This window comes from Amaranthus tricolor, chromosome 1 (assembly GCF_026212465.1).
Source record: "Amaranthus tricolor cultivar Red isolate AtriRed21 chromosome 1, ASM2621246v1, whole genome shotgun sequence".
Classification (NCBI taxonomy): Eukaryota; Viridiplantae; Streptophyta; class Magnoliopsida; order Caryophyllales; family Amaranthaceae; genus Amaranthus; species Amaranthus tricolor.
In genome coordinates, this window is record NC_080047.1 from 36,243,416 (window position 1) to 36,304,673 (window position 61,258).

At 32.2% G+C, this 61,258-nt stretch overlaps 1 pseudogene; it reads right to left on the reverse strand.

The window, feature by feature from the left end:
* Nucleotides 1–16,049: 16,049 nt before the first annotated feature.
* On the reverse strand, nucleotides 16,050–37,661 carry LOC130820303 (beta-D-xylosidase 1-like; annotated as a pseudogene).
* Between the last annotated feature and the right edge of the window lie 23,597 nt (nucleotides 37,662–61,258).

The window sequence follows — 61,258 nt, forward strand, 5'->3', positions numbered from 1 at the left end:
CCCTGTTCTCCTTAACGGAAGCACTAAACAGTTGTACATTGAATTACCATCAGCAGAGCCATAATACGCAATTGTTATGTTCAGAAACGTTGCGGCGGAATATAATGTTGTCATTTCCATCCAGTGACTGTACAAGCAGGTCCTTTGTTGTGGGCACCAATTCTGTATATAGCTTCCTCCACCAAATCATCTGATAGATACACGCGTGCATATTGCTATCTATGCGTTTCCATTTCCAAACTCATTCCACGTCGTAAAATAGGCCATGCTTCCTCTCCCCCTAACTATGTGGCATTAATGGCTCTAAATCCACAATTACCATAACCTATCACATCAATCCAGTCAAACAGATATGGCGGAAGAATAAACAGAATGTTATTTGGCCACGGAAAAAGTGAAAAATCACGTCCTGCTGAACCATCTGAAATAATAACAGTATATTAATAACATTCATTTCATCTAAAACATATAAGATTATACGAAAACAAATAAGGGTACCAGATAAGTTGAAACTGAAGTTAATTCCAACTGACGATTGGTGCGATCGGCTGCTAGATCTACCACTAGATCTCCCGCGTGATGAAGACCTGGATCCGGCGGCCCCTGGAGGACGATCTGCTGTACTCAAATGCACTTTTTTTTCTCCTCAGGGTTCTGCTTGTCATTGGTCTTCTCTTCCTCAGTGGACGTGCTTGTGGCTCAGGTATATCTGCTCCATCAGGGTGTAGTTCATGTTTAAGTACTTGAGACACGCGCCGTACAACAAAGGGGTCGATTTTTAAAACTTCATCCACCAACGATTGAAAGTACTCTTTATCATCGACGTTTGCGTGCCTTACTTCTTCGTTGGCGTCTTCTTCTGGCTCTAAGTACTTTAACGTTTTCCAAAATGGATGTATATCGTCCAAGTACAAAGACCATGAGACCTGATTGACAAGTAACAGTAACACGCGCATGGTAATCCATGGGTTTTTGAATGACACAACCGCATCTTTCAAAACGACAACTACCCAAGTTTAACATACGGTTGTGCTCCATCATCAATTGTTCCAAGGCAAAATGGAAACATGACGATACAATGGTCTGAGAAAATTAAGTCGCGACGTCCTTGAAATGAAATTCTTAGATTCCTCCAAAGCTTTTCTTATCCTTGACTGCTGATTCGTTATTTGTGCGTGTGCCATTTTAAATAGCGTATCAAATGAGCTATTACCGCTACCCAAGTAGTACTTGAAGGAAGAGTGTTGGCTTTCAACTCTACTGGTAGTCTGGTTACCCAAGTGCAAACAATCATTCATCCACGCACGCACAAATTTCTCTTTGTGAGTAATCCATGTTCCAGCCAAGTATCGCACGAGCCTCCTGTTTCTAATTGACCAAGAAGACACAATCCCTTCCCATCTGTTTTCAAATTCAGGGATCGTCACACTGTTAACTAAGGGGTTCCATTTTGTTTGCCTGAATATCTGCCCCTGTTGATTTTTCTTCCCGCCGCACAATTTATTGATCATGTTCTCCACGTCATTGCCTATATGTCATACGCATAATAAATGTCGTACATCTACATTAAACATAAATTTAAAATTAATTGAGACATATATACATAGGTCGACAATAATTAATAATAAAAACCTGTTCACCTGGAAAGACAACACTAATAGCTGCAGACAAACCCTCATCCCGATCTGTTATGATTAGGTCGGGCGTCTGGACTCTGCCATAAATATCCCTCAACCTCTCCAACACCCAAGAATATGCACAGCCGCCTCATCTCGCATCAAACAAAACGCAACCAAGAATTTATGATTCGTTGGCGTCATTCCAATGATTTCGCATAGGGGCCACATTTGCTTATTCGTTTTGTACGTTTTATCTATCAACACAACATGGGGCCACGAACGTATCATCTGGCTAGATGTTGGATTCGCCATCAATAATCTACTCAACTGCCCCTCACTATCCAAGTCTGTCCAGACTACATAATTATGCTTCGTGGCCATATATAGACAGTGTTGAAGAGGAGTCCTACCATCCATCTCTTCTCTCCTTATTGATTGTCTTACATTGTAAATTTGATTCATACTAGCTAAAAAACCAGGAAAATTCCTTCTAATTGAAGTCATTATAAACGCTGGTTGCATGCCAGTTGCACTCAGATCTCGTGTGTGCTGTCTAATATCGACACTCATCCTATTTACTCTTATTTGACCATCTCTGTACTTGAAGAACGGGTGGTTATGTCTTCCTTTTTCACCAGGAAACACTCTAACCGTCTAAAGTCTTTCCCCTGGTTTACGACTACTTCCTATAATCATAAATTTACAACCACAAGCCTTACTTTTGGAACCAAGTCGGGCAGCATTGTCTAAGTTATGCAAATCATCTCTTATATTATCGTAGCGGTGACATCTTGAGTACAAACTCACTCTAGATCGTCCTTCCTTTTGTTTATATGAAGCACATGTAAATTGAAAACCAATTGTTAGTGCTTTCTCATCAGCCCAAGCATGTAAACCATCTACAGAATCAAATTCTCTATCGGTAACAAATCTATCAGAATAATCTACATTACCACCTAAGTTTTCAAAGTCCTACAAATAATAAGGGTGTTATTATAATAACTTTATCGTAATATAATAATATATTAAAGTATATGAGTAAATAAAATCATTTACTTTAATATTTAATAAATAATAATTTCTAAAATACTTATAACAAATAAGAAGAAATAATTTTTCAAAAAAATAGTTAAAAATTTAAATAAATTAATCCCTCCAATTTAAATTTAATTTTGATGATAACATTATCATATAATTTAATACATTAAAATAAAACAATATATTACAACATTTATGAAATAACAATAACTTAAAAAATAATTTAACTAAACAAAATAATAATTCGAAGTTCAAAAAAAAAATAAAAATAATAATACCAGTCGCAAAAAAAGTGCGACTGGTATTATTATTATTATTATTATTATTATTATTATTATTATTATTATTATTATTTTATTTTCGAATTTTTAATATTCAACACTATTACACTTATTATTATAATAACATTATCATAATATAATAAATTAAAAATTATTCAACACTAGTTCGAAATTCAAAAAAATAAAAAATAAATAAATAAAAAATAAATTATTTAAACCAGTCGCACAGAAAGTGCTACTGGTTCAAATGACTTTTTTTTTTTTTTAATTTCGAATCGATTAATTACTTACCGAATCGTTATCATGCTCGTTTTGGTATGCCATTGTCGTTCGATGTAGAGTTCTAACTTATTTAACTTAACGTAGTGTTTTTAGATAGTTTTAGAGAGATAGTACCGTGTTTGAATTCGTATATACTACAAGAACGTCTCTGAAAAATCAATATATATAGAGTTCCGATAATATTGTTATTAGGTGATAATAGTGTTATTAATTGCGATTTACAATTGTTAAACATGTTTTAAGTACAGTGGTATTTTTGTAATTTTTAAAAGTGTAGGGGGCAAACTCATAATTTCATTATGAGGAGTGTCGATAAAATAAAAAGAGTGGCGAAGAATAATAAAAACACTCTATGAGGGACGAGAAGTGAGAATGACATTACGTACTAATATATTACCACTGTTCTTCCACACTTGGGTTTGCAAATTTGTAAGGTACAATATTTATGCTCTTTATTTAGAAATTAGAACATTAGATCCAAATTACATAAATAATTTATTATTCAGATTTCAATATTAAGATTTAGAGAAGGTTTTACTTTTACTCCATTTAAATTCCGCATCACATTAAAGCATTAGTAAAAAAATATTTTTGCAAGAATGAGTTTAAAAATTACAAATCCAATAGGGGCTTGAAATGGGTTAATGATTAAATTTTTAGAGATAAATTTTGAATATATGTAGTTAAATTAATGTGTTGGAATAAAATATTCAATAGATAGAAATATTTATGCAAAATAATAAAAATAAATTTCCATTAGGCTTATGCTCGTTCAATCCTAATGAATTTATAACACAGAATAGTAGCACATATATTAAAAATTGTTTGGACTATTAAATTGTAAGGATACAATCAAAAGTAAAGGAAAATTTGTGGATAAAAATTAAAGTAATGGTAGAATTAAACCCAAAATAAAAATATTGCCAAATATTAGTGATGGATCCAGAAACAAAAAACAAGTGATGTTAAAGTTTTAAATTTAAAAATTTACTTTTAACAAGCTTTTGATAAATGTAATTGTATATACCGAGTCTTCATATTTTAAAAACGACACATAATATCAACTGTTGACAAATTTAAATTAGTAAAAACACAATCATTTATGATGGGAGTTAAAAGAGAGACATTAGTTTACAATAGGGAAAGCAAGCACTCTCTTGAAAGATCGTCTTTAGGAAAGACGACTTTTAAGAGTCCAGCCCAATGTATTTTATGTTTATTTTGAATAATAAAACTGATGCTTTACATTTTACAAGCGCGTGTGAAAGGGAATGTGAAAAGTTTTATTCTTAATTGTCTTTCTTCCTCTTTCCCATGCAATATACATCCTCAAATGAATCTTAGATGCAAGACAACAATGATGTCATGAAAGGTATGTGATGTTGAAAAAGACAACAATGGTGGAAAATAGTAATGTTAAAGAAGACATTAGTGTCTATTGTTTTTGAAGAAGACAACAATGGTGGAAAACAGTGATGTTGATAAAGACAACAAACATCTGATTTTTTTTTAAATTAAACTTCATCAATGGTGGAAAACAGTGAAGTTGAAGAAGACAACAATATCTACTATTTGGGAAAAGGTAAAAAAAGTAATTGTGGTTATAAATGCATATATTTAGGAATATAACCAAAGATAATTGATATATAACTATGAACATTTGACAAAGGTTGACTGAACAAAGCTTTTTCTAAATTTATGAATATAATTCTGTTTTTTTACCGTACTATGTGTTATATTTGTAATAATAATACAAAAGATTGTTTATAAGTGATTATAAAGAAAATTGCTATTCTTGGTACTATAGCATACTCATGGTAGCATACTCTTCTACTCTTCTAGTTTAGCCACGCGCAATAACGTTTCACTCAATAAAAAAGGTTATTTAAACATGAAAAGTTACTTTAGCCTCACATATAAGCGTGGAAATTGACATTTTTAAGTGTGAAAAGATGCAATCTTTTTTATAGTGTATATGATTTTTATATTTATAAAAAGCGTTGAACCGATTGTCCGATCTATCCAAAGTTGAACTGTTAGGAACAACTTCATCTATCGTCAAGGAACCATTTGGAATAGCCTAGAATCATGATAAACCTCATTTTTACCTTCTAATTGGGCATGATATTTATTCACTATTCCTTGGTTTCCGTGCATTTCTATTGCGTTTGGTTGGTGTTACGCTCTTTTGTACGGTGGCATGTTTGTTGCTCGTCTTTGCAGAATGATCATCTATTTTGGAGTTTTAAAGCATGCTAGTTTGGAGGTGACAGGGATCAAAGCTGAGGAAAAAATGAGGCTAAGAGGTAGAGAAAAATCCAAACCGAGCAACGCAAGATGCATCATTTATGTAAAGTCAACATAAGTGCCGATAGAGGTCAACTCACTTAGATTTTGGAAGATAACAGTTGAGTTTAGCTTCGAATCGACTGGTCACACGTCGAATTTGGAGTTATAACATAGGAGATAGAGCTTTTTCAAAATGACATGCCAAAAGAGAAGGAAATCGTCCGATCGATCCATATAGACCGACCAATTGATCTTATGAGGGTGGTGTTCCGAAATGTTCGTGAAATTTACATTGGAGATCGATCGATCGATCGACCCAAGCGGATACACCTTGCATTTGTGATACACCTTCTCGCGAATTTTATATAACATGTACCTTCCTGGCCAAATTTCAATAAATTAAAATGTTCAAGCATTAGGTGGCGATAAGAAGGTAGTAGCAGTTTTCTTATTTAGCTTCTTCTTTCCATTCTCTTCCTTTTTACACTTATAAACCCTAGCTTTTTTTCTTAATTTTTCTTGCATTAAATTGAATTTTTCAATAAAACTTTATTTTATAGATTAATTTAGTTAATTACATTTATTTATTAGCAATTGTTGGTAATTATAGCAAACTTTCAAGCCATGATCATGGAGGTTGAGAGTTGATTTTTTGTGAGTTTTTATATTTTTGTTCTCCAATCATTTGCATCATATGCAGGTATTTTCTAATACTTCTCCTTAGTTATTATTGATAGTTCGTTCTTATTTTTATGCTTGTTTGTGGTTTTCACCATTATTGCTCAATATCTGTATTATTTTTGTTCTTGTGTTTGTTGATTATTCAATATCTTATTTCATTATCCATTATGATGTTTTTAAGTAAAGAATGAGTTGTGAGTAGTTTTATAGGGTTGGGGTTAACATCACACTTGTTATGAATTGATGATGATGAAACTTTAGTTGATTTTGGGTTGATTAAAGGCTTATATGGGGGGTTGTTCTACCCATTGGCTAATGATTGTTATGATTGTTTCAAGGAACAATGAGGGTTGGATTTTTAGTAAATTGATCTTTTATTAATGGATGGAATTGGGTGTAAGGGATCAATGAAGATTGAATCTAGCATCCACCCTTCTATCTAAGTGCTTTATCCCCCAACTACGAGATTAGGGAAGGATGAGAAAATAGCGGACAATTTATAGCCCAAGCCCTTCATCTTCACTCACGAGAGTGAGGATGGTGAAGAGCTTAAAGGTAATCCCAAGCTCGATCAAGGATCGGATTGCTCCCCTTAGTACGATTCCCTATCGTTTATGACCCTTAAGAACTAGTGTATAGCCATCGAATAGTCATCATGAATGAGTAAACCCTACTCCATCTTTATCATTGATTGTTAAGCCTTCTTTTTATATACTCTTTGTTATTGTTTGCAATAAAAAGCCCTTTTATATCTTGACTAATTGGTTATAAGTTGTAGGCTTCTAGGTAATTGTAGTTTCTCTCTCTTTGAAGACCCTTCTCGAGCCAAGGGACTCTTTGACCGCACTCTCCTCTATGGGTATGAGTTGTTGTCTTTCTTCTCTCTTCAGACCCTAACCATAGTTTTCTATAAGTGAGATACACCTAGTATGATGATGATGACGACAACATAAGTACTAATTAACTAATTAACCAACAAGTATATAAAGATATTAGCAAATAAAATTAATTTTTAATAATCCAAATAAACTTTATGAAATTAAATAAATAAAAACTAATTTTTAATAATTAGGAACATACCCTTGCCATCAAATGGCAATCATACAAAAGAAATTCAGCCCGGTCTACATACATGTAACTAACAATTGGAAATTGAATACAAATACAATTTAATCAAGCATTATAATATACTTAATTATAATAATTAAGTGAATAAATTAAGATTTGGCATGTCTTCATTCTGATAATAATTAAGCATTAGGCAACCAACAATTATTGCGGTCATTTTGGAGACAACATTGACAAAATTCAACATTGTTTTTTAGAATCTGGTCGCAAAATTGATCTTCGCAACAATCTTCAATAAGGTATTATGAATTATTAATTGCTTTGAATGGAATTCTACATACATTTCCTTTGGTTAAACACTTCCCTTCTGCCGCACGCTTCAGCTCTTTGGAATCTACCATTAATGTTCTTTCGGGAACTTCATTCGTAATATTCATATGATCACCATTTATTATAACTTCCGTTACATTTTGCACATTATTTATTATTTCTTCTGGCATCGGCTCTGCAAGTTTTAGGGCACTACAACAAATCAACACAAATCCCATTAACTAATCAGATGTTTAACTCATACTTTACTTGTCTTTTCTTTGGAGAGGTTCATTTGTACCATGACATTATGTCACATGCGGATGCAAGTCCTAACAATTTTGTTGGAAATACTTTACATATAAGAATATTCTACACCACTAAAATAGCGCGTTATGAACTTTCCATACAATACTTGGTGGTTAATTCTCCAACTACTATATGGTTTAGGGAAAGGATAACATAAACAAGTGTGTATACAAGTCCACCGATCACACGGATGCCCTATAGGTATGTCCACACATGTGGGCACGTGAGGTGATTAGGTGCTGAATTGTCACGGCTTCACAATTGTCTATTGAAAGCATTTATTTTTTATATTAAATCATATACCCATACTAACATGTGTTGGTTGAGTTGATTGAAATTTGACATCTTTTGATTTTATACTCCTTCTGTTTTAGTATTTTTGTCCTATTTAATTTTTGATACTATGCGCAATTCACTCTTAATTTTTATTTTATTCTTAACCTATAAGTTAAAATATAATTAAATAGGTTTTATGCATATGTTTTTTTTAAATTACTCCGATCAATGCGTCCTTTTTGCTTTCATTAAATTAAAATTTAATTATATTGAGAGTTGATTGAGTTAAATGGAGAAAATAATAAAAATAATAATAATAATAAAATATTAAGACTTTAATGTTACGTAGGATTGAGAGTTCTTTCGTGATCACAAAGTAGATGACTTGATTTATCAGCTAATCACATTCTTGTTTCGTATTACCAACCATTTTTAATTATATCAAAAGTTTACCTGCTGCTGGGAATGTTGGTTGTGGAAGACATTGTTGTCCAATGCAATTGAATTCATCAATTGGTTCTGTATAAACATCTTTCCGTAATTCTGGAATTATATAAACATCTTTTAGAAGTACTTAATTATCATTAACAATATTTTCCTTATAATATACTCTTTCCGTCTCTATACATATTCTCATAAGCAATATTCATAAAAATTAAGAAAAATTAAATATTTTAGATGGTAAATATATTTTTTTATTTAATAATAAAGTTAATTAGAAAAAATAGAAATTATTAGCATTAAAAAAATATTATGAAATATAAATTTAGTAGAAAAATATGAATACCACAATTATTAAAAAAAATATTTAAATAAAAACAGTTTAATTGTGTGGAGTCATAACCATTAATAAAGAAAGTATAAAATATTACAGTTGATATCAAACTAAAAAAAGTTGCCAAATGCCAATTATTACTACTTTCTTTTTTTGTCATTGTAATTATTTTACGTTTTTGATTCAAACAAGTTGAAATTTAACCGTTAATATCTTATAAATTTATTATTAATTATGTGATAAAAATATTATAGATTAATTTGTATTGATATACATTTAAAAAAAAAACAATTTTTAGAAACGCATAATTTTATTTATTTAGAGCTAGTAAAGAAATACAAAGCATGAAGATACAGTAAAAATTAAAAATTTAAATAAAAACCAAATTTACCTGACAAGATTTTGTTATATATAGGTCGGCATGCTGTGTTTGAGTCGCTTATGCATTTTCTCTTTTTATCGAATAGAGCTTGTGGATTTAGGTCTTCATTGTCTTCATTATTGCCATTGGGAAATTAATATTGTCATTTGGAAATTTAGCATTATTAGTCAATTTCAAGTTATAGTTTTAAACCGCCAATTGTTAAAATTGTTATGTTAGACTTAACTTATCATGAATGCAATCATATGATAAGGAAAATATGAGATGCAGATACTTTATCGTCAGGGAAATACTATTCCAAATTCATACGACAATGGGAGGAAGGGTCTAATAAGTAATAAAGTGTGCATATCATCTTAAATTCATCGATGTAGGATAAACCAATTTAACAACAATCAAAAAAAAAAAGATCAACGCCAATGAGAACGTTGTGTTTGCATAACAAATATATTTAACTTTAAAAGATAAAAACAACAAATACAACAACCCAAAATAAATAAATTTACCTTTTGGCATGCATGATGATTGTTTTTCGTCTAGGCAAATGAACATCTATTGATTAGCAGTGCAATAAATTATATTGTGGACTTTGTACTTTTATATTTTTGTTTTATTAGGAGATAATATTGTTTAGTAAGAAAAATATGTTTCTTATTCTAGATTTATAATTAGTCTTAGAATAATTCTTTTATGATCTAAAATTTATGGAAATCCAGTCTAGTATTTAATATATAATTTTTCCATTTTTTAAAGTTATTTCCGTTTGTCATTTTATGTCGTTTCACTTTTTGTTCATGTGATAATGTAGTGTGTAACGGAGTAATTACACTAGTGATTACCAAATTTCAAATCAAAATAATTCTCATAATGAGATTATTTTTATTAGATTGACCTGATGTACACTTTTAATCTTAAATTGATAACTTATAATTTAATGTAATCACTTATAATCTACCAATTATAACCTTAAGTGCAAGTTTTATATAATTTTAATTAAAGTTACTCAATATAAATTTCAATTTTTTTAAAATTTGCCAATATATGCAAAAATTAAAGTAGACAAACAATAAAGAACATAGGGAGTAATAGATACTAACATTATCTAAATAAAAATTATTGGAAAATCCATGTGGTAATCCTAAGATTTTGGATTTTCCACATAGTAACCAAAACTTTTAAAAAATTCATGTGGTATCCCTAGGGTTTACAAAATTGTTTTATTTTTGAATTTAGGACAATAAACATAATTTGGATGAAAGATGCTAAAGTTAAGGTTTATATTTTAGGGGAAAAGGTTGAAACTGATAGCATTTGAAGTGTTGAGTCACATAAATAGGCATACATCGGTATTAAATCTTTAAAATTAACATTTGCTAAAGTTTTATGTGTAAAAAGGTCAAAATGGAACACGTTGGTAAACCTAAGAATTACTGCATGAATTTTTTTAAAAGTTTTGATTACCACGTGAAATTTCTATGAGAAGTGAAAATCTCTTAAGTTTGACTCGTGGCAATCCAGCGAAGTTGGAGTTGCATGTTTAAAACTTTGAAACTAAGAGTTCACAAAATATTTGAATATCTAAAATAAAACTAACTCAAATATTTAGTGATAGCAACGTGGACGTTTGCAAGGGTTATTATAAAAATTTGTCAAAAATCTTTTTCGCCTATTTAAACCTACAAAAATCTCAAATTATTAGTATATTTTGTGAAGATAATTTGAATGGTTGATTAAGAAAATACTCTCTTTGTTTTTTTTTTTTTACTTTGACTTAGTCAAATTAATGCAACTTTAGATCATTAATCATCTTAGAAATAATTAATAGTTATGTAATAAAGTGTATGTGTTAGGATCAGAAACCCTAAATCATGGCTAAAAATAATTGTTAATAAATCTTTTAGAACTAACAAAGTGTAACCTGATTTAGAAAAGAAACTATATTTTAATAGAAAGGGAATCAAAGAGAGAAAAAAGGATGGTGCATTACATCTATAGTACATAGGTCACTCAAATGCTAATACCAAAGGGTTACTTTTTCGATAGTGGGACACGTTTCACACACTAAGGAGGGTAATTATAATTAGGGCAGTAAATGCACCACTAAGAGACCAATAATAACGCGACGCGCCGGTAATTGTTTTAATCGAAACAAAGTGGTATTTTTGAAATTGCTAAAGACATCTGCTGAGGGTATTTGAGACATTCCATGAAAGCCCAATAATGGACCATAAATACTTCATTTTATGCCTAAATAAGGAAACAAATTCTCTACAAAAAAGTACAACTTAACTCAAAGCATAAGAATTGCAATTTATTACTTGTGCATGAATAAGAACTGATCCATTAAATTCCATTGATCTTCAAAAGATAATTTGAAGAAGATAAAAAACATTTATTTAATAAGACAAGGTTTTATTCATTAAATTCATAAAAAAGGCCCACGGTAAAAAAAGGCGATAAGCAATAATTCACATTATTGGGATTGTACACTTGGAAGGACTTGTTAGACACCTTACATCATTAACGCACTGATTGTGTATGCTTCCAGAAAATCATTTTAAAGAGTGGTCTTACTGCAAGATTTAGCTTGATTGCAAGAACACACCTCTAATTCAACTTAAACTTTTGCTTAAGGATAATCATTGGACTATCTTAACTTAGTTCTTAATTATTTGTGTCTCATAAAATACAAGAACAAAAAGTATCATTAACAATATAAATTAATACATAGAAGTATTTTCATTAATATAACTTTTATGAACATATAAATTCATATATTTAGAGCTAGTAATGATCAAATTAAACATTTTTTATTTAAAAACTAAAGTAATAACAAAAAATAATGGAGAGAGTAGGTTAGATTCCAATCCATAGCATGTAAATGTGATGTATTCTCTATGCATATATAGCATTTGGACTGATAAATCAAAACGATCTAGATTGTGAGCGCATATCATTTGCAGAGGCGGAGCAAAGTAATTCGTGGTCCAATTTATTTTTCATAAATTTTTAAACATATGACCTTCTATAATAAAAATAAGGATTTTTAAAACCAAAATAAAAATTAAAAGTAATGGATTGATGAAAAATTATATAAAAAGCGTACAAGTTTATAAAATTTAAAATTAAGAAGTAAATATTGATCATTTATATATTAAGTTTGTAATTATTGTTGTTTAACGAATGAGTGAAAATTAAATAATACTCCCTCTGTTTTCAAATGTTCTTCCTATTTACTTTTTTTGCAAATCTCAATATAAACTTTAAAATCAAATAATTTTAATTGTGAGTTTCTAAAAATTATAATTCATATGTAGAAAAGTATATATTGAGACGAATCTAACAAGATCCCACGTGAATATGTTTTTCTTATAGATCGATGAGAAATCGTAGTCAAAGTGGGACACTAAAATTTGTAAATTCTATTTGGAAAAAACATATATGAAAACCGAGAGAATATAAGTGAAGGTATTCGGGAGTTAAAAAGGATTGCTTTAGAAATAAATAAAAGAAAAGAGAGAAATAAAAAGTATTGAATAAGATTTGATCCCATTGTCTCTTAATATGTTGAATAAAACTCCAACCAGCTATTCTATCTCATTAGTACATAATATGAATTTATTTATATAAGGCTCTTCAGGTTAGGGGCTCAATGGCGAAACATAGTTGGGGGCAGGTGGGACCTTGGGCCCCTTACCTCTCGAAATTTTCGCCAAATTTTTTCAGTGTACAACCAGGGTTTTATATTTTAATAATTTCAGTCAAGCAAATAAAAGCAACACAATAAAAAGAAGAAAATAATTGAAAAAAATAATTTTACAAGTAATACCGTAGTATCAAATTAGGAACAAAATTATTATATAACACTTGAAAAAAAAAAGAAAAAGAAAGAAAGCAATTGGGAGAAATCGACAAAATTAAAAATTAAGCTTACCATCCAATTAAATGATAAAGGTTTATTTTTATATTTTGATTAAATTTTCTTATCTTTATTTAATAATTAGTTTGAATAAGTGAACTTGAATCAATGAGAACTCATACAATAAAATAATCAATTATGAAGATAGTGAAGATAAGATTTTGTAACAATATGGGCAACGATTATCTTGCTGATAGTTTTGTAATATACATTGAGAGACAAAAAGCAAAGACATATAATGTCAATAAGATTGTGGATGATTTTAAAGCGTTGAGTTTTACTTTGATTAAAAATTTACATTATGACCTTTGGTTGTATTGATTGGCCATATTTCAGTCAAATTCAATCTTGTTTGTTAACTCCCTTTAATCTTTCCCTATAAGAAAACTCTATGCAATTGAGCACCCCCGCATGTCACTAAGCGGCCGCTGATCATTTGTCTCAATGATCTATTAATCCCATTTTCTCTATGGACTCAACACTTTACTTACTTTTATGCACTCTTTAATGATTAGTTAGGTGTATATAGAGGTGTTTAGTCGGGTAATCTGGTCGGTTTTGGACGGGTGTCATTCGGTTTGATTGAATTTCAGATTGGTTATTAATCAGATGCGTGTTACGGCAGGTCACATTCGGGTCGGGTCGGTTAATCACAGTTCGGTTGAAGATTAATTATTCGAGCTATCGGGTTTGCATCAGTTCGGTGTCGGTTGAAGTTCGAGTCGAGTGTCAATCGGTCTCGGGTTGTTATTGGTTAACAATTGGTTCGGTTTTATCTGCTACAGATCGGATTCGGGTATTTTTTTCAAGTAGAATTCGGCTACGAGTTACTAATTACTATCGATCGAGTTAATGTCATATTAAGTTGCTAGTCATTTTTTAATTCATGACAATATTCTCTTTACTTAAGAGAAATAGTTAAAATCCAAATCAATAAGTAATTATTACTTTATTACTTTTACTTATTTGACTGTAAATTAAAATTAAAGTTCTATCATTTTTCATCCAATTTGATTAAAATTAGTTTATTAGACATTAATCATTGATTATTTACTCTAAATATATAAAACCATGTATTTTTAAAATTTAATTTATGAAATACCTATCGCTTTATGAAATTAACTAATTAGATGATTGAATATGAGTTGTTCATACTTCTATGTTATAAATTGGTTCGGGTTTACAACAGTTCGATTAAAATTGGTTCGGGTTAAGTTGGTTATAGCCGGGTTGAGTTCGGTTTCGAGCATCATACGGGTCGGATAAGACTCGGTTCGGTCACTATTAGGTTCGAGTAATTTTGGTTAACGGTTACATGTCGATTATAAAAATCGGTCGCAGTTCGAATTCAGTTTCCCATTTTCGGTTGTCAATTGGTTCGGGTAGTGTAGGTTCAATAAATCTAAAAAAAATACGCATTTTCGGGTAGGATAACTTTCGGTTTCGGGTTGAATTTTCGGGTCGGGTCACATTTGAACAGCTTTAGGTGTATATAAAGTTTCACTAATTCTTAATCAAGATGGTGTTATGCTGAGACAATTTGTATTGGGCTGGTCCAATACATATTTTTTGTCTTAAAGTGATTACTTATAACATTAAAGCGATCACTTATACTTTTATAATAATCACTATTTATAGTCTTAGAGGGATTACTCATACCCTTAAAACGATCACTTATAATCTTTAAGTAATCAATTAAAAAATAAGCTAATTATATGGGACTGTCTCTTGAGACAAGCTGATAAAGTTTTTGTGTTGAGGAATTAAACAGGAGTAAATTCTAAGGATGCTTCAAAATACTTTGCCAATAATAATATTTCTTTTGTTCTAAAGACACGTTAAATTGCATATTATCTCTTATAATAAACCAATAATATTATAATTATATGATTTCTGAAATTATTATGGGCTATATTATTTGGCGCTACCTTTTTCATTTTGTTGTTATTTTTCATAAATTAAATTTGTAATATTGTCATAACTTATTTCATACTTCTCTCTAGTTTCTCTCTAAAAAACGCTCTTAACTAAAATTCAACATGAAAGCAATATGAATGATAAAATTGATCACCAAACCGATTCGGTAAATATTGATTTCAACTCGTACTTGAATTTTCGTGATAAATTGAATGAAAAAAAAGACAATTGGAAGTCGCACAAAACGTTCAACTGGGCCTAGGTCAATTAAACCCAGTTTAAGTCACATATTTTGTGCGATTACTATCTGTATTTTTTATTATTTTTTATATTCCTTGGATTATTAATTTTTTTATTTAAATTCTTCCTTATTAATATATGTAAAATAGGTTTAAAAACTTATGTGACGATATAGATTATTCAACCATATTTATTACAGATAGACAATTAGAATCAGTAGATGAATTACATGTTTGGGGATGAAGTTGCAATTGAAATCAGTTTACAATTTACTCATGCGTGACATAAGCAAAAAAAAGATTGTTCTATTATTAGTTTATATCTACGCTGTCATAATTTAAAGCATCATTCCAATTAGTTATTTTGTTACAATGTGATAAGTTTAGAGATCAACTGCATGATTTAGCTAACACCTCTCTGTATAAATTACAGACTTGTAATTCTGTAAGCTACTCCTTGAATAATTTAAAGCATCATTCTAATTAGTTATTTTCAAATTGTTATCAAACAAAGCAAACCAAACTAAAAATCACATTTTCTGTACACTTCTGAATAATGATTCTATGTGTACTTCACCTTAATTAGTTTATCAACACTTAGCTTGTGGCAAACTTTATGGTATATAATTTCCTACTAGCCTTAAAATTACCATATAAGATCTTAATCAATTTCCTAAATCAACTTGAACAGAAATCTGATGTTTGAGATCATACCCAATGTGAAGTATATGTTCACCCATTGAGATTCTTCTAATCCCAAATTCATCTACCCTACTAAGATACTTGCAAACGTGTAAATTCATCGTAACTCGTTGTTGCGAACCGGCTGACATGTGGACTTTCTTGAACCCAATGAGGTGCTTCTCGGTCGACTGGGCCCCATTGGGTGGGGACGAGTACACGAGGACGGCTTGGGACCCGTCCATCTTACCCATATTCGTTACATCAATGTGGAGGCTTAGGGAAGGTGTAGAGTCACAATTTGTGTGTAACACCCTTATGGCATTGTTTGTGTGCAATGTAGAAAAATTTGTATTAGGAATTTGGTTTTTAAGGGCTAACATCATTTTTGTTGGTGCTTGTGCCAAAGAGTGCGTAAAACTAGTGTAACTTAACCCAAATTCAAATGGGAATACATAGTCTTGTGGATACCATGTCATTGGAAGCTTTCCTCCTATAAATAAAATTAAACATATAGAATTCAACATAATTATTGAAAATTTAAAAAATGGAAAAACTGGTAATTTAACTATCACAAATTCTCTATTAAGGCTATCTTACTATGAGACAACTTTAATAGGTCAGCCAAATTATTTAAAAAAAAATCATTTTTTCTACAAATGGAAATTTAGTTTTTATTTTCTTAGTTTTTTTTTATTATTAATGAGCCTTTTGCATGAACCAGACTTACAGTGAGACGGTCTCATACAAAAAGGATTATTTTACTATAGTATCTTTTTAAACCTAACTACTATAATAAGATTGTACAAATATTTATTTATTTACAAAACTTTTGTGTAAAATTTAAAATTATTGATAATTACTAATCAATATTTATTAGTTTCTGTTAAAGTTAAACTATAGATTATATTTAGAGATCAATTTCTATTTTTAAATATTATATTATCTTTAACTTTTTTTAATTTATTAAAAATTTTATAGCTCCGATTTCATAATATAATAATCAATAGCTGAGATTACATTGCTATAGTCATTGGCAGACAGAGTAATAGGTGTGAGAGCGTTCAGCCCCAGCATAAATTATAAATTATACTTATTGTCAAAAGAAAATTTTTTAAAATGTTTTCATCTTGACTACCATGACCCCTACATTTTCTTGATTTTGTCTTATTATTATAAATAATAATTCTAGAGACCTCGTAATAATAATATTCAATTAACTACTGATTGTATTAATTTTTTGGTCTATTTGGTTAGTGGTACCAAATAGTGGTAATGAAAATAATTTATAGTGTAAAATTTCATCAAAAGTTCTATATCATTCCCATGATAATGAAACTTCGATCAAAAAGTATTTTCGTTTACAAAAAATTTTCATTACCACCTAATATCACTTCTCCCAGTGGTAATGCATTAGAATGAATTTTATGAAGAAAATAAATTGATTGGAGTTGGACAAGCATGGCCATCAAGGTAGCCAAGAGATTTTTCAACTAAAATTACACTAATTTTTCATTTTCATAACCACCGTTAGGGGTGTTCAAAAAAACCCGGTTTGCAAAACCCGGCCCAGATTATCCGGTATCCGGTTTAAAAAAACCGGATAATTAACCCTATTTGTCAAAATCAGGTATTTCGGACCAGGTACCCGGTTTATAAACCGGGTATTCGGGTCGGATCCGGATATCGATTTTAGTGAAACCGGGTACCTAGTATCCGGTTTTGTGATTTGTTTTTTTTTAAAAAAAAATTTTAAATGCTTTTCTTAATATATCTGATATAATTAATACTCCCTCCTATTCAGGAGAAGTCTCCCATTTGACTTTTCACGGATTTTAAGAAAAGTCAAAATGGGACCCTATGGGAGGAGAGAGAGTAGTATTATGGGTTTTTAATTGTAAAGATTAAGGAATTAATGATTCCCACCAATTTAGCCCAATTTAAAAGCAGATTTTTTTTGGCACCAAAAGTTTGAAAATATTTTGCGCCAAAATTAAATTGATAATTTAATTAAGTCCTAAATTACATAATTAAGTCCAACGTTAACAATAATTTTTGGAAATTACATAAATTTCTCAAGAGTACTAAAAATTAAATACATCAATTATGGTATCTCCGAGAGCCTTCTCAATTCTTCAACAGCTTCGGTGTAGTTGCAGTCGTTACTGATCATGTGAGTGCGAATTTTTTGGCGATCATTGACTTCAGATTTTCCAAATTACCCAAAAAATGCATTAATAATTTCTTAAATAGCCTCCAATTTATAAACAACCAATTTTTCAAAATTAAAAAAATCATCACAGTACCCAAATTAATTTGAAACCCCAAATTAAAATGTCCAAAAAGAAGGAATTCATTACATAATCAGAAACTGCCGCCAAGAATTCAAGAAAATTTTCAAAGCACACAGCATAAATTGAGAAAACAGAAAGTATGGCGCCAAAAATGAAATGTGCAACAAGAACAAAAAATCAATCATTACATTACAGAACAGAATGCATAAATAGACAATGGCAATGGTCATTTATTACACATTCATCTAAAACAATGGCTCCTACAAAAAACTTAAGTACACAACAAAGAGAACGCATAATGCAGAAGCTGCTGTCTGCATTAAATAAGAAGGGCAAACCAGCGCAAGGCACAATCAACGCACTTGCGATTGAGTTTGAGGTTTGTAGGAAAACAATTACACAATTGTGGAATGATGTCAAGAAGCAGATGACAAACAACACCACAGTCATTAACCTCAACAGCAAGAGAGGGGGGAAAGAAGCAGCAAACAAAATAAAATTCGATGAAGAAAAATTTAAGGCCATCAAATATGAACTCAAGGGTACTCAGCATTCAGTAGCAAAGCAGATGGAAGTGTCACAATCAACGGTGTGTAGGTGGAAGAGGTAATAAGAAGGCACACAAACGCAATCAAACCGACTTTGAATGAAAACAACAAGTTACACAGGTTAAGCTTTGCATTATCTAAATGTCAATATGATGAACAAAATGATGCATTCAAGTTTAAGCCATATACTAACGTTGTTCACATAGATGAAAAACACTTCTATCTAACCCGAGAGACACAAAGTTATTATCTAGCTCCGGGTGAAGTAGAACCACATAGAGAATGTCAATCAAAAAGGTTCATACCAAAAATCATGTTTATGTGTGCTGTAACAAAGCCTATATTTACAACTGAAGGTGATGTTTTTTTTGATGGTAAGATAGGCATTTGGCCATTTATTACACAGGAGCCAGCAAAAAGAAGCTCAAAGAACAGGAAAAGGGGGGAGATGGAAACTAAGCCAATACAATCAATCACAAAAGAGCACATTAGAGAAATGCTTATCACTAATGTGCTGCCAACCATTAGAGCAAAATGGCCTGCAGAATTGTCCAAGCATATTTACATTCAATAAGACAATGTCAAACCTCATATAGCACACAATGACAGAGGGTTTTTAGAAGAGGCAATGAAAGATGGATTTAATATACAATTAGTGCAACAACCTCCAAATTCCCCTGACATGAACGTGCTAGATTTAGGTTTTTTTAGATCAATTCAAGCTTTGCAATATCAAAAATCTGCTTACAATGTTAAAGAGTTACTTAAGGCTGTGAATAATGCATTTCAAAATCTGAGTCCACAATGTTTAAGGTTTGTATTCATCACTTTACAAGCTTGTATGATAGAGGTCATGAAAAAACAGGGGGGGTTTGACTATCACATTCCTCACATGAACAAAACAAAGGCAGCAAGGGAAGGGACTTTACCAGATTACCTGACTATTGACAAACAATTGGTTGTTGATTCACTTCAATATTTATTCACAAAGCTAAGTACAGAAAAAATGAATCAGCTTGTGGAACTCATTGGGTATGCAGGGGGATATGATGAAGGGGATTTGAATGTAGAAATCTCAGAAGTAACCAACAACCAAACTCAACAAATTTCAGCAGTTGCAACAGAAAGCATCGTATGAGCAAAAGAACAGCAACCAACAACATTTTTTGGGACACAGAGGAAAGCAACAACAGCACAGAAGATCAGCCAACACAACCATAACCAGCACACCTACATGTTTGAAATCTAAATTCCTTTTGAATTTGGACATATTTTTGGGATCTTAACATGGGATGTTTCAGATGCAAACAACAAACATTTTATGTTGTTTTCAACGAAACATTTTGATTCAAATATACATTACTGAAAAAATTGGTTGTTTTAGAACTCTCAGGTAATTTTTTTTTTTTTAAATCATTGAGTACAAAATCGAACATCTTTGTGCATTAAACGTTGGAAAACAATCCAAACCCCCTTTGTTCGATTTTTTGGTGGCTAAAACTGCTCTCACTTTCAGATCACAGAGGAATGAAATTAAATGCATGAAAAAACGTTTAACTTAAAAATCATCATCAGTCAAAATGAACATGCACCAACACAAACAGAAACTCACTTGAGAAAGGACCAAGCTTATCAAGCCAATCTTCTTCTTCACAATCAGTATTCGAAAAAACAGCATCAATGAAAGAATATTCACGATCAGGATACATATCAGGCTCAGGTGTGTAAATGGGTTCACCTTCAGAGTCAAATTTTCTTCCCCACTTAGGATCAGTCTCAACAGAAGTTGAGTCATCATTGTAATCATAAGACTCTTCCTCAAACGATTTCAGTCCAGATCTAGGGTTTCCATCATCGAACCCCTTAAAGTCTATCTTAGAAGGCGATTTGTAAGGAGATTTGGGGATTCTCAGAAGTAAAGAAGTACGCGAGTTAGGGTTTTTCATGGGTGAGTCGATTGTCGAGTTAGGATTCTTCAGGTGGGATTTAAAAGGCGAAGTGGAGTTTGCCATGACAACAACACGAAAGAAATTAAGGAAGATGGTGAAGCTTCAACCCAGATTTAGGGTTTTCAGAGAAGAACAAGAAAGAAGATAAGGAAGAAGGTGAAGCTTTCAACCCAGGATTAAGAGAAAACGGCACGATGAATGGGGAATGGGTAGGGTTTTAGGTTTATAAAGGGAGGGAATGTGTAAATGGGTGGGTATTAATTAGGATTTAAGTATGTAGATTAATTATAAGAGAGGGAAAATTAGTAAGGGTAATAGGGGGTATAATTGAAAATAGGATAAAGTACTAAGGGTATAATAGTCAAAAATCCATGCCAAAAATAGAAATGAGACATTTAAGGTGACTTGACCATAAAAGGAAATGGGACACCTAAGCTGAATAGGAGGGAGTATATTATAACTATTTAACCCTAAAAAAAAAAGTAAGTGTGTTAAAATTCAAAGTAATGTGTTAAATTATATTCTATTATTGTCCTTAAATAATATTTCAAACGGCGAATTTCAACATACATAAATATTTTGCCTATCCAATTTTAAAAAAACACAATTTTTTCTTAAAAAAATCATGTTTTCGACCCAGTTTATAAAAAAAATAAGGAAAAAAATGTTAAAAGAAATAAGGAAAAAAACACAATTTTTAGGAAACAATCGAAACCGAGTATCCGATTTCCGACTCGGTTTAAACCGGGTATTCGAAATTTGGATACTCGGTTTAACCGGGTCGGATCCGGATCACAATTTTAGGTACCCAAAAAAGCGGGTTCCCGAATTTCCAGATCCGGGTTGACCCGGTACCCGGTTTTGAACACCCCTAACCACCTTTAATTACTACCTACGAAACAGGTTGTTTGTGAATGGTTTTAAAAATCAATCATTATGAAATTACGCCCCAGAGAAATGGAATTAGTAAAGTAACCTGGATTAGTGGTACCAAAGAGGACATCAGCAATAGCAGTACCACCAGCTTGACCAGGATAACCTACCCACAAAATGGCACTAATCTTTGGGTCATTTTTAGCAAAGGATACATCAACAGGCCCACCACACATCAAAACAAAAATACTTGCGCCTCTAGAAGCCATGGTCACCCTTGAAATCAATTCTTGTTGGTGGCCCGGTAAAAGAACAGACTTTCTGTCTAGGGCTTCGGCCTCGATGGATTGGTACAGGCCCATTACTAATACTGTTGCATCCGCATGGGTTGCTGCTGATATTGCAGCCCCAAATAGTTGGTTGCTATTGCAAGCTACACCTATGCATCCTGCTTCATGTATTGTTTTTGCGTATCTTGATATGCCTTGCAATGGAGATGTGTATCCACATGCCACACCTAAAATTACATCAACCACAATGAATTTATTTCACAATTTTAGTAAATTTTTTGTAGTTATGTTTCTTTGAGTTTGTCACGCTTTTCTTTTTAGTAAATTTCCAGCTAGTTTAAAAGCCAACAAAATTATCTTTTGGATCGTCGATTGGAAATACTAGTTTAAGATCTAAAAATTCACCAACTCCCCTAGACGAAGCTAAATCGCCTCAACAACATACCCCTTCTACTCAAAAAAGTAGAATTGATGTAAGTGTTCTTCCCTCCGATCCTGCTGATAGATGGCCAATTTCAAATTATGATCTGAATGATCGTGATGAGGTAAGAAGAGCTTATATTCAAAGAGGTCCCTATCAACCCCCACATGATACTTATCCCCAAACTATATTGTCTGGATATGCACGCCGATTTAACAAGTCTTGGTATGATAAGTATTCTAATTGGTTAGAATATAGTCTTAAGAATGATGCTTGCTATTGCTTGTGTTGTTATTTGTTTACAACTAAAAGTGAAATTGCAAGTCACTATTGAGGAGACATATTCATTAGTAAAGGTTTGAGACTTGGAATAATATCAAAATATTTAATAAACATATTGGGAAACCGAATAGTATTCATAATTAATGTGTGAAAAGATGTGAGAATCTTATGATGCAAAAGCAATCCATACAACTTGCTTTTCACAAACAATCTGATCAAGCTAAAGTTGAATATAGAAGTCCTTTGAATGTATCTGTGGATAGTGCTAGATTAATTTTGTATTCAAGATTACCTTGTCGAGGTCATGATAAAAGTGAAACATCCAATAGAAAAGGTAATTTTTCTTACTTTCTTAGAGTTTTTTGCCAAAAAGAATGAAAGTGTTGGTAATGTAGTTTTTAAAAATGCTCCTGGTAATAATTAAATGACATCTCCTTTGATCTAAAAAGATATTGCCAATGCTTGTTATAAAGAGACCATTAACACTATTCTTGAGGAACTCGGGGATGATTATTTTGCTATCTTAGTCGATGAATCCTGTGATGTCTCTTGTAAGTAACAAGTGACTCTTGTTTTGAGATATGTTGATAAAAGGGGTTTTGTGATGGAGTGTTTAGTTGGTCATACCCATGATACTAGCACTACTGCTGAGTCACTCAAAGAAACAATATATTCTATGCTTGCTCACTGGTCTTTGAGTCCATCTCATATAAGGGGGCAAGGTTATGATGGAGCAAGCAACATGCGAGGTCATATTAATGGGCTAAGGACTTTAATTCAGAATGATTGTTCATCTGCACATTATGTACACTGTTTTGCTCACCAACTTCAATTGACTCTTGTTAAGTTTGCACACAAACATGTTGATGTTGAGCGTCTTATTGATTTGATCAATCTTGCATTGAATACTATTAGTGTTTCTTATAAACGTAGAGATAAGTTTCGACAAAAACAAGCTGGGATGGTTGAAAAAGCCTTATCTGAAGGTGAGCTATTAACTAGAAAAGGTTTAAATCAAGAAGTTGGTCTTCAAAGACCTGGGGATACTCGTTAGGGTTCTCATTTTAAAACTTTCTCCAATTTCATTCAAATGTTTTCTCCTATAGTTAATCTGCTTGATGCTCTTGTAGTTGTCGGAGATGATGATATAGCTAGAACTCAAGCTATTTTGGATAGCATACAAAATTTTAATTTTGCTTTCATGATTTATTTAATGAAATTAGTATTAGGGATCTCTAATGGACTAAGTCTATCCTTCCAAAGAAGAGATCATGATGTTGTAAATGCTATGTCCTTGCTTGGTACTACTAAAAGGCGATTTCAAAAGACTAGGGATGAAGGATGGGAATATTTGATGAATGAAGTGAAATCTTTTTGTGTACAACATGACATTGATATTCCTAGAATGGATGAGTTAGCCCCTTTACGTGCTCGAGGAAAGTCGAAACGCAGACTCTCAAATGTGATAAATGAGCACTATTATCGTGTTAATGTTTTCTACACGATTATTGATATGCAAATGCAAGAACTTGATTGTCGTTTTCCTGAGATTAGTACAGATTTAATTATTGGAGTTGGTATTTTGAATCCTGCTAATTCATTTTCCTATTACAACAAAGAGAAGGTATATAAAATGGCAAAGTTGTATCCCCATAATTTTGATTATTTTGTCTTAGATTGTCTTAGTTTTGAGTTGGATACTTTTATTGATAATTTCTCTACTGATGAGCGGTTTTCAAGCTTAAGTACTCATGGTGAATTCTCCAAAACATTAGTTCAATCTGGTTTGTATAAGTCTTGCCCACATTTTTATGAGCTTTTGAAGTTGACATAGATTTTTCCAGTATCTACGGCAACAGTTGAAAGAGTGTTCTCAGCAATGAAGATTATCAAAACTGAGTTGCGCAACAAGATATCTGATGAGTTTTTAAATGATACTGTTGTAACTTCTTTTGAATGTGATTTGTTTCAAAATTTGTCAAATGATGATATTATGCGCCGTTTTCAGAATATGAAAACTCGGCGTGGACAATTACCTTAATCAATTCTTGTTTAATGTAATTTTTAACGCAATTGATTTAATTTTTTTTTCAATTATCGACATCCCTCGTCTATTTTTCTGGTTCCGCCCCTGACGGCATGTGCAACATACTCGACTTTACAAACCCAAAAATTAGGAAGCCTCATGCACAATAGGATACATAGTAAATTTTTTGTATTTTAAAATAAAATAAAGCAACTTGTAGAAGGATTTAACATAAAAAGAATACGAGGGGTCAAATATTAAAAATGCACTAGGGCTTATAAATATCATAAATTCTTGTGAGAGATGGTCTCTTTGAGAGACTATCTCTAATTGGGCCGACCTATTATATATTTTTTTAAATATTATAAGTAGCCATTAAGAATGATGTAAGTAAGAATTTAAGATATTGAAAGTAGGAATTAAGGATACGGTAAGTAAGCATTAAAGATAATACAAGTAGGCATTAGGAATACGGTAAATAGACATTAATCTTTAATGGGTTGGACTTGAAATACGTCTCTCAAGAGACTAGCTGAATAAAAAATTTGGTTGCATTTAAAATGGTGATAGTGATATATGGTGAGGCAAACCGTTACTTATTGGGCAAAATTTATGATGCTAATAGTACTAATTGAAATACTTCTTTTCATGTTAATTTGTGTAAATAATAAGAGATAATAATTATGTTAGTTGGGCTATTTAGCCCATGTATAAAAATTATCTCACGATAAAACCGTCTCACACAAGAATTTAGGTAAAAACTTACCGGCGTAGTTTTCGATCATGGTAACGGTAGCATCAGCATTAGGCCCAATAACAACAATAGTAGGATGTTGGGCTGCGGACAACGGCAGTCATCCAGGCCTGTTTTGGAGAAGAACTATTCCTTGATGAGCTGCCTGAAGGGCCAGATCTTGATGGGCTGGAGTGCAAACATCTTTTGGGCCCAAGTTTCCAAATGGTTGAGCTGATGGTTCACCATCAAACATTCCTAGTCTCATTTGGACAGTTATGGTGTTTGTCAAGGCCTGGTTTACATCAGCTTCTATCAATAGTCCTTTCGTTATTGCCCCTTCGGTGTGCACTGCTAAAAAGGGCCCGCAATCCAAGTCTAAACCTGAATTCAAAGAAAAAGTTATGTATTCACAAACAAATGTATTGGGTTATTAGAGAAAAATCAATATACTTTTAAATGTCCAATTACAACAGACTTTCCCTCAATATTGCAATTCGGAACATATTTCCTGCTTTGGGAAACTTAATTTCCATGGTTCCTTCCACGTAAGACCGAGTTTTTTGTTAAAGTTTGCGAGATAACATCGCTACCTGAGATAGTGTTTTGGTATTTAATCTAAACCGCTATCTCAGATAGCAGTTTTGTTTGGCTGATTTTTCTTTTTTATAATTTTTATTAATAACCAAATCGCTAGTATAATGAATATCTGTAAAAGAGCAAACTTTCATCTGAGATGGCGTTTTGTTTTTCTTATATTTTTTTTAAAAAAATATTGTCTATAGCAAATCACCATCTAAGAAAGTCATTTGATTTGAAATACAACCAAACCGCTTTCTTAGATAGCAGTTTGGTAAAAAAATTCTTCCAGCCCGTTCTACGTGGATGGTAATATAGGAATTCAGTTTTTCATGGAAGTAGAATGGAAAATAAAATTCCAATTACTAACATTTTCGTGAGCAAAAATTCCAATAACAATCAGCTAAAAAGAAAATAATGTATTAAATCGAATATAAAACTAACCCGCTTTGATAGTATCCGCAGCTGCTTACTCCGGTGTGCGGGTGTAATGTTCAGAATCGTACATTACACCAACTGAGTCACAATCCGATACAATATACCTAACCCAAATTTCAAAAATCAATATTTAAGATAGGAGTACATAATTGGTTAAAAGAAGATAATAAATAATGATTGAAACTTATAAATGAAAGATAAAGGAAAATAGTGTATAGTGTTAAGTAGTAGATCAACATCAGCACAAGTAGGCTTGCCATTAACTTGGTTGTAGGAACACATGACACTAGCAACTTGTCCTTCTTCTACACATGCTTTAAAGGGCACATTGTATGTGTCCTCCAAGTCTTGCTTACTCACCTATCCACCCGCCCCATTTAGATTGTTATTTTTATTGTTTAAATAATAAATAAAAAAATATTGATTTCCAATAAGTAATTTGAAGTAATTTAGTATATCACATTTATAAAGATACACTAGGTATGATTATGATGATGAATAATTTATAAATATACTATTTCGTTTTGGCCGTTTTGCCCAGTTGCTTTTTGGCTAACACAGAGATTAAGAATTTAGGTAAAATAAGTTAAATTAATTGAATATTTAGAAATAAAAAGGAAAATATAGAGAGTAAAATAATTGGGTTATATTCCAAAATAAAATTAAAGAAAATTTATTTAGACAAAATAATATATAAAAAAATGTGGGAAATTGAGTGAGAGATAGGAGTATATTATTATAGGCATCATATATCAAAATCAAATAAGTAAATATTAAATTAATATTGTCAATGAAGATTTATCAAGATGATTAGATTGTTATTAGAAACATTGCCCTCGTTGACCAATCATAAAGAAAAAGTTGTATACGAAAGTTGATAATAATATAGTCGTAGTTCCTTATACTTATGTCTAATCAATTGGTTTAACAGGTTCAATCATGTATCTGCTACGATAAATGATTATCATGATTTTAAATTTTCAAAGTTAATATACTCATTGTTACATTCATTTTGCAACTAACAATTTAGTAATCAGTAATAATTAATGGTAATGAGAATAATTAGTAGTTTACGAACATTTCTGTAATATGTATCATGATTACATATTTTCATTATAAATTATAATGAAAGTTTGATTATAAAAAGTTTTAGGAAATTCCATATAGTGACCTTGAGTTTTTAGTTTTTCCACATGCAGGTAGACAATAAATCTACATGGTGACACTGAGCTTCTAACTCTTTCATTTGCTAAACAAAATGTTAAATTTTTAGTTAAATTAAGTATTCAATTTCGACTGGATTTCGAAATATGTGGCCAATGAATTAGGTGATTACGACGTCTATTTTTTGAAAAAAAAAAGGTCATTATGTTTGGGAAAATAGCGTAAAGTTACCAAAAACACTTTTCTTTTGTCTACCATGTAGAAACGTTGGAACCTTAAGGTCATCATGTGGATTGAAAAAAATATTTGCCTACCACATGGAAAAGCCGACAACTCAAGGTTAACACGTGAAATTACCTAAAAGTTTTTTTTGTTCAAGTTTTTTATTACAACCTAGTATCACATTTTCAAACGGTAATGCATTGGAAGAATTTTGTAAAGAAAATGAGTATACGTTATACAAAAATAAGCATGACTATTAAATTTATTAAGAAATATTTATATTAAAATTACACTAACTATTTATTATTATTTACACCATTTAATATCGATTATCAGATAAATCGATTCAGCTTTTTCAAGTTATATAAAATGAGTGAGACTAGGAGTTGAAGGTATGAATATTGTTGCGTGGAAGAATTGTAGATAAGATTAGCAAAATTATGAAGATTATTATCCATGTTGCGACTTGCATATCCTCATGCTTTTAAGTCCCATCATTTATTTTGAGGTATTACACTTAACTTTAATTCTTTATGTTTTCGTTCTCACTTCCACATCATCAACGTAGCAATTTTCTAATCCATTTCTTGGGAAGTTGAAGTATGTTTCAAGTCATAGTATGTAGTACTTCCTACGTCTAAATTACTTGTAATATTCATTTATTATTTTTAATTTGTTATTAACTTTTAATTTATAAGTTAAAATATAGTCAAGTGAGATTGTATTTGATTCGTCTCAATGTAAAGATTATTAATATTAAATTTTTATAATTTTTTATTATACATTATTAAAGATATTAAGAATTAAATTGTACATTAACTGCATAAAAAAGCAAATGTTATCACTAATTTGAAACTAAGAAAGCATCTTACGCAACTTTATCAAATTTTATAAGTCGTCTACCAATGATGAATGGGGCTCAATGGTTGTTCTATTTTGACTATGTCATTGACTACGAGTAGTGTTGCTTAATTCCCGTAAATATTTGTTGTAGGAACTTTATTATAGAACGGAGGGCCTATATATTAAAAAACAATCAAAAATAGAAAAGAAAAAGAAAAAGAAAAATCAAAGTAATAAAATAAAAAAAGAAGAGTATTAAGTGGATACATAAAAAGGACTTACTCGAGCATTAAAGTGGTAACGATCAATGCCATTCCAATTATCAAGATCATAAGCAGTATAATGCTTGCAACAAGCAGCAACCTTTAACCTGTTCTTATTGTAATGACCTTGAAGACCTTGAACATAACTAGAAGCATATTTGGCAGCTAAAAAAGGGTCCTCACCAGGAGTTTCTTGGCCTCTTCCCCATCTTGGGTCTCTAAATATATTCACATTTGGACTCCAATATGTTAATCCTGCTGTTCCTCCATTATACATTGCTCTTGCTTCATCTGATACCACCTGTTTCATTTTAAATACAATTCAATTCTAACCTCAAATCATTATTTGTACTCTTCTTATATTCTTCTTGTTATGGGGTCAAATAAATAAACCCGTAATTTATTTAGTCAAACCCTAACCACCCCGCTCGGTTAAATAACTTCTTAAAATAACTACCCACTACTCATCATAACCTACCACTCACCCATCATACCCATGATTCCCACATTAATTCACCATCCAACCTCCATTCTACCATTATAAATACATGTCGCGTACATCATTTGCACCGGACTAAGTTTTTATATTGCTATCGTTACACCACAATAAATATTCACCCTCCTACGTACAATCTATACTGAACCAAATATTCCTTCAATTGATCTGAACTCATCCTACAATCCGTTAATCTTGTATTCATTTATTATCATATATTCATTACTTTCTGTCTCTCGATCTGACTTGAGCGTCGGAAGGGTTTTCCGGGAAATAACCCCCCGGACAAGGCTAACGTTGTATTGCAGGATTTGAGGTCTCATCAGCGGAAGGATCATATACATTTTCAGCATATTGATGGCTGTACCTGATTACACCTATCTCCAGGTATTTTAAGTGACTTTTGCACTTCCTCGTTTCATGACCGAAACAGTTTGGCGCCGTCTGTGGGGAGTGAAAGAAAAGTCATGGCTTCCAAAAGAAATCCAACACAAACCGCTACCGTGCGTAGCACAGATACAGACACTTCAGCGGGTCACGCTAACAATCAAGCCGTGACTCGCCGTGATCTGGACATGCTAGCACGAAACCTCACTGCCGCCTTTTCCGAACAACTCCGCAGATACCCAATTTTATGGCGTATTACTATCTCATCATTTTTTTTTCGGTGGGTATAAGTCAGGAACTGTAATGGAGTAATGTTTGGGAGTATTTGCTATATCTTTTGCTGGTTGGATTTATAAAAAAAAAAAAAAAAAAAAAAAAAAAAAACGTCCAAGTTAATATTTGGATCGTCCTTTGAAATCTTCTTGCATCACAAGCTAACGAAGTAAAATAACCGTCTTGGGGTATTATTGCATTTTTAATATACATTAAAACTTTATTAAAGTTCAGCTATTATTCTTTATATTCATAATAACATTATTAGGGCTGAAAGTTATTAGATTTTTCATTGCAAGATCAGGATTCATATTCAACTCAATCAATTGAGTTAAAAATCCAATAGAGAAGAAGCTTAATCCAACTTCTTTTATACTGAGAATTGGATGCAATTATTAATTCCTATCAGTAATTAATTCCCATTAACATGTACTTTCCAATCATGATTATATTTTGTATATCACCAAATTCATTCGGCTATCACCACTCAACAAACCAAATCATCAGATTTCCTTTCAGCTTACGGACCCGGTCAGGTCTTGCCTAAACCTGGTCGGGTCTTGCGATTTCTACTTTCTGGAAACTCTCAACATACGGACCCGGTCCGGTCCTGCTTTAATAACCGTTTTTCCGCACGGTTTTTATTTTATGATGAGGAATGTAACAAGCAAAAAAAGAAAACATTTTTTTTTTCTCTATCTCCAGATACTATTAACTCTTCACTTTTGGGAGAAAAACTTGATCGAGAATATTTGGGCCAAATCATTTCAAGTGTTTGTCATTATTCAAGGATATAAAGTTGGATCTTATTGCTCTTATTCATCAATGTATACCGTTTCAATGTTGAGTTCAGTTTGATGCACCTTCTAAAGGGTTATTAGATCCGTAGAACGTTTCCAAACCAACTTCAATCGACTAAAAATTTCAGTCCTAATGTTGAAGTTCGGTTTGATGCACATTCTAAAGGATTAGATGACCCATAGAACGTTTCCAAACTAGCTTAAACTAAGTGGTTTCGGTCTAAAGGACCATCATCTTATCTTTACTGTGCCGTATGTGAATATTTCCTGAATTTTTCTCGGCACCCATTATTTTTGGGGATTCGGAAATTATTTGTTAATGATGAAGATTTGATTTGAAGATCATTTTGCTATGAGGAAAAGAAGGTTCCCACTCGTGTGTGACCGTCTAATTATGTGATATATTATATCCAGCTCTTTAATTTCACCATTTTTTGTCAACTCCAGCTATGTGACCGTCTAATTAATAAGCTATATATCATAAGCGATTTGGATGCGATGAGTCATTCTGTACCATCGAATAGCCGGATTCTCTTGTCTAAGGTTATTATACAAGTTTTGTCTTTTGCCGTATCATCAATTTGTCAGAAATATTAAAAACTCGGACCCCCCCCTCAAGGGCCTCCAATAATTTCGCAAAATTGTCTAAGTATTGAAAGGAGCCGAGTTATGCTACATCCGAATCATCGAAGACCCGGTTGAGTAATTGTCATGACGTATTATCATAAAGTCGGACCCAAATTTGGTTTGATGCACCTTCTAAAGGGTTATTAGATCCATAGAACGTTTCCAAACCAACTTCAACTGACCAAAAAATTTAGTCTCATTGTTGAAGTTCGGTTTGATGCACTATCTAAAGGATAAGATGACCCGTAGAACGTTTCCGAACTAGCTTCAGCTACGTGATTTCAATCTGAAAAAATTACTCCAAATATTGCCCAATTCAATGTATTGGCTGAATCCGAATATGATCCGACGGTGGTTCAATCTGAGGTGACTCGATGCATGGAGAAAAATCATCATCCTCGCCTTCTAATGAAATGCTACATAAAGGATGCAAATCTTTGATTAGTATTGCCAAGTGAAGAATATATTATATCAATCTGATGATGATCATATGGTTATTCTTACTTTTATTCATCAACGTATATCGGGTGTTCCATATTTGTTGTATTCATGGGTCGATATGGAAAGTGATCAAGTATGATATTGACACCTATTAAAAGAATTATTTATTATTTATGCGTGGAAATTCAATAATTCACCATTTTTATTCTTAATATATTGGGGTTTACTTATATGTGGTTTTCAATGATGAGTGTATAAAGTCATCTGAGCTTTCACCTAGTTTGAAAGTCATATTATTATTAATGTCCCAACATGTGGGCATTATTCGTCATATTATGGAATCATCTAAGCTTTCATCTAGTTTGAAAGTCATATTATTATTGAAGTCCCAAAATGATTGATTTTGGGCGATATTTTCAAAGTATTTATCTTGATTATCAAACTTTCACCTAGTTTGAAAGTGAAATCCTTGCGAGTGTCACCTAGCTTGGTAACTCGGACTCTTATTAAGCCCCAAAATGAGTGATTTTGGGCGTTATTTGTCAATGTATTCATAGCGAGTATCACCTAGCTTGATAACTCAATCACTTATTAAGCGGACCTATGTCCGATCAATATATTCATCAATGTTTTCGAAGGATTCACCTAGTATGATTCCTTATCTAAGTTCCGGATGATTGACACCCGATCAAAATATTCATCAATGTTTTCAAAGGATTCACCTAGTTTGATTCCTTATCTAAGTCCCGAATGATTGACGGCTGGGCAATGCGGACTTATGTCCGATCCAAATATTCCTTAAATGCAGACTTATGTCTGATCCGAATATTCATCAATGCTTTCGAAGGATTCATCTAGTATGATTCCTTATCTAAGTCACAGGTGTTTGACTGTCAGGCCGTATCGTCATATCAAGCTCAAATGTCGAATCATCATATCAGGCTCAAATGCCGAATCATCATATCAGGCTCTAAAGTCGAATCATCAAAAGTGGCCCAAAGGCCAAACATTTATAATTCATGGGGCTTCCACCATCATGGGCCCATCGAGGCAAGAATTCGAAGTTTATCTTATTCAGACCTTATTGCATGGTTTCTTTCGAATATTTATTTGATCTGCATCACATGTATGATTTTTTCCGCATAAAGACTGATACCCTCGCTACATTAAATTCCCTCATCTATCGCTCTTCATGCGTGGGGCTAATGTTATGGGGTCAAATAAATAAACCCGTAATTTATTTAGTCAAACCCTAACCACCCCGCTCGGTTCAATAACTTCTTAAAATAACTACCCACTACTCATCATAACCTACCACTCACCCATCATACCCATGATTCCCACATTAATTCACCATCCAACCTCCATTCTACCATTATAAATACATGTCGCGTACATCATTTGCACCGGACTAAATTTTTATATTGCTATCGTTACACCACAATAAATATTCACCCTCCTACGTACAATCTATACTGAACCAAATATTCCTTCAATTGATCTGAACTCATCCTACAATCCGTTAATCTTGTATTCATTTATTATCATATATTCATTACTTTCTGTCTCTCGATCTGACTTGAGCGTCGGAGGGGTTTTCCGGGAAATAACCCCCCGGACAAGGCTAACGTTGTATATCAGGATTTGAGGTCTCATCAGCGGAAGGATCATATACATTTTCAGCATATTGATGGTTGTACCCGATTACACATATCTCCAGGTATTTTAAGTGACTTTTGCACTTCCTCGTTTCATGACCGAAACACTTCTTTTAAGGTTATTTTGTCTTATAATCTACTGCTCTCTCACTTTGCATTAGTTGCAAAATATTTAAGAAAAATGTTCATACTTAGTAATAAATGAAGAGAGCGAATAAATTAATTATGTGGATGAAATAAATTAAAATGATTTAAAATATACAAATGAGATTAAAAGAAAGTAATGGGTCATTCTCTATATATAAAAATGACGCAAAATAATAGAGATCGACAATCTAAAGTTAAAAATATTACTAAATGAGAGGGACAGAGGTAGGGGCATTTTTTCCGCCCTTTTCCTTGAGAGGTTATGGTATGATTTGTCCACTATCTTTTTTCTTTCAAATTCTAACTTTGTGCGGGACATTGGACTGATAACCATAATCATGACCATAATCAACTTCAAATGAAATACTTATTTGAAAATGAAAGTTTAATTCATTTAAAGTTATGAATAATAAAAAAATATTTTACTATATTATAATGAGAAAAAGCTAAAAGCTTAAAGGTTATATATGCTACACATGTATACTCAATTCGAGTTTATCATCTTGCTACTATTATTGGATATCAATACCAATAAAGTTCCTTTTTGATGGGAATTGCAAATTTAAAACTTAATGTCCAATTATATGCACCGGGAGAAAAGGTCCAACAAGATAATTAAATTAAGTTAGTTAAAAATTAATTAAGAGTAAAAAGCCATCATGAAAATAAATTTTTACAAATACTTCCTCTGGTTTTTTAATTGTTATTTTTATGTTATTCAATACACGATTATAATCTTTAATATCTTTAATTTTATATAATAAAAAATTCTAGAAAGTTAACATAATGAAAATATACATTAAGACGAATAAAATAAAATCTCGCTTGACAGTAACTGCTATAAAACCTGTAGTAACTATTAAAATCCAAAAGAAGTATATAAAAATGAAAAGGATTAAAGATGATTCAATCATAAGAAATATAATAGCATTTGATGCATATGATATGATGGGGCAACATAATTATAAAGGATTAAAAAACGAAAGCAACAAACAAATAAAGAACACAAAAGGATAAGTTGAGCATTCTACGCATCATTTATATTACAACTTCAGCCCACATGCCTGTCACTATTTGCCAATTTTCGCCAATTAAAAGTGCCCATAAAACATTTGTTTCATTCTATGCACCTATTTTTCTCCACTTTTCTCAATTTATAGACTATATATTCTTAGTAGACCTGCCTGTCACAAATACTTTCTCTGGTTTTTTAATTGTTATTACATTTCTGTTTTTCACTTTATTCAATACACGATTATAATCATTAATATCTTTAATTTTATATAATAAAAAATTCTAAAAAGTTAACATAATGAAAATTTGCATTAAGACGAATAGAATAAAATCCCACTTGACAGTAATTGCTATAAAAACTGTAGTAACTATTAAAATGTCAAAAGAAGTATATAAGAATGAAAAGGATTAAAGATGATTCAATCATAAGAAATATAATAGCATTTGATGCATATGATATGGTGGGGCAACATAATTATAAAGGATTAAAAAACGAAAGCAACAAACAAATAAAGAACAGAAAAGGATAAGTTGAGCATGCTATTTCCATCCTCTACGCATCATTTATATTACAACTTCAGCCCACATGCCTGTCACTATTTGCCAATTTCCGCCAATTAAAGGTGCCCATAAAACATTTGTTTCATTCTATTCTCCACTTTTCTCAATTTATAGACTATATATTCTTAGGAAAAGACAAAATTCCCTTGTTCAAATATTTTTCATCTCCTATTCCTTTTACTTGGAAATTTTAAATATTATATAATAAAAAAAACAAGTAATATTAATTGTTAGACCATGATTAAACAATTGGCCACTCATACGTTCATGCAAGATATTATATGATGTGCAAAATTTTTATGAGACTAAAATATCTTGAAGAAGCATATACTTTTTAAAAAGTAAAGGCAAAATTGACATTCTAAATATGAGATTTTTTTATTTAAATTGTAAGTTAAATAGTTCCATCAAATGATTCTAAATCAAGCTTTTTTGGGCAATCAAAAATTAAATATTTAATATGTTGCATGATTTTAATTGGCTGAACTGTACAACAAAAAATAAGCTAACTAGTAGAGCATGTAGAATTTTTTTTTTAAATGAAAAGGAAAAAACCGACATTATGAATATACTTACTCTGATTGTTTTTTTAGTTGCCCTCAAGTACACTTTTACATGTCTTGATGCACTAATTCAATCATTAATATCTCTAATTGTATGTAACAAAAAATTACAAAAACTAAAAATCAATTAAATTCACATTGAAACGATTCAAATAAGATCTCATATTACTATATTTTAACTTATAAATCAACAACAATATAAAAATTAAGTGATATTGATGAATAGTGTTAAAGTACATACGTTTGATTGCCAGTGAATAAAAACTGAAAAAATATAAAGTAAATTTATTGTTGGATAATGAATAAAAATACCAAAGAAAATGATACTCCTAATATGTTACACTATTATACCTTTAAATTAGCTATTGAAAATAGAGAAGTGTCATTCTCTATTACAAACTTAAATAAAGTAAGAAAGTGAGGGAGTAATTTATTGGTTAATTTCAATAATGTTTGTCAAGTGTCATTCAGTCATATCTGACGCTATTGTGGATTACGTGAATGTGACTACGTGAGTGTCTATGTTGCAACTTGCAACATATTTCATCCCTAAATTCTTTAATCACTCGTTAACTATAATTAATAGTATTTGTTTTAATGCTACAACTACTACATTCTCCTATTCATTTGATAACCAAAACAAATAATCTATCTTAATTAATATTTCTTTAGTGAACATACTTAAAAACTTTATATTTTTTTAATATTTATTTACAATGTTCATTATTGAGATAATGGTAGATTGTAATCTTCAGACAATATTAGCTTTTTCAGAAAATCAAATATTGAGATAATGAATTTTCTTATAAATCTAGATAAGCATAACACTAATGTTATGACATATCTTGTAGTTTCAACTATCAGCTAAAGTTTTTAGCAGAGTTAGACAATTTAAATTGAAAATAGCCTAAGTCAAAGAACATGCAAATCAAAAACTTGTACCTTTCTTTTACTCAAACATGTACGACTTAATTTTGATTAAGCATGCATCTTTGACATCTAGTTGAATCTAATAGACCATACACACATTGATTTCCGATGAAAATACTAAATGTCTTTTTTTATCTAACAACTAAAAACATTAATAAATTTAAAACCCGAGAAAACATTTAATCCATAAAAAATACTTGTCTAAAAAAAACTTTAAAGAGTATTATATACAAATATATCACAAATATCTAGCGTGAAACCCGCATATAATAATAATAATAATAATAATAATAATAATAATAATAATAATAATATTGCCAAAACATTAATATGAAACAAAACAAATTCACAAATTTTATTTTATTTTTTCTCTTTGTGTGTTTATTATCTTACCTCTCCAATAGCTTGCCAAAGAGTGGCATTGAAAGAAGCTGCGGAGGTGATGACTTGAGGAAAACTAGTAGCGCCCGGGAAAGCCCCTTGAAACTTGGTTCCGGGTCCCACATTGGATACTCCATGTAGAGCCTCCGACCACCACTCGTACCCTTGGATTCCAAATCGCGGCACTCCCGCTGCATTATTTACTAACAACCTTACTTTTTCTTGTAAGTTCAACCTCCCGATAAGGTCTTGAACCCTTACTTTAATCGGGAGGTTGACCTTACAGAAGCGCATAGACCTTGTTAGCCCATTTCTTGGATCACAAGCAAATGGGGTGCGGGCTTCAGCACTTAGAATAAGACAAAGGAAAAAAAAAGAAAAGAAAAAAGTAGTTTCGTGACATTATTTTTTGTTGATTTAGAAATTTGGGTGTGGTGAGGAAACTTGGGGAAAAGGGAGGGATATTTATAGGACAAAGTTGTGTGGGGAAAGGGTGGAAATGATAAGGAAATTAGACGTGGCTTAACGGCCCTATTTAGTAATCAGTAATGAAAAGATTGTGTAATTTTGATAGATATGTCTTGATAAATTTAATGGTCATGCTTATTCACCTTCAACAATATGATTTTATTCATAAAATTCATTATAATGCGTTACCATTTGAACATGTGGTATTAAGTGGTAATAAAAAATTGTAAAAAAAAATATATTATAATCATACTTTCATTACCATGAAATAGCATTATAGTCCCTCCGTTTCTAAATGTTCTTCACATTTACTTTTTGCACAGTTTTCAAAGTAAATTTTGAGCTTTAATATATGTAAATATGCATAATAAAAAATTACAAAAAATATATAATAAAAAACTGTACATTAAGACGAATCTAAATCTTACATGGGTATATTTTATAATCTATATATGTCTTAAAAATCTTAATCAAATTTCTCTCTCCAAAATAGAATATTTTAAACGGGAAAAACATTAAGAAATAAAGAGAGTATATAACATGAAAATTTAAAATACAAATCATTTATATTACCATACCATTCAATTAGTACCGTTAACCAAAGGGGCGGAAGTTTATTGATGATTGATTTTCCACGTATTTGAGATAGTAATAATAGAAAGATATGAATGGAGGATGAAAAAAGGTGGCAAGTTGTGAAAGAAAAGGAGTGATGATCGAGAAGCGAATCAGTGAGAAAGTGAGGTTAATGAGTGAGAGAATATGACACGCAGTTAGCAGTTGTTATGATAACTACTCTTAGTTTTTTAAATAGGACAGAATACACTAAATTTGTTAGCACCTTTCACTTTTGAAGCACATAGTAGTCCAATGGAATAGTGACGAGGATTTGGTTATTCTTATTTATTCTCTTTTTATCTGTAATAGTCACGGATGTTAAATAAAAATTTAGAGGGTTATCGATTAATGTTAATGTAAAATATTATATATGGCTAAAACAAATTTGTGTGATCAAATTAAATTAAAATTTTTTAACCAATTAAAAACAATTAGACGGGGATCAAGCCGTCCTAGCTGGCCGATTAAAAGATGGTACGTACTTGGTGGGAGCTATTAGCTGTATCTGTTAATTGATTTGAATATTTGAAAATGTTGACTGATTTGTTAGTTGTTTAATTTAGTTGTCATATGGAGCTTTTTTTGGTAAAAATTAATTTTTAATTGCTGATTAGATGTTAGAGTATAAGTGGGTAAAAAGCTATGTATACTCCCTCCATTTTCATATGTTCCTCTCAATTAGTGTTAAACTTTTACTATGATTTTTCATCGATTTTTATGAAAAAACATATTCATGTGAGATTTTAATAGATTCGTATTGATATATATTTTCAAAATATCAACTTTTTAGAATTTTGAAAACGCACAATCAAAATTATTGACTTCTAAGTTTGCATTGCAGGATCTATACAAAACGTAAATAGGAAGAATAAATGAAAACAAAGGAAGTAAAAGATAAAATAAAAGGCTACCTTTAATTTTTAGGTTTGGCTTAAAAGTTAGCTTTGGACGGTTTGAATTTTATTTGTTAAATACTTTTTTGAGTATTTGACCTAACTAAAGAGTTATAAAGGTAAGAAGTCAACCAAAAATTCAAGACAAATTCTCAAATAATACAATATCATGGTGAAATCATCTCCATTAGGCTAACCCAATTAATATATATTTATAGTCTCATAGTGATTACTTATAATTTTAAAATGATTACTTATAATCTTCAAATGAGCCAATTATAACTTTAAAATGAAATCTTAAATTAATCACTTATAAATTTAAAGTAATTATAGTGTGATTAATTAGAAGAATTGGTTAATTATATGGGTCCGTTTCATGATGATCAAGATGGTCTTATAGAAGACTTGCGTGCTGAAAAACCCAAAAAAAAAAAACCAATCAAACACACGTTTGGTCTTTCTTGCTCAATAAACACTTTTATCCGACAATAGATTTGACAGAAATGATAAAAAGTTTAAAATAATGTAAGAATCAAATTCATTACCTTATTTCTGAGAGTGAGCTCTTAACCACCCAATAGGAAAAGAATTGTGAAAAATATTGGACACAAATGTCAAATTCTTGGCCCATCTTTTGGAGAATTTATATGCATCTAGACCATTATGTCATTATATGGTTGTAAATTTATTTCAAGATTCATCAACTAACCAAAAAAAGGAATTTGTTGGATGAATTATTTGGCCGCGTTATTGATCCTTTATACTTATAAGGTAACCTACAATGGAGATGGCAAATATAGTGACTAGTAAGCCATCATATTCTACCACCAAAATTCACACATTTAAGTTTATGGGGAAAAAGGAAAACAGTTAAGCATCAATTATCAATCATCAATCATCAATCATAGGAGTAGTATGTTAATTAGCATGGTATTCATATAAATTTATTACAACTTAATTCTATTACCATAAAAACTTACTATCAAATCCTATTGAAAGACAATGATAGAGTATATAACATATTTTTAAATTATAATTTATAATCTTAACGGTCCATGTGGTAGGTGGTATTAAATGATGGTTTTGGGAATGAAAATTAGAGTAATTTTAGTTGAAAAATCTCTTGGTTACCTTGATGCCCATGTTTGTCCAACTTTAACCATCTCATTTTCTTCATAAAATTCATTCAAATATATTACCGTTGTGGGAGATGGTATTAGGTGGTAATCGAAATTTGTACACATATTAACCTTCTTATGATCAAAGTTCGATCACCGTGGGAATGACATGAAAATTTTAATGAAATTTTACACTATAAATCATCATTCTCATCACTTCCATTTAGTACCACTGACCAAGCATACCACAAGCGTATTGTTAAAATTCTAGGTTAGTTCATATATATGCTATCACGTCTATTCGTACAACGAGAAACTTTTGGATTAAAAGTCTGGATACAACTCATATTTTTATCATATTTGGTGTTTAATATTTCATTTTAAATGTTGAGAATTACTGATTAATCGAGATACAAATTTGTGATTTTATACATTGGTTTTAATATCATATTAAATAATCATTTCAACAAAAAATATTAAGCTTTAAGATTGAAGTCTCAGAATATGTTATATGTTCTTTTAGGTTGAATTGTGAGTTTGAATCTACTAACTAGGTGATGAAAATTGTATCATTATATGGCAGTTAGTGCCATTGACTAAGTTTCTAAGGACATGCATGCATGCATGATCATTATTGTCTCTAATATTATTTTATTTATTGTATCAAATACAAAATGGTGACGGTCACGGACGAGAAAGTGAGAGCATCATTTTCAAGGGGAAATGACGAAGAGCATTGACTAAACAGTCCTACGTAATACTCCTTACAAATGTTCTTGCTCATATTTGTCCATTATTTATTTAAGAGTAATTTAAAAGGCACGCGATAAAATGAGAATAACAATTTGAATATCACAAATTCTTAAATTAGACAGGTTTTATAATAAAATTATTTTTATTGGACTAATTCGTGTTACTATAAATAATAGTGTTAATTATGACATTTAAGGTATTAATATCATGTCATTAATCAAATGTCACCAAAATACTTAGCGACACTTGTAAGAATTGTCATAATTTTGAGATTGAAATATTACGATAATATTCTAAGAATGGTGACATTTTGATGAAGTGTCAAAAATATTGTGTACTGTTCAAGTTATCACTTATAAATTTAAAGTGATTAATTAGAAAAATGAGATAATTGTATATATAATAAGACGGTCTCTCATACAAGACAAGCTGCTTTGTAATTTGTATTTGTAATTTGTAATTTGTAATTAGAAAATGAGATAATTTGGACCAGCAATGCTAATGCTGAAAATATTGTACTCTTGTCACATTTTCGTTAGATTGCTTCTTTTGAATTTATGAAAATATGGTTTTCTTTTAGATTTCAAAGTAAAATCTTTAAGTCAAAACTTATATTCAAATTGTAAATATATCGTACTCTAGAAGCAATTTAATTATATTAGAGTAGTTATGTTTCAAATTGAATACTCCAACAAGAAGAAGCAAATATAATGTGAATCTTCATCGTATTCAGTGTATTATGTTCATAGGAAACTATCATCTAGATTTTTGGAGGGAATTTAAGAATGCGGCAATCCATATCCATAAAGAAGGATGTGACAATAACGTCCCCTGGCTCGAACGAGATCCTCAGAATGATACGTTCCTGCAACGAAAAAACTTAACAAAACTGTATCCATCAGTTTACATCTTACTATACAAGCTGAACCCTTAATCATAAAACTAGCTACAAATAAATAGAATACATATAAATAAAATAAAAATAGCTTGATAAGTATTCAAATGATGACATCACAGAGTATTACTAAATGAAACAACATGTTATGATATAAATACATAGCATTCAAAAAGATTTTATTACATTGATTATTTCAAAAATAATTTTTTCATCAAATCAAATATGTATGATGATTAAAATCTTTTAAAAACCTTACCTATTAATGCATGATTTGGTAGCAACTAAGTACTTTACACGCAATAATTTGATTCTGAAATATAAATTATTTTATATATAAATATATGTATTTTATATATAAACTATTTTATACTAGGAAAATTTACCCAGAATAATCCAACCTATTCACGATTTTCCTACAATAATCACAACTATCGATTAACCATGAATAATCCGAACTTAGGAGGGTCTTTGCCTTGGGTACACCCGGGTGACCTGCTACCTATTGTAGCAAGTCATTTTGAATATAAAAAAAAAGATAAATATTTTAAAAAATGGAAAATTTACCCAGAATAATCCAACCTATTTACGATTTTCCTACAATAATCCCAACTATTGACTAAATGCCAGAAAATTACCTGTTGCACCGGTAAAAACAAGAGCAACAACAGCACAGGTTAAGTGAGTCAATAGTTGGGATTATTCATGGTTAATCGATAGTTGGGATTATTGTAGGAAAATCGTGAATAGGTTGGATTATTCTGGATAAATTTTCCTTTATACTATTTATGAATGTGAGGTTGTTTGATAAATAGCAGTTAACGGAAATTTTTGTTTGAAGTTGTTAGTTGATTTTGTCAGCTTGAATTATTTGCTTATTAGTCACTTGTTCCGAAAGTTTTTATAGAAACTGTTGGTTGTTAGTTATTTATTAGAAAATAAATAGGCCACAAACTAAAAGTCGATTAAAAAAGTTAGTATTATGAATAGCTTTTTAGTTTTGGCTTTATAGCTTATTTTTCAGCTCGATTAAAAGTTATTTATCAAATATTTTTGGCTTTATATATGATTTGAACGCGAATCCGAACCCAACTCAACCAAATATATTTCACCGGGGACACTAAATTCACAAATTCCTGTATGAGACGATCACACCGTAAAATATGCTTCATACTTGAGTTAAATAGTCCAATAATAGAAACTTTTGACTTAATGAACTTATTTTAAGATCGTCTCACCATGAGACGGTCTCATACAGGACAAGTTGTACTAAATTTAACTAAAAATTGAAAAGAGTTTAGTGAGCACGTGAAATGTGGTGAATCTGAGCCCCAAACAAATTTCTATCACGGTTTATTTTTTTTCCCACATAATTTGTAGCATCTGAGCATATCTCTGACTCTCATGGACCATGGTAACTACGAGGAACGAGAAGTGAGAATGACATTACGTACTAATATATTACCACTGTTCTTCCACACTTGGGTTTGCAAATCTGTAAGGTACAATATTTATGCTCTTTATTTAGAAATTAGAACATTAGATCCAAATTACATAAATAATTTATTATTCAGATTTCAATATTAAGATTTAGAGAAGGTTTTACTTTGAGAAAATTATAATAAACTACCTATTGTATACCTCTATTTGCAAAAAAACTACCTTATCTAAAATTTTTTGCAAAAAACTACCTTATATAATACATTTTTTTCCAAAAGACTACCTTATAACGGTTTTTAGCGTATGACTGTCTTAATTAACGGTTGACTATCACGTGATAGTCACGTGAGCTTATAATCCTTTATTTGTTCTTCATTTCAGAATCTTCATTGCATTTGCTCCTCCTTCTTCATTCGAAAAACCCTAAATCATTCCCTTCTTTCTATCAATCCCTTGATTTACAATCCCTAAATCATTCAAAGAACCCAATTTTTTCCAGGTAATTAGTAATGTCTTCTTCTTCTTCAACCTAAAATTCGATACCTGAAAAATGTGGGTCCCTTTGCAAGGAGGGTTTCATGGACCAAGGAAAATCCAGGAAGAAGGTTTAAGACTTGCGTTTTTTATGATCCTGATACAAATTGGAGGGGATGCAAAAAGTTTAAATTGGTTGATGAACCTGAAATGACTGTTTTGGCAAAGAGAAGTCACTAAGAAACTTGTGGAGGAGAAGCGACAATTGGCAACCGAAATCAAGATTTTGACATCAAGGGTTTGTTGCTTGGAACATGAAAAGGAACAAGCAATTTCAGAAATTAAAAGGATTAAGAAGAAATGGATGAATGAGAGGAAGCATGGAAATCAGATTACAAGCTTTGTATTAGGGTTTTTCTTTTGTTTTTTGTTGGTGTTTCTTGTATTAATCAAGGCTAGTAATTGAAGTTTAGGACCTATTTAAGAATAATTGTAACAGTGATTTGGGTATTGTAACATGATCTTGATGAATGAATGAATTAAGTGTTTATTTTTTTCCATTTAATTTCTTTGCAGGTATTGTAAATACACTTGTCTTTGCTTTCTGTTTATGCATGGAAATCGGATGGCTGTGTTTGCTCTGTAATATCTATTTGATCTGTTTATGTAATGTATGTTGTGTTTGCTGTGTTTGCTGTGTTGTGTCTGCCTGGAACACTGATTTGTTTTCAAAGCACTGATTTATTTCAGCACTATTTCAGCTTTCTTTTTCAAGAATGCTCCTGCACTGACTCAATACTACTGCTGCATAAGTCAATGCCTTCTTTTGTGTTATGTACACAATGAAGATGTACACAATTCATCAAAGTAACTGAATTATTCAAAGTGACTAAATTTGCTGCACTTAATTGACAGTAACTGAATTCTTTTGTTTTATGTTGGTGTTGGAAATCAGATGGCTCATTTGCTTACATACTCAATGAATTCTTTTGCTGCACAACACAATGCACTTAATGAATCAGCTTCAGCACATACTCAGAACTAATCAAGTTCAGTAACCATCTTAACATTGATCTTAAACAACGGAGTGCACTCTCAGTTCGTATACTTACATATAGCAAGTTGCTTACATACAGCAATTACATGCTGCACAACAAAATGCACAACACATGTACAAAACACTGATTTGCTTACATTCAGTAGCCATATGAAGAATGATGCACGCAATGACTACTTCTCAAAACACAGTGAGGTTACTATAATTAACAAATTCACTTAATTCAAGATAGTAAGTCAATGAAACAAAGTACATTCTCAATTCAAATACTGATTTGCTTACATGTTGTTCAACACAGTACATTCTCAGTACATTCACAGTACACAGTATATGTCTTACATTAATTCAGCACATTACATTCAACTTCAATTTACTTATACAGCTCTATATTTGACTTTGTTGATCCACTATACATGAAGTAGATGCTGCTGTTGCACTTTGCGTTTGTTGACTATTGGAGCAAGGAACATCATTTGGTGAGGACTGTTGAGTACAAGAAGTTCCCATTTTAGGCCTTCCACCCTTTGACTTCATTTTTGTTGGTTGTGGTTTGGCTGGATTCTTGCATCCTTGTTTGTAGTGACCTAAGTCACCACAATTACCACATCTCCGTTGCTTGAATTCTCGAACAGCACTTACAGGCTTCTTACATCCTTTACCATCATCGGTTTCTTTTTTTCTTTTCCTCATTTTAGGCCTTCCATGCATCTTTCGAAATGGTGGAGGTAGAGGTTTAGCTAAAGTGGTTGTCGGCCACATTTTGTGTCTTGGCATACCGTAAAACTTTGGAGCATACGTCTTTGCATACGTTTCTACAAGATACTCCTCATGGACAAATTCACTGGGATCTAATTTTCTGATAAAAATACAAGCCATTGCATGTTTACAAGGGATCCCAAGAAGATTCCAACTTCCACAAATGCAAGTCTTATTTGTCAAGTTTACAACGTAAGATTCTTCATCATCATCCACCTCAAACTCAGACACATCCACTGGGATTACCCTCAAACCATATATTTCCTTTGAATTTCTTTCAATCATTTTGGTGATAGCTGGCATTAACACACCTTTAAAGTTACTCAACCCTTCTCTTTTTGATGCACTTCTTTGCATCACATATCTCCTAATCTACTCCATAAGAAAAATTATGGGCTTCCCCCTTGCTTCTACTAACACATTATTGAATGACTGACAACAATTATTTAATAACATCCCAGACTTACTCCTACTAGAAAAAGCATGCCTAGACCAGTGTTTAGCAGGAATAGCTGCTAGATATTCATATGCCTCAACAGAAATATTCTTTATTGCAATTATTTCTCTTTCAAAATGAAACTGTGAAAGGCAGATTGTCCACAAATTAGTTCGACATTACATTCAAATATTTAATTGTACACTTGATTCCATACCTTATTGTAAGCTCTTGCTGCTTTCCAAAAGTGATGTTTGTACAACTCTCCAGGAAACTTGATCTTGAAGTTAGCCCAAATATGCCTACAGCAGAACCTAATTTCAGCTTCAGGAATCGTTGAGTTCAAAGCTTCAATCAAACCCTACATTGTCCACAAATTAGTATTAGGGTTATAACATTAGTTAAATTTGAAACAAGATATGTGTTAACAAGTTATTACGTTCATACCTTTTGCCTATCGCTTATGAAAGTAAAATCTTCACATCCTGCTTCTACACAACTACTTGATGGACGAACCAACTTTAGGTCTTCTACGAGGAGATTTAGAAACCAAGTCCAAGTTTCTACGTTAGCTGTTTCGACCACAGCCCATGCAACAGGGAAGATGTTATTGTTCCCATCCTTACCTACAGCAGTCAGCAACACCCCAGGGAAAAGTCCCTTCAAATGTGCCCTATCAACACCTATAATAGGCCTACAGCCAGCAACAAAACCCTCCTTACATTCTGGCAAACATATATACAACCTTTGAAACAAGGGTGGAGGTGTGTCTATTCCAATGCATTTCACGATTGCAGTGCTTCCTGGGTTAAACCTCCTTATTGCTTCCGCATAATCCCACACCCTGCTATACTCTTCACTAGCATCACCAACTCTCATTTTTTCTTAGCAATTCTTTTAGCCGTGTAACACTTAGAGTACTTCACTTCACAACCTAACTCCCTGTTTACCCGTTTCTTAAATGCCTTTAACTCCCAATTTGGATTTTCCCTCCAATCCTGTATGTATTTCTCAGCTAAATACAAAGCAGTGACTTTGTTATTTTGGTGTTGGTGACCACAAGTGTGCTCGGGAAAATAACTCCTTATTTGAAGTGTCTCCTCATCTTTCAACTTCACAGCATGAACCTTAAAATAACACTACTTATCCTTCCCACAAACACAGTTCACAATTCTAGCTTTGGATTTCACGCAATCGCATCTATTGTAGCAATAGAAACTTATCCTACTTCTACCATTATGCAGGTAATAATAATTGTAACCACATTCCATAGCATGGTACCTTAATGCTTTTCTAAAGACATATGTAGAAGGAAACTTAAGGCCTAAAGACAAATTGATCTTACCCTTAAAATCAACCTCAATATTGAATGTAGGATAGCTTCCTATACATTCCTCATCAATATTCAATGCACCCAAATCATCATCATCAGACTCCAGTTCATCATCATTAAAGTATATCTCTTTATTGTTTTCCTCATCAACCTCCTTATCTACTAACAATCTAATTTCATCATCACCTATAAACACATTATCGAGACCATAAACTACATTTTCTGCAAACAAATCAGAATCATCCTCATATTCATCTTCATCACCACAACTGTAATCATCATCACTGCTATCCTCAAAATCAGAAAGTTCTTGCTGTATGTGGCCTCTCTCAATTGGTGTAAGGTTTAGGGTAGAAATAGCAGCTGAGTTATTTGTTTTAGATCTAGGGTTAGCACTTACACATTCTTTATAACCCGTATATGTGTTTGGTGGTCCCATTTACCCAACATCAACATCTACATTTGCTCTTTCCAACTCATCCACAACCTCATGTGCAACATCAGATCTTTCGAGCTCCACCTCATCTACCCTAACATTGCCCAACTTAGAATGCTGCATTTTCGAACTACTTGCTTTTTTCCAGATTTTCAATTTCTTAATCTTATTGATTTATCTAATTTTAGGAACCCTAATACATTATTCACACACAACAACAATCAATTAACAAATTACAAGAAAAAAACAGGAAATTCAATAGGAAAAACTGCAGCCAAAGGAAGCAGATTTGTAAAACGAATTCAATTTTAAAGAAAAAATAAAATACAACAATGAAGAACAAAACCTTAATTCAGTAGTACTACATACCTCTAACGGTTAGATGTTTCAGCAAGAAGATGTCGCAAGGAAAACGGGAGCGAATTCAAGAAGTTAGAGCACTGATTTTTTCGAATGAAGAATGGGAAGTGAATGCTTGGAAGATTCTGAAATGAAGAAAAAGGAAAGAATTATAAGCTCACGTGACTATCACGTGATAGTCAACCGTTAATTAAGACGGTCAAACGCTAAAAACTGTTATAAGGTAGTCTTTTGCAAAGAAATGTATTATATAAGGTAGTTTTTTGCAAAAAATTTTAGATAAAGTAGTTTTTTGCAAATAGAGGTACACAATAGGTAGTTTATTATAATTTTCTCTTTTACTTTTACCACATCTAAATTCCGCATCACATTAAAGCATTAGTAAAAAAATATTTTTGCAAGAATGAGTTTAAAAATTACAAATTCAATAGGGGCTTGAAATGGGTAAATGATTAAATTTTTAGTGATAAATTTTGAATATATGTAGTTAAATTAATGTGTTGGAATAAAATATTCAATAGATACAAATATTTAAGCAATATAATAAAAATAAATTTTCATTAGGCTTATGCTCGTTCAATCCCAATGAATTTATAACACAGAATAGTAGCACATATATTAAAAATTGTTTGGACTATTAATGGTACGGATACAATCAAAAGTAAAAGAAAATTTGTGGATAAAAATTAAAGTAATGGTAGAATTATTACCCAAAATAAAAATATTGCAAAATATCAGTGATGGATCCAAAAACAAAAAACAAGTGATGTTAAAGTTTTATATTTAAAAATTTACTTTTAACAAGCTTTTGATAAATGTAATTGTATATACCGAGTCTTCATATTTTAAAAACGACACATAATATCAACTGTTGACAAATTTAAATTAGTAAAAACACAATCATTTATGATAGGAGTTAAAAGAGAGACATTAGTTTACAATAGGGGAAGCAAGCACTCTCTTGAGAGATCGTCTTTAGGAAAGACGGCTTTCAAGAGTCCAGCCCAATGTATTTTAGGTTTATTTAAATAATAAAACTGATGCTTTACATTTCACAAGCGCGTGTGAAAGGGAATGTGAAAAGTTTTATTCTTAATTGTCTTTCTTCCTCTTTCCCATGAGATATACATCCTCGAATGAATCTTAGATGCAAGACAACAATGATGTCATGAAAGGTATGTGATGTTGAAAAAGACAACAATGGTGGAAAATAGTAATTTTAAAGAAGACATTAATGTCTATTGTTTTTGAAGAAGACAATAATGGTGGAAAACAGTGATGTTGATAAAGACAACAAACATCTGATTTTTTTTAATTAAGTTTCACCAATGGTGGAAAATAGTGAAGTTGAAGAAGACAACAATATCTACTATTTGGGAAAAGGTAAAAAAAGCAATTGTGGTTATAAATTCATATATTTAGGAATATAACCAAAGATAATCGATATATAACTATGAACATTTGACAAAGGTTGACTGAACAAAACTTTTTCCAAATTTATGAATATAATTCTGTTTTTTTACCGTTCTATGTGTTATAGTTGTAATAATAATACAAAAGATTGTTTATAAGTGATTATAAAGCAAATTGCTAACACCCTATTCTTGGTACTATAGCATACTCATGGTAGCATACTCTTCTACTCTTCTGGTTTAGCCACGCGCAATAACGTTTCACTCAATAAAAAAAGGTTATTTAAACATAAAAAGTTACTTTAGCCTCACATATAAGCGTGGAAATTGACATTTTTAAGTGTGAAAAGATGCAATCTTTTTTATAGTGTATATGATGTTTTATATTTATAAAAAGCGTTGAACCGATTGTCCGATCTACCCAAAGTTGAACTGTTAGGAACAACCTCCTCTATCGTCAAGGAACCATCTAGAATAGCCTAGAATAATGATAAATCTCGTTTTTACCTTCTATTTGGGCATGATATTTATTGACTATTCCTTGGTTTCCGTGCATTTCCATTGCGTTTGGTTGGTGTTAGGCTCTTTTGTAAGGTGGCATGTTTGTTGCTCGTTTTTGCAGAATGATCATCTATTTTGGAGTTTTAAAGCATGATAGTTTGGAGGTGACATCGATCAAAGTTGAGGAAAAAATAAGGCTAAGAGGTGGAGAAAAATCTAAACCGAGCAAAGAAAGATGCATCATTTATGAAAAGTCAACTTAAGTGCAGATGGAGGTCAACTTACTCAGATTTTGCTGGATATCTTTATGGAAGATAAAAGTTGGGTTTGTTAGCTTCGAATCTATTGGTCACACGTCAAATTTAAAGTTATAACATAGGAGATAGAGGTTTTTCAAAATGACATGCCAAAAGAGAAGGAAATTGTCCGATTGATCCATATAGACCGACCAATCGATCTTTTGAGGGTGGTGTTCCAAAATGTTTGTGAAATTTACATTGGAGATCGATCGATCGATCGACCCAAGCGGATACAGCTTGCATTTGTGATACACTTTCCCGCGAATTTTATATAACATGTACCTTCCAGGCGTAATTTTAGTAAATTAAAATGTTCAAGCATTAGGTGGCGATAAGAAGGCAGTAGCATAATTTTCTTTTTTTTAGCTTATCCTTTCCATTCTCTCCTCTATGGGTATGAGCTGCAGTCTTTCTTTCCTCTTCAGACCCTGAACATAGTTTTCTATAAGTGGGATACACCGGGTATGATGATGATGAAGAGAACAAAAGTACTAATTAACTAATTAACCAACAAGTATATAAAGACATTAGCAAATAAAATTAATTTTTTAATAATCCAAATAAACTTTATGAAATAAATAAATAAGAACAAATTTTTAATAATTAGGAACATACCCTTACCATCAAATGGCAATCGTACAAAAGAAATTCAGCTTGGTCTACATACATGTAACTAACAATTGGAAATTGTATACAAATACAAGTTAATTAAGCATTATAATATACTTAATTATAATAATTAAGTGAATAAATTAAGATTTGGCATGTCTTCATTTTGATAAAAATCAATCCATCGATAATTAAGCATCAGGCAACCAACAATTATTGCAGTCATTTTGGAGATAACATTGACCGAATTCAACATTCTTTTTTAAAATCTGGTCGCAAAATTGGCCTTCGCAACAATCTTCAATATGGTATGATGAATTATTAATTGCTTTGAATGGAATTCTACATACATTTCCTTTGGTTAAGCACTTCCCTTCTGCAGCACGCTTTAGTTCTTTGGAATCTACGATTAATGTTCTCTCGGGAACTTCATTCTTAATATTCATATGATCACCATTTATTATAACTTTCATTACATTTTTCACATTATTTATTGATTCTTTTGGCTTCGGCTTTGCAAGTTTTAGGGCATTACAACAAATCAACACAAATCCAATTAATTAATCAGATGCTTAACTCATAATTTACTTGTCTTTTCTTTGGAAATACTTTATAGGAATTTGCAAGCCTAACAATTTTGTTGGAAATATTTTACATGTAAGAAGATTCCACACGACTAAAATAGTGCGTTATGAACTTTCCATACAATACATGGTGGTTAATACTCCAAATACTATATGGTTTAGGGAAAGGATAACATAAATAAGTGTGTATACAAGTGCACTGATCACACGGATGCCCTATAGGAATGTCCACACAAGTGGGCACGTGAGGTGATTAGGTGCTGAATTGTCACGGCTTCACAATTGTCCATTGAAAGCATTTATTTTTTATATTAAATCATATACCCATACTAACATGTGTTGGTTGAGTTAATTGAAATTTGACATCTTTTGATTTTATACTCCTTCCGTTTTAGTATTTTTGATTATTATATTTTATGATTTTTTAGTTGATGTATTAGTTAAAATTAATTTGTTGCATTATTTAATAATTAAGTTAATTGGCAAAATATTTTTTAAACCACCTTAAAATTATCGTGTGATTTTAAAATAGTGGAATATTTCTCTTCTTATTTTTCTCCTTGAAAATAGGCTTTTATTTTGGATCTAAATTAAGTGAGTAACTAACTTACCTATTATTAGAAAAAGGAGAACCGTAGCTTTTTACTTAAGCATCAAGCTTCCACTTATTTCTCCTTTTTTATCGAAATAATTACAAATGTTTAACCGTGAGTTTTCCTTGTAATTCAAGATCCATATTATTCTCCTTAATTTTAGGGATAAGGGAATAATGGGTAGTTACTTCCTTTTTATTAGCTAAATTAACTCTATAAATAGAGGACTTGTTTGTTCCTCAATTTTTGCTGCGTAAGAGCCATAAATATCATACGAGAGATTGATAAAATTAACAAGAAATATTTTGTTCGAAAATTTCCAATTATTTTATAATATTTTCTTGTACAACACTTTAATTTTATCTTTAGAGAATTTATCCTTGTAAAGGATTTTAAAGAGAATTGTTGTAACTAGACTTGGGTAAGTCTAAGGGAGAATTAGAAAGCTTCTAGTGAAGCTAGAGAAGAGAATGGCTTTGAGTAAAGCTAAGAGAGAAGCTTCGAGTGAAGCAAGAGAAAGAGAAAGAGAAAGAGAAGTTGGCCTAGTAAGAGCTTCGAGTGAAGCAAGTTGTTTTATGTAATTGTAACGAATTGCCTAAAACATATTGGAGACTTTTGAAATCCCGAGGGGTCGTGGTTTTTCCTTCTTTTTAGGCCTAGAAAGTTTTCACGTACAATCGTGTTGTCTCTTTTACTTTTACGCATTAAGTTTAAGTTCTAATTCTGCAAAAATAGGGCTAATGTACTTAAAATTATTAAAACAAAATTCACCCCCTCCTGTTGTTGTTGTTCCCATCTCTAACACTGTCTACATGTATGTTGTAGTAAGTTATACGATAACTTGAGGTTATCACTAACATCAACATTATTTTAAGTTATTAGTATTAGTGCTGTTGTACAAGTGTTCTTAGTTGATGACATGACATGGTGATATGGTTTTATTACTCGAGTCCCATAGGTTTAAAGAAATGGTCTTAAAGTACACTTTGTTGTTGTGAAAGCTTATTTGATCCTTGGTTTAGTGGATGTAAAAGCTTATTTGATTTTTGAGTTAATTTTATAACTTATGGACAAGTATAGATTGAGTAATGTGAATTGGTTTAGTATGCGTTAGAATAAGTGGAAGTTACTTTGAATGGGTGACTGATAGCTTGTTGTAGATGTTAGATGCTCGTAAGTGGAGAAAAATAGGGTTATTAGTTCTATTCCTAACTTGTATAGGTTCTCAGTTCATAAGAGGAAAGTAGAACTTAGTTAGTTGATTTTTGTAACTTTTGGTCGTGCAGTTACGCTTGCAGGTACGTACACGCAGTAATTAATAATCATATTCATCATTTCAAAGTATTATCAATATCTCATGATTATATGCATCGTATTAGAATTGTAGAGCGCCAGAAAGTAAACTATGCTAGCGAATAGTCATAATAGTGATATAGGCAAATAGAATGAAAGCATCAGGAGACTTTGAGAACAGATTTCTACATAGTAAAGAACGCACCATGGTTGTGTGTGTGGTATCGAAGTGATTTCCTACTTATTGAGCCTTGATTATGATTAGTTGGCGTGACTCAACTGGATTATGTACGGGTGATTTAGTAGTTCCCTAGGTGAGATCCAACGGGATCACAGTAAGGGGGTATGAGCATACTTTTGCATTGGGCGTCGGATGGCCGATACCGCCCCTTGAACGAGGTGTTACCATGCGGGCCTTGTAAACCCCAATATGGTGGCCTCTTCACTATTTTAGTACCCCAGAGTGTTAGTTTTTCCCGAAAGTAGGACCCGAGAGGGTCAGCTGGAGGGGGTATGAGCTCATACTTTGCCATGGGCGTCGGATGGCCGATAACGCCCTTGGTCGTGTCACTATGCCATGAATAGAGAAAAGATCCACTACCTTTGAATATACTTCGAGGGATTAGTAGTTTGAAAGAGAAATCATAAGTGAATAGAGGTGTTTAGATGGATGAGTATACTCGTTATTGCCATACTATATTTTTGTCTATAGTTTTGTTCAATGTCTCTAATCTATGTTCATCGATTACTAAAGTGTATGTGTTTGTTGTTGTTTGTTCATGACTTCCTATAATGTTCCTGCAATGACACATTTGACTATGATCATTATGTTGAGTAGCAGGAGGATCATAGCTTGATATGACAGGTGTAGGAGCTTCTTTTGCTTTGCAATGGGGGAAAGGGAGGAGTACGATCATAGCAATTGTGTACAAGTTACCTAATGCTTGTAGCTTTTACATTACTTGTAAAGTTATCTTTTTGGGATTGTATAATTCCTTCGTATAGAGCCATGTGACTCCTTGTATGATCAATAGTTCAAATGCATAGTTTTTGGATGTATAGTAATGAGAATAGTTCTTTATTATCCGTCAAACCGATGCGTTAACACTAGAACCACGATCCTCGTTAGAGTTGATGATTTGAGGAGCCGACGATGATTTATTCCGTCGTGACATATTTTTGAAAGGCATTAAAGGCCTTAGATTAGTTTAGTTATATTATCCATTTATATATCCTTGTCACATCCTCAGTTTTTAACAGAGATGCTGCCGAAATTTCCACTCATTCACCTTTTAAATTAATCTTTAATGTTTATGTACACCCCGTAATTTATCTGGTTTAAAAAGAAAATAAAATAAAATAAATAAATAAGTATTATTAAATTATATTATTTTAATAGATAATTATAAGAAATAAGGTAAATTAAATATAGAAACAAAAATGTAATTAATGGTAACGTGTTTTATCGCGTACGTTGTTATCGCGTAGTGTTCTTTTTCCGATTTAACATTAATTATTACAATTGAAAATTTATAATAAAAAAAATTAATGGAAGGGAGGTGAAGGGGGGCAGCCGGTTTGGGAGGAGTCTTGTAACTCCTCTCATAATGGTGTATTATGGCTTATTTAAGTTGATCCTTTATTTCCCTATTAATTCTAAACATCATTTGAATCCCTCACATTTCAAAACCTCAAAGTAAACATAAAAAAATCAGAAAAAAAATTCTTCCATTGTGCTCCTTGATTTCGGCACATTCAAAAAAAAAAATTTCTTGTTGTTCAATCCAACCTTTTGATCAAAGGGTAAGTTTAATTGAATTGTTAATTATAGATTTATATACAAAGATTCCTAAAATGAATTATATTTTATGTATGATGATATCCTATGACTTATAAGAGGATTGAATATTTTTCTTTTATATATGAAAATTTTCTCTAATAATCCTTTAATAAACTTTAATTTGTTAAAAGGATTAAGAAAAGAACTTATTGATCAATATTTTTCTAATAAAAATTATATTTGTTATAAGAATTAAGAATTTAAAGTTATATTGACATTTTAATAAATTTCTTATGGTTTAATTTTTCTAACAAAATTTCAATTTGTTAGATGAAATTTAGATGGTATAGACTAAGTAATGTATATCCACGAGTTTATAAATCCTTTAGAAAAATTTGATTTGTTTGAAGAATTGTGTTTATATATATAGATATGTCTTGATTTAAAACGGTGTATTGGTTTTGTAATTCTCTATAAAATTTAAATTTGTTAAGAGAATTAAGTATTTCATTTAGTTATCGTAATTTACCAAATTGTAAGTCTCTTGAAAGATTTTGTGAATGTGACCTTGCTAGAGTTATTTTGGTCATGCGATTTAAAGGGTTAATAATATATATATAAAATAATGATAAATATATATATATATATATATATATATATATATATATATATATATATATATATATATATATATATATATATATATATATATATATATATATATATATATATATATACATATATATATATATATTCCGGGCAGCAGCAGTTTCTGTATCGGTGTTGGTGCCGACCCGGAAGTGTTAGTCATGTTCCGTTGTTGTTTATTATACCGATGCGCTAAAAACTCGTTAACCGCTTAAAATAATTAAAAATAGTAATTGAAGTTAGAAATTATGAAATTTGGTAACCAAGGTAATTGACGCGTTCTGAACGCAATGGCGAAGTCGGATTTTTCATTGAATTTTCTGGTCAGAATTTGAAATTTGGATCCATTGGGAATTGGATGTAAACAATTAAAAATTATCAAGTCTTAGTGATATTTTAGAAGTATGGAGTGGATTAAATGTGTAAACACGTCCTAATACGTGATCGTTTTGTGTGTATGTTATTTAGCACCTCGATTCATAAGAGGGCGAAATTTCTGTCGTACTTGAACATTGTTGTTTGCAGCGCTTAAAGGTACACGCTTAGACCATACTGTTTAGGTGGCTGCCCAAGTAGTGTTGTTTCATTTCTAATCGAGACTTTATCAATCACATAAGGATTAGACACCTCAAATAATTTGAAAGGAATTAATTGGAAATTGAGAATATGTACTGTCACCCAAAGGGGTTAATGTATTGGTTTGGATTATTACAATTATTGTTCCTCACGACAGTTTTGGATCATTACGGTCACCATGGGGGTATGCATATTTTAGCCTTTGACGACCCGAATAGGAAGGGCAACGTCTTAGGTCGGTGGTTGCCTTGGGATCAGCTTTCCCAAGTGTATTTCTCCAAAAAGGATTGGATTTATACTTGAACGACCCGAACAAGACGGGCAACGTTACAAGTTGGAATTACCTAATAATGAATGATTTATACTTGAACGACCCGAACAGGACGGGCAACGTTACAAGTTGGGATTAACTAATAATGAATTAGAGCCTATGCATGCTAGGATAAACATATTGCTTGTATTCAACCTGTTTGATATTTGTATGAAGTCTCTGACGTGTATTGGTTTGTTTCTTTGGAACCTACTGTGTGTTGTCATACGACGACTAGTAGGTTGATTGCGGGTAGGGTCTGGAGTGAGGTCTCGACTTAGAACCCGTAATCATCAAGACTATGTTTTTACCTCTTGTATTGGATTATGAGTAAAAAAGAAACTCTGTACTTATGTAAAAGGAGATAGTGTAGTTTTCTTTTTGTCTTCCGCTTATTTCAATTAGTTAGTCTAGAGGCCTTTAGGCTCTCGAGTTGTACGTAAAGACTTCCGCTGACTTGTTTCTTTCGCTTGTCACTGTTTTCTGCTTTTATTATATTCATTTTTCGATGGAACGCTAAAGACCCTAGAAGAGTTGGTTCTTTAGTGTCCGTTATGTGAACCGGAATCATGTTTTCATATGACTGTCCGGGTCACTTGAACGGGGCCATTACAATTGGTATCAGAGCCAACGTTCCTTAGGTGATAAAGGAACAAACAACCTTAATAGAGAGTTGGGAAGTAGTTGTTGGGATGTAAATTGTTGGAATGTGTTTGTGTTGTAAGTTGTTTTGTGATAGGTATGTTTTGTTTTGTACTTTCGTGTAGAATCAGGATATATGAATAAGGGGAAAACACCTATGGACTCACACACCCCCAGGGAGACTACGGAGGTACCGATGTTTGTCATAGAGATTGCCTGGAGGGAAGTCTCCAGTGCTGATATATGGAGAATAAAGGATGGTGAAAGTATCCGAGATTAGAGGGAGAGGATGCTTATGGTTAAGGCAAAAGCTGATAGGGTATGTTGTGATTTAGATTTGGACCTCAATGAGTTACATTGTTTGTCCAAATCTATGAAAAATGTAGAACCCGAGGAGGAGGGCGAGCTCCACATATCGGAAGGCGCTGATGTGGTCATGGGACCATTGAAGGAGCGAATCCTACCTGACCCTCCACTAATGAAACCGAGGTTCAGTCGGAGAGTGATATCGAAATGTGGGAGCCTAAGCGAGAGCCACCTACTTATGTAGAGATTTCCAGCGAAGATGAGAGTGGCAATTGGGGGTCGCACTAAGATCTGTATGGCTATAGGACTGGGTTTGATAGGGGTTGGTCAGATGAAGAGGATCCCGAAGAGGACGTGGAGGAAGTACCAATAAACCACCCTAGGAATAGTGACAGTGAATCAGAAGAAGCGCACTCGAACTCCAGCTCTGATTCTAAGGAAGATGCAGATGATGAGGACTTTGACTTAGCAAGCTATGATGAGAGTGCTGACACTTGGGACGCTTGGCGTTAAAATATTTTCCTTCTTTTCTTCAATGTTTTTCCTTTAGTTATATCTTTTTAAGTTATTATCTTTATGAAAAATGTAAATGCTTTGCGGGAATCAGTTAAAACGCATCAGGATATATCAATAAAATATCATAGTATGTTTATGGTTTCTTCCAATGAGATGTGATGTGCATTATATATTGAATCACTTTTACAATGTTTTTATTAAGTTTAATATTATATACATATATAAATAAATATACCTAAGCACTAGTAAATAAGTAATTGTATGTTAAGTCAAAAATTCAACAAAACTCCGTCCTTTCTCCAAAACTTTCAAATCCTTAGGACATTCTTGTGATTAGTACCTTCTTTTTGCTTGCAGAAGATGCCTCCTTTGTCAAGAAAGAGACTATCTAGAAATGATGCTAACCGTACGCTAAGAAATCTGGTGAAAGCATTATCAAGTGTAAGCGCACCACGAGAGAGGTCTATGTCGGAATTAGCATCTGAAATGAGCAAACGCATTAGTCAGAGCAAACCCTCGACTTTCAATGGCAAAGGGGAACCGTCGGAGCTTGAACTCTGGTTAAGAGAATTTGACAAACTTTTTGATGTAGTAGAATGCCCAGAAGAATTGAAAGTCAATCAGGCTGCATTTTATTTGGTTGGAGAAGCCGACTACTGGTGGGCAAAAAGTAGATAGGGGTTGTTGGAGCAGGCTGAGGAGGATTTTGGTTGGGAATTGTTTAAAAGGGCCATGCGAGAGAAATTCTATCCGCTGCACGTAAGGATTGATAAGTCGCACGAGTTTGCGCGGTTAGAGATGGGTGGTATGACTGTTGATGAATATTACCACAAATTTATGGAGTACCTCAAGTATTGTCCTGATGACGTGCCCACTGAGGAGAAAACGATGCAACGCTTTGAGCTAGGTTTATCCTTCAAAATTCAAAAACATATTGAAAGTGATCGTTATAACACGCTGGAACAGATGTACAAGTGAGCGTCTCAAATAGGGAATATCTTGAGGAAGGAGAAGGAAAGAGAGAAAGGTAATATCCCCGAGAAGAGAAAAGAAGGTGCTGGTCAGGCATCAGGGACTCCAGCAGGTTTTTGTCAAAAGAAAGCCAGAAATTTCGACAATTTTCAAGAAGGTGGGTCTAGTGCAAATGCGGGCTTTAGGGGAAAACTAATTCCTGCGAAGCCATTACTGGATCGAGATGGCAATGAGAAGAATTACTTCTGTAGGAGGTGCAAGAAAAACCATCCGGGAAAAGATTATGACAGAAATCTGGTTAAGTGTAATTTTTGTCACAAAAGAGGCCATAGAGAGTATGAATGCTACATAAATAAGGGAGGTAGAAGTCAACAGTCGGGCGGGCAGCACCGGCAACAGAATTCAAACAACGCCGACAGTCAAGTCAGAAATGCTGGTCAGAGGTTTCAGCGACCTTTTAATGGGGGACAAGGCCGGATAGATGGGAACCGGGTTGAAGAGTCAGAAATGCATTGTGGGGGCAATCAAGTGGGAGGAATGAATGCACAGCCGGATAGTGGAAGAGTATCTGTAGTCAGTGCAAGAGAAACAGATCAGGCGACGGATGTGGTTACAGGTACGTTCGCCATTCATTCTATAGCTGTGAGTGTATTATTTGATTGGGGAGCTACATGTTCTTTTCTTGCAAAGAGTAAAGTAGAAGAATTGAATTTAGGAACTTTTGAAAAGGTTTCTTATACGGTGGCTGTTCCATTGGGAAAATTGTACAGTTGTGATAGACTGTATAAAGGTGTATCCTTGAAGATAGGAAAAGTTGTCTTTCCTAGTGACTTGTATGTGTTAGATATGGAAGGCTTAGAGGTAATTTTGGGGATGGATTGGTTAGGAAGATATAAAGCCACTATTGAATGTAGAGAGCAGAGAGTATTGTTGGAAGGACCACGAAGGGAAAACGTTAGATATAGAAAGTTTCCCAAAGGGCCCAGAACGAATTTGGTATCGACCTTAGAAATGCAAAGACTCGTGAGGCAAGGACACCCTTTGTACTTATGTCTTATCAGCCAAGGGGGAAAGAAGGAGAACAATCCCAAGGATATTGCTGTAGTGAATGAATTTTTGGATGTTTTTCCTGACGAGATTCCCGGTATGCCACCTCAACGAGAGATTGACTTCACGATAGACTTGGTACCTAGGACTGGACCAATTTCTAAGACCCCTTATCGTATGGCTCCGAAGGAGATGGAGGAGTTAAAGTCTCAGCTTGAAGAATTGTTGGATAAGGGTTATGTTCGACCTAGTGTTTCACCTTGGGGCACTCCAGTTTTATTTGTGAGGAAGAAAGATGGTAGTTTGAGATTATGCATCGACTAGTTTGAGATTATGCATCGACTACAGAGAGTTAAACAAGGTAACCGTTAAGAATAAATACCCGTTACCCGGGATAGATGACTTATTTGATCAATTGAGAGGAGTTGGGATCTTTTCAAAAAATGACTTAAGATCGGGTTATCATCAGCTAAGAATAGCTGAAGGGGATATACATAAAACAGCTTTTAGAACACGTTATGGACATTATGAGTTCACCGTGATGCCTTTTGGGTTGGAAAATGCTCCAGCAGCGTTCATATGTTTAATGAACCAAGTGTTTAGTGCGTACTTGGATAAGTTCGTGGTTGTCTTTATTGATGACATATTAGTATATTCGAAGGACCGGGATGAACACGAGGAACATCTACATTTAGTGCTGCAAACTCTGCGAGAAAACACGTTGTACGCAAAATGGTCAAAGTGTGAGTTCTGGTTGAAAAAGGTATCATTTTTGGGTCATTTTGTTTCTAAAGAGGGTATTTCGGTGGATCCGGTGAAAGTAGAGGCAGTTCGAAGCTGGTCGTCACCAAAGAATGTCACCGAA